This window comes from Mustela erminea, chromosome 13 (assembly GCF_009829155.1).
Source record: "Mustela erminea isolate mMusErm1 chromosome 13, mMusErm1.Pri, whole genome shotgun sequence".
Lineage (NCBI taxonomy): Eukaryota > Metazoa > Chordata > Mammalia > Carnivora > Mustelidae > Mustela > Mustela erminea.
In genome coordinates this window covers 4,682,768-4,754,856 of record NC_045626.1, presented here as the reverse complement: position 1 = coordinate 4,754,856, position 72,089 = coordinate 4,682,768, and the positions used below count along the sequence as shown (strand labels likewise).

Below are 72,089 nucleotides of genomic sequence, written 5' to 3'. Positions count from 1 at the left end.
GTGGGGGGTTCTTCTTGTATTTTGGGGTGATTGTTAAGAGAAAATTAGTAGAGAGAGATCTTTACCATGGTATTGAAACCTAAGGCAATGGAATTTTTATTTAGTTTTGCCTTTTTAAGCCAGCATAAACCTCATCATTAATCATATTCTACTACTTTTCTTCTCCTAAAGCGGCAAATACGTGGCATTCTTGATGTAAATATTGATTACATCTAAGCAGGTCTGGGTTTCGGCTATGAATCATTTTGCTAATTGGAGCTACAGGAAAAATTCTTGACACTTGGTCGCTTAGGGAGGCTTATTACCGTCAGAATAAAAAAGAGAATATGATATTTTTCTAGTGGATTTTTCCATAATGAACATCCAGAAAATACCATTTTCCACTGACCACTAAACCTGCATGAATAATTTGGAACCTGAATTTACTAGAATGTCTCCTTAGAATACACCCATTTCTGTAACAGCAATTCCATACTTTTACCTCTGTCACATCAGATTCACTGCTCTTTATATCCTGATGTCTGAGAAGCAGGACTTCTGCTGAAGCCAACCAAGAGCTCCCATAACATGGTGTGGGGTAACATTGTAACCAAGTGACTGACAATGGCCAGACATGTGTTCTTTCTACTGAGACTTTTAGACCAAGAAATTTGGTCTTTCTACTGAGACTTTTAGACCAATTTAATCGTGTGTTTTACTTGAAAATCTGAGATATAATCAGATTTATACTTCAGATTATAATACACATTTCTTTGGGGGGGGTGGGAATATATTTTTAAAATCTTAAATTGCCCATGAATCTCTACTTCATGAAACAGCAGGGTTGCTATCTGGTTTAAAAAAAATCAAACATAATTGATGTTGAGAGGGAGAAAGAAGGAGAGTGAAAAATTTATTGTTACAAGTTAAATGGAGCTTTTTGAGCTTTGCTGCAAGAATCTTGACAAAATAACTCATATCTCAGCATTTCATAGGAAACACAATTTTTTCTCTTTTTTTTAAAAGATTTTTATTTATTTATTTGACAGAGAGAGAGAGATCACAAGTAGGCAGAGAGGCAGGCAGAGCAAGAGGAGGAAGCAGGCTCCCCACTGAGCAGAGAGCCCAATGTGGGGCTTGATCCCAGACCCTGAGACCATGACCTGAGCCGAAGGCAGAGGCTTAACCCACTGAGCCACCCAGGCGCCCCTTTTCTCTTTTTTTGAAGGTTTTATTTATTTGAGAAAAAGAGATAGAGGAAGCATGCGGTAGGGGCAAAGTGGGAGGAAGATGCAGCCTCTCTGCTCAGCAGGGAGTCCAACGCAGGGCTCAATCCCAGGACTCTGGGAACATGCCCTAATCTGAAGGCAGATGCTTAACTGACTGAGCCACCCAAGTGCCCCAGGAAACACAAAGTTCCTAACTTCTCTCCTTTCAGTCAGAAATCTGTGCAACTCCAAACACAGGAGAGACTTTAATTGAAAATCATTTGTCACTTTTTACTTGTTTGCATATAAATTAAAATACTGCCACACACACACACACACACACACAAACACACACACACACACAAAAAAAAAAGAAACAGAAGATACCTGGGAATAAACCTAAACAGAGAAGTAAAGTGTCTGTATTCTGAAAACAATAGAACAAGTATGAAAGAAATTGAGGAAGACACAAGAAATGGAAAAATACTCCTTGCTCGTGGATCAAAAGAAATGTCTATGCTACCCAGAGCAATCTATACATTCAATGCACTCCCTATCAAAATACCATCAACTTTTTTCAGAGATAGAACAAATAATCCTAAAATGTATATGGAAACAAAAAAAAAAAAATACACCAAATAACCAGAGGAATACTGAAAGAGAAAACTAAAGCTGGTGGTGTCACAATTCTTGACTTCAAGCTTTATTACAAAGCTGTAATCATCAGGACTGTATGGTATTGGAAAACAAAACAAACCAACCAACCAAACAACAACAACAATAACAAAACCCAAAATCAAAACCAAAAACAAAAACAAAAAATAGGCAGATAGATCAATGGAACAGAATAGAGAACCCAGAAATGGACCCTTAATTCTATGGTCAGCTAATCTGCAGCAAAGCAGGAAAGACTATCAAATGGAAAAAAGATAGTCTCTTCAACAAATGGTGCTGGGAAAATTGGACAGCCACATGCAGAAGAATGAACAAATGGGACACTTGCAGGTAAATATGAGCTGATGACACTAGGACGTTCATAAACATCTACATTTTTAAAAAGATTTTATTTATTTATTTATTTATTTATTTATTTATTTATTTATTTGACAGAGACAGTGCTAGAGAGAGAGCACAAGCCAAGGGAGCAGCAGAAGGAGGGAGAAGCAGGTTGTCCACTGAGCAGAGAGCCCAATGTGGGGCTCCATCCCAGGACCCTGGGATCATGACCTGAGCTGAAGGCAGAGGCTTAACCAACTGAGCCACCAGGTGCCCCAATATCTACATTTTTAACATGCTTTGCTAAATATTTCAGTGCAGATGGCCCAGAGAACAGTTCTGAGAAACACAGGTCAGGGCCTGGGCAGTGGGGGTGTGAAGGTGCAGAAGATGGAGGACAGGGCCAGATGCACGAGTGAGGAGGAGGAGGACAATGGGGCAGTGAGGAAGGGTGGAAGCTGGACCCAGAAGCAAAATGCAATAGATGGAAATGGGAATGTCCTAATGAAAATAAACAAAATTAAATAATTCACCGTGTTTTCTGGCTCAGCCTATCTGCAGTTGTTCCTACATTATGCAACATCTTGACCTTAGAATTGCATCACTGACCTCCAAGATATTAAACTGCATGTACTAAGAACTCACACCAATGCACGACCCATAACCATTCCTGAGCCAGGTTTCTCTTGTGTAATAATCTTCTCTCCTAGAAATACTTCTTTTTTTTATCTTGAGAAACTAATAGCAAGTGAATGAAGTGAGTAGCATATTACAAAAATTTCTAATCATCAAAAAGAACTTGAACTTGATCTGGGTAGTTGCTCTTTATATAACTAGTCTTGATACATAAATCTCTAATTGTTCCCAGGTTCAAAGAATGCCCGTGTCGAAGGTGAAGAATCCTGCCTGACCACCCCACCGGCCAGCAGCAGCACCAAGAGGAGCCCTGGAGACTGCAGTGTGTGCCCTACACCCACACATCCATGGGTACCCCCTGCCTCCTCAGCGCTCACCCAGATCTGTCCAAGTAGCCCCAGATACTGCCTGCCAGTCTGAAGGAGCTACTGTGGGAGCAGTGGGATGATTAATGCTGTGCGTCAACTTGGCTAAGCCACAGTACCGGAGAGCTGGTTAAACACTGTTGTGAAGGTGCTTCTCAGATGAGATTAGCATTTAATTTTGTAGATTTGGGATAAAACAGATCCTTTTCCATCTTATGGGTGGGCCTCATCCAATCAGTTGAAGACCTTATAAGAAAAAAAAAAAATCATCTCTGCCAAGGAAGAGGGAATTCTGCCAGCAAACAGCTTTTGGACTCAATGCCATCAAATCTTTCCTGAGTCTCCAGCCTGTCTGCCTGTCCTGCAGATCTTGGATTTGTCAGCCCCCACAATTTTATTTATATATCTATATACATACACACACACACATATATATGGATCTGTTTCTCTGGAGATCCCTAACTAATACAGAGACAGTTTCAGTCTTTAAATGTCTGCCTGCCTCTTTAAATGAGCAGCTTTCATCAGAGCTACTGTCTGCACAGTGTTGGGTTGTCCTGTTTGGCCGTAACAGTTTTTCTCAGCACTCAAACCCTGGTACTTTTCCAATTCCAGAGCCTTTATTTCCTCTTAAGCCAAGGAGAACTTAGAAATTTCCTAATCCCGTCTTATCACTTGTACTTGAATGAAACCTGGACCCACCTGCCCAGGGTGACACTAGTAGGACCTGGAAGAGCAGAAACAAGAACCCGGGTCCGGTCCCTCAACTCCAGACCCTTCCCTGTGGACGTGTGCTGCCCCATACTTGCAGTCTGACATCAGCCTCGTTCCGTCGTGTGCTCTGAAGCCTTCATGCTCATCCGTGCCCTGGCTAACTAGACAAAGGTATCAGATTAATCAGATGCATGTTTTAGCTACGGGTTTACTAAACCCAATGGCTCCCAGACGGTATTCAGAGGCACGGGGAAAAATTGGGAGATATGACAAATTTGGTGATAAGGAAATATGGGTACTACTGTCTGAATTCTGAGATTCTGATTTATGTAAAAGTGATTTACGAGCATACATTTCCAGGAAGAAGTAGGCTGGGAAGAAAGGCAGGCCACATGATGTGTCATACCAGGCAAATTCCCACAGAGGACAAGTCTGACTCTGTCCCAGAGCAGCCCTGCTGCGAGTCTATGTCCCATCTGAGACTTGTCCCCATCAGAGGGCAGAGAAGCTGGACACCTCCACAGCCATCAGGCAGTGGTCAGGAGGGGTAATGAAATCTTCAGTTTTCTAGAATTCTACACATGTGGCAGTCCCTCTTCAAAGAGACACAAGAGATGTCTGCTAGGAGCTCAAGTACAGCATATGCTGATGCTCACCAAGGGCGGAAAGGCACCCTGGTACCAGGTGAAGGGGAGCCCTTGCCATGTTGATAGTAAATGGATCCGAGCAGACTTACACTGTGTCTGGTAAAGGACAGAAAGCCCCCTGGCCAAGCCCTCACTGGCCTAATGGGAGGTATTGACACATACACCAAAGGATATGTCTATCAGGGAGAATTATCTTTACAGAGTGATGGAAACAGGACCGTCAGGTAGATGACCTCAGGGCCTCCCCGGTCCAGAGTCACTGACCTACTGAAAAGTTCCTAAGCTTTGCCTGATGGCTGGTCCCTGTGGGGCAACCCCGTGGGATCTGCAGACTCCCCCTCTGTCCTCACCAGGCAGCCTGCGGATTCTAACATGGCCTCTGAGGGAGCTCTGCCCAAGCAGAGAGGGTGCATAAGACTACCAAACAGATTGCCTGCTGTGTCTACAGGAATATTAATCATCAAGAATAAGGAAATGGGCATCTCTCATTTTAGCAATTATTTTGTATACATATGGTGAATGTGAGTCAGCCTCTGAGAAATGGCCATGTCCTTTCCAAGTGACACTGGACTCAGGACCCAGATTTCTTGGCAATGTGACACAGTTGGGGGCTGAGCAGCAATCTCTTTTCTCTCTCGCTCTCTCTCTTTCTCTCTTTTTTTCTGCAGGGACTAGTCATATAGTTCCCAATTTCTTGTTGGGATTTGAACAGTATAGCCTTTTCTGAAGTTCAGCATCAATTAAACTGATACAGGAGTTTGGGAACACAAGGGCAGCCTGAATTGTGACATCGATGGATTGGAGAAGGAAGTTTAGCTCCAAGGCCAAAACAGATGTTTGCTACGGCCCTGGAGGCAAGCTCCCCATCTCAGGCACTGGAGGTGACAGTCTGTGCCATGTGGTGGGTCCATCCCAGTGGAAGGTACGGAGGACAGGACAACACCTGCCCCAAGTGGGTGGGCTGCCAGGGGACAAAATCACAGTGAACCAGTCCAGACAGTTAAATCAGCCCTTGTCCCGTGGGAGAAAGACAGGAAGGGGATGGAGACAAGAAGCACGGAAGAGTTGTCCTCAGTGTCTCTCAGAGAAGCATAAAAAGCTCCTTTTTATGGCTCAAGGCAGAATAAGGGAGAGAGAAAGAAATTGTTCCCAGTACATGATAATTATCACTCTAGCAAATTTCCCACACATACCAATTTAAAATGAAAAAAAAAAAAACCACAATATTATTTTTGGATTAGTGAGTTATTTTTCTTTTAATGATTCAGAAGGTAATTTATATCTGTGATGTCTCTTAAAGGTTTCATAATCATTCACAGCAATGTCTACATTCTACAGTTCTAGATTTTTACCTCAGTTGTATAGCTTTTACAGTTTTTGAAACGTATAGTTGCAAACATTGATCTAAATCCTTGGAATCCCTGTGTGTCTCAGTTTGCTAAGCATCTGCCTTCAGCTCAGGTCACGATCCCAGTGTGCTGGGATCGAGTCCCAGGTCGGCATCTTTGCTCAGCCAGAATCCTCCCTCTGCCTGCTGCTCCCTTTGCTTGTGCTCATGCACATTCTCTCTTGCTCTCTCGTGCTCTGAAAATAAACAAAATCTTTTAAAAATCCTTATAAGTTCTGTAAATTTTAACTATTTATCATTAATGGGTGAGTCTGTGGGTATAACTTAAGGGAAGGAGGAAAGTCTTAATTTTGAAAATAAAAAAAGTTAGCTGAAAAATCCTAATACAGCATGATTCAGGTTCTTTATAATTAGATAAACAGAAGTTGAAAGCCTCACCTCTGTATTCCAGTTGAGGAAAAGTGGACATCTGTTTATCTCGAGTTATAAATGATAGTCTAGAAATAAAGCTAGACGTTCTGCTATACGTATAGCAGTTTTTCCATGTGTGGCTCCTACACCGAGTTTGTAGAGAAGGAAATTAAGACACCTGTAAAGACCACAAGTAAGCAAGAGAGGCTGCCAAGAGAGCAGAGTAAGTAAGGAGAACCGCTGGCTCTTTCCAATCAGCCATTGGTGAAAGGTATAGCCATTGGTGAAAAGAAAACCAGACTGTAAAAAAGAAAGGGAGAGAGAAAGTTCAGCCCAAGCTTGAGCTTCAGGAGCATCCACGTCTTTCTTGACTTGTTACAACTTGTTGAGAGAGAAGCTCATTGTAAGAAAAGCTTATTTTCATTCCAAGAAAAAAAAAATTAAAAATGTAATCAGGGTAAACCTGAACTTCTTTAATCGATGTCTATGAAGACTATTCATGCATTCATAACATTCTATGCATTCAGTTTTTAAAGAAAGGAGAAACTACAGAAGAACGCAAAACATTAATTTTCAAAGCAAGACTAATCCCAAGAAAAATAATCAAATACAAGATGTTTGTCTTGGGCCCTAGCTCTCCTGCTTAGTCTTTCAAGATAGAGATGCCCCTGCCCCTCTGGTCATTGCCTTGTGCTTTTCCATCTTTCCTGTATAAACATGTTTTAAGTGATGATATGATGACTTCGGTCGCCTTAATCTCATGCATAATAAAACTAGGTAACAGTAAAGCTACATGCATTAACATAGTCATCAATACTGGTCCCCAACCAGGAAAAAAGCCTCAAGCAAAGGAGGTAATGGTGGCACTTCCAGAAGCCGGTAGAGCAGCAAATATTTTGCAAGAGAGACTCTCAGAAAACCTCAAAACACAGCTTATAGACATATACTCAGTCTTGAGGATATAGGTAATATTTATTAATGAAGCCATTGTCTATTTCAACCTTCAAGCATAATACACATTTCTCTAAAAGCTCAAAGTCAAAAAATACCTGTGGGTCCATACGGGGCTGCCATTCCCCATGAAGACCCTTTCTTCTGGTAAAAGCACAGGAAACAACTTTTATCCTAGTGGCCATTGTAATTTATTCCTGGCGTGAGAAGAACATCTGCTATAGATTATGTGCAGACATTTCTGTGATGTTAATGTGGTCAGAAATAACCAAAAGGCATTTAAGCAGATGAAGACATGTTATTTCCATTTCAAATAGGAATTTAATTCTAGGAGAACCACTGAGCAACAACATCAACAACAAAGGCTTGTATTTATGCTGACCAATCATAGATTCACTTGTAAAAACTTGGAAATAAAGAAGAGGGGCCAAGAGATGAATTAGGTTCCATAATTATGATACCTTTGGGGAAGGTTGGGGAGAGAAGGTTAAATGGCATCTGGTATCAACCCTAAAATAACTATAACCTCTCCCTTTAAAAGCCTTTAACTCAATGACATAACAGCCTATTGAAATTCCACCTTTCAGGCCAGGTTTTGAGTAGTGTCCCTTTTAACCTTCATGAGATTGATGGATCAATGCAACGATCTATGGGGATAAAGGTTGGGAAGTGGTGAGAAATCACTTTGCCTTGCACACAGTGGCAATCCCAGGAGACCCACCTGGGTGCTGTGCAGTTAATCACAGCAACCTACCCCAGCTGGCTGGATTTATAATGGCAGTTCTTATCCTCCAGCTGAGTCCTCCCACCCCTCACCCCTTTTATTATTTGGGAGAATTGTAACAGAAGAACGTCAAGATTCACATTTTCCATTGATTTAAAAGTTTATGGAATAAGTCACTAGAAAGAAAAAGATGATTGAGGATTAATGTGATATTTTTGAGACGTTGCTGCTGTAAAACCTTGCCCTGACCCAAACAACACTAGGGAAATAGAATAGGGAAATGTGAAGGATTTAAATTTCAATCCATTTCAGAGTCTTTGAGACATCAGGTTTCCCAGACTCTATTCCCATCCTTTTTTTTTAAGATTTTTTTTTTTATTTGACAGAGAGACATCACAAGTAGGCAGAGAGGCAGGCAGAGAGAGAGAGAGAGGAGGAAGCAGGCTCCCCGCCGAGCAGAGAGCCCGATGCGGGACTCGACCCCAGGACCCCGAGATCATGACCTGAGCCGAAGGCAGCGGCCCAACCCACTGAGCTAACAAGAATTAATGAATATAAAAAATTGCCTTATTACTAGAGAATGTTTAACCCAACCCATTAAATTATTTGAATTATTAAACTATTCAAGATTGGATGAGAAAAATCGTATCTCTGTTGATATGCTGATCTCTTCTCCTTTCCAATTCAGTAAGTGTCCCAGTGTCTTAGACAAAAGTATAAACCTCGTGCTTATATGGGATAAAGACCATTTATTAATAAAGGTCATCCCAAGATTCTCTCCCTCTGAGCAAAAGACACAGACACCCATACATAACATTGTTCACTTTCATAATAATTCACTTTCAATAATTTTTTAACATCAATATTAATCAGAAAATTATCTTCTTATTATTCTCTACCTTTAGTTCTTCATCTGTGACCCTTCTTTCCCTAAATGGTCCTTTTTCTCCTTGTGGAGTCCACCTCAGACATCCATCCTTGACTGGCTTTAGGTCTGCCCTAATGTACTTGAATCATCTGGCACAATAATATACACCTTGTTAAATGCATACTGACTTCTAATGCAAATTAGCACAAACTTAACAGCCTAAAATAATATGAATTTATTACCTCACAATTTCTGTAAGTCAGAAGTTTGGATAGATGTGGCTGAGTTCTGTGCCTAAAGGTCTCAGAAGGCTGAGGCTTTGGAAAAGAATCAGAGTTCATTTAGGCTGTTGGTTAAATTCAGTTCCTTAAGTACATATAGGGTCCCAGTTTCCTCAACGCCTACCAGTCAGGAGCTGGTGTTTGCTTCTAGACGTTACTCACATTCTTACTCATGTTTTCCATGGATGGAAAAGTGATATATCACATGAACAACAGTGTTAAGAAATCTGGAATAGTTATACTAATATCAAGCAAAATAGACTTTAAATAAACAAAGTTACTAGTGATAGAAAAAAATTATATAATGATAAAGGGGCCAATCCATCAAAAAATTATAAGAATTATAAACCTATATGCACCTAATAATAGTGCCCCAAAATTCATGAAACAAGTGTGTAAACCTGGTGATTCACAGACCTGTACCCCTGGGGATAAAAATATATGTCTATAAAAAATAAAAAATTTAAAAAAAAGTTAATAGAATTGAAGGCAGCAATAAATAATTTAATAATAATAGCTGGAGACTTTAATGCTCTATTTTCAATAATGTATAGAATGACCAGGTAGATAAGCAGCAAGGAAATGAAAGACTTGAACAACCCTACATGTAAACTGGACCCAACAGACATCTATAAACAATTCACCTAACAAGAGAAGAATACATATTTTTTTGAAGAATGTATAGAATATTCTCCAGGACAGATCCTAATCTAGGCCATAAAGTAAGACTCAATAAATTTAAAAGAATTGAAACTGGACCAAGTACAATTCTCCAATTCCAATGATGGAAATTGGAAATTAATGAAAAATATTTGGAAAATTTACAAATATGTGAAAACTAAACACATACTATTAAGTAAAAAATGGTTAAGAAGAAATCACACAGGAAATTAAAAAATACTCTGACATGAATGTAAATTAAGACACAACATACTAAATTGTAGAGATTGTGACTAAAGCATTTCTCAGAGGGAAGTTTATAGTCATAAAAAGTATGTTAAATGTGAAGAAAGATCTTGAGTTGAGAACTTGAGATTCCACCTTGAGACACTAAAAACAAAAGAACAAACCAAATCCAAAATAAGAAAAAGGAAAGGGTAGAAACCAATATTAGAGAGAAATCAAGGAAAGAGAATAGAAAAACAATAGAGAAGATTGACAAAACCAAAAGCTGGTTTTTCAAAAATATCAACAAAATTGACATATCTTTCACTAGACTAACCAGAGAAAACTTAATTTATTAAAATTAAATTAAAGAGATTTTTATTGCCAACCTTCTAAAAGAAAAAGAATTATAAAGAAATCCTATGAACGACTGTTGAACAATTACATAATTTAGATAAAATGGTTGAATTCCTAGAAAGACATAAATTACTGAAACTGACTCAAGAAGAAATAGAAAATCCAATACCTCTAAAACCATAAAGGAAAATCTAGATGAGCACGAGTTTGGTGATGTCTTAATCTATTCTGACAGCTATGACAAAATATCAGAGACTGGGTGACTCATAAAAAACAGAAATTTATTTATCATAGTTCTAGAAGCTGGAAGTCTCATATCAGGGTGCCTTTATGGCAAGGTGAAGGTTCTTTTCTGAGGTATAAGTTGCCAACCTCTCACAGTGTTCTCACATCGTGGAAGAGGCTAGAGATCTTCGGAGCTTCTCTAATAAAGGCACTAATCCCACTCATGAAGGATACACCCTCATTACTTACCAGGCATGTAAGCACCTTTCAAAGTCCCCACCCCCTAATGCCATCATTTTGGGGGTTATAGGATCTTAACAAATGAATTAGGGGACAGGGCAGATACATTCAAACCATGGCTGGTGATGAGTTTTTAGACATGATATCAAAAGCCCAATCCAAGAAAGAAAATATTGATAATTTGGAATTTATGAAAATTTAAAACTCCTGCTCTGTGAAAGATGGTGTTAAAAGAATGAACAAAATAAGCCATAGATTGGAAGAAAATGATTTCAAAACATATACATGATAAAGGACTTGGATCGAAAATGTACAAAAACTCTTAAAATTCAGCAATAAAAGAACAACCAGTCAAATTAAAAAGTGGGCAAAAGTTCTCAACAGACACTGCACAGTGTCAAGTTTATAGAGCAACAGGACTTCTCATTCACTGCTGGTGCAAGTTCAAAATAGTGCAGCCACCTTGGAAGGCAGCTCGGCAATTTCGTACAAAACTACACATAGTCTTACCACAGAATCAGCAATCTCATGCCCAGGCATTCAGTTCACTCAACTGATTTGAAAACTTATTTCCCTACAAAACCTGCCTATGAAAATTTATAGCAACTTTATTTATAATAGCCCCAAACTAGAAACAACACAGATGTTCATTAGGCTAAAGGATAAACAAAATGTGTCTATCCATACATAAAATGGAATGTTATTCAGTAACAAAAAGTCATTAAGTATTGATACATACTAAGCATTTATCTTGAGTTAAAGAAACTGAACACCAAAAAGGTGCATGATTTCATTTATATGAAGGTCTAGAAGAGGCAAAACTAATCTCGAGTATTATAAACAATATTACGATTGGCCTGAAGAGGGGTTAGAAGGATCCCAGGGATCTCTTTGGAATGCCAGAATTGTGCTATGTCTTTACTGCAGTGCTGTTACATGAGGGTACATATTCTCAAAATTTATCCAATTGTAGACTTAAAATGAAAATATTTTATTTTATGTAAGCTGGATTTCAATAAAGTTGAAAGGGAAAACGATAACAAACAAGAGCTACCTGTTAATGAAGTACCAATCATTCTCATTTCTGATGCTCTTTCAGGATGCTGAAACCCTTAGATTTTGGTTGTCAATCTGACCACTACCTGGGTGGTCAATGAATGAAGGTCAATCAAAACCTTTGATTTTGGTTGTCAATCTGACCACTATCTGACCATTCACTTCGGGTGATATGATCGCCCCCTATCTCCTTGGAATAGTAAAAGTATATGGAAAATGTCAATCCTAACTAAAAATCTTAACTAAAAATCCCAGTGAGCCAGTCTGGTAACTCCTCCTCTCGTCACAATTTAATCCTAGTTAGCACTAGCAAGATCCTCTATGTATCTCTTCTTTGAAGCAATTTATACTGCTTTACTTTTCTAACTGCAGCTTTTTATTTCCTACAAAACTTCTCTCCATGTAACTCATGATTCCTTTGATATTAGTAGTGGCTACAATTCTCCCAGTACAAGAGCTCCATTTAACTATCTAAGCAATAAAAACTGAAAATAATTCACTAAAAGCCTGTGTGTTTCGCCAGCTAAATAATCTTCCCTTATTGGCTTTTGTAGCTCTAGATATTTGGGAGAACTCATATCTTTCTCATTATTTCTTTACCATCCAAATTAAGTCATCATGTAAATGCAGCCATCATGTGTTACCTAGAACGTAGCAGATGGTCTCCTGCTTTTTCCTGTCTGAGCCCCTGTCAACTACCAGGCAACTTTCTCCCTGGCATGTAACTCACTGTTCCCAAATAAAAAACAGATAGTCAGTCAATACTGATTTCCTCTACAAGTCATTTTTTTCAGGGTGAATTTTTTTTTAACTTCTTACTGCTGCTATAAGGTAATCATAGAGAAACATTTTGTGACTTCCCTAAAGACACTTAGTATATAGTCTCTAGCAGCACTGTTTAATACACATCTGATGCAAGCCATACATGTAACACAAACTTTCCCAGTAGCTACGGTATAAAAGTAATAAAGAAACAGTTAAATTACTTTCAATGGCACATTCTATTTAATATATCCAAAAGTATTACCAGTCAACATGTAACCAATGAAAAATTATTAGTAAGACATTTTACATTCTTTTTTCACAATAAGTCTTGGAAATCCAATGTCTGTTTTATGCCTGCACATCTCAATGCAGGCCAGCCATATTTCAGGGGCCCCCTAGCACCCAAGGCTAGTGGCTCCCATAAGGACAGCACACCTCTGTAGTGATGGGTTTCTTTGAGTAGATGGAAATGTGCTTTCAGAAGCAACTGACTTTGTAGTGCCCAGAGCCAGCCCAGGTAGAGTCTACACAGTGAAAATAAGCACATTTCCCTTTGCTTAGATCCAATTCCTTTAGTTAAGGGAAACTGGGAGCCTTTTTGTAAACACTCCCCTAAAAGTATGCAAATATCTAGAATTTTTAAAGAAACAAATTTAGAAACACACATCTGCTTAGGTTTCCAGGGCAGAGGTCTGGAAAATGGAAGGAAACATTCTGACACAAGTCACCGCAAGAAGCAAGAAGACAGGATTGGGAAAGCAGGTGCGGCCTGGCCAATAATGTTCAACTCATTATATAACGTGTCGTGACAGCTGCAGGTCTTTTTCACCTTCTTATCAAAGGTAGACCTTAGAGTTACATTAGTGCTAGTGCTCGGGACCATGCCAGGGCCGAATGATAATCTTACCAAGACATGATCTGCATGATGTACATCTTATAAAAATGCAAATAACCAGGGTGCCCTCAAGGCTTTAATGAACTGTCACTCTTGATCTCTGTGTATGGACATTTATTTTAGACTAAAGGATTCTGAAATCCTTCTGCTGATCAAGAGCCTGCTTCCTACTGTTTATAGGACATCTGTTAGGAGCCCTAGTATTCACTGATGAGGAAGAAACTGAATGGTCACTTCCAGAAGTCCCCCTGGTACAGAAAGCCACCTAGCACAATCAGGGGATATCAGACTCTGCTCATGAGAGAGCTTGGAGTAAAAAGTAGAGCGCGGAAGGCCAGCATACCTGGATCAACAGCCCACACACAGACAAAGCCAAGCTTGAATAGAAAATTCTGGAAATTCTATAATCTTAAGGTCCATATTACCATCAACATTCCTTTTTTCCTTACTTTTTTTCCTAGTTGACCCATTTCTACAGAATGATTTACTAGGACTATTATATAACCGGACTTTTTGGTTAAATAATATTGACAAGTATGTATCTGTAGTCATTTATTTAACATTGGTAAGTGACAGTATGACAATATTATGATTTACAATTTCATAAGTATATCAGTTATACATTCTATAAACATGAGTTTATACCAGAGTCACCAAATGGTCAAAACATGGGATCTCATTCAGGCAAATTAAGAGAGTTCTCACATATCCACCTGCCTTGGTCGATGGGACTAAGCTTCCTTGTTCTCCAGCTGTTGTGATAAGGGTAGGCTTCCCTACTCCTCACCGAGGCCACCTCCTCAACTCTGTTATGAGTCTCCTACAATAGTGATCAGCTACTTCACCTACGTTTGTCCTATACACATTTTCAATTGACACCCTTAGCTGCCAATTCTTTACAACCGTCCATCTAGAATATGTTCCAAAATTACAGGTACGCCTTCTACATCCAATAAGGTTCAACTCATTATATAATTAGACCACTTTCTGTATTCCCTAATTAATTAAATGGAGGGCTAGTGGTGAAGGAGGAGGAAGGCATTAGGAAAGATTATGTTCCCCTTGCTGACAGCTACAAACACAGACCTAAGAATTCGGGAAGTCACTTAAAATAAATTACTCAAGGTCCTGGATCCTAGATGCTGCAGAAAAAATGAAAAAGACCACATTGCCAATTATATCTTGTATCTCTCTACCTGAAGTGCTGATGGCACTAGAGCAGATACGGAGTCCTTAATTAAACAAGGAAAATGTGCCCATTGTGAACACCCTGCCAAGCATTTCTCCTTCCCACACATGCACATGACTTGGGACGCACACTGGGTAAAACCAGGAGCCTTCATTCTTGCTTCAGGAAATGCTACAAAAGGCAGCAGCTTCTTGTCCTCGACCCCAGCCACCACCACACCAGATTTCAGCACCCTCCCCCTCCCATCATGACAACACCACACAGCTAAGTTTGCCATTCTAGTGAGGCTTTCCTTTTAGGCCGTTGAAGGGATGACATTGTGAGGCCAACCCTCCCTTCCGGAGCAGAGCCAGTGGCACACACCGCAGTGTGTTCTCCTGAGGACTGTTAACCAAGCACAGCACAATCCTTGCACCCACGTTACCTTTGAAACATGTTAAAAGTCACCTCGTCGTTTCTACTGAAAGAGCAAAATGGCTCAGAACCTTGTCCCTTGACATTGCTTTTGATTCCAAGAAGAAATATGATGTGTAGGAAAAACTCAGTGGCGCTAGTAAGGAGGGAAAGGAACCCGAGACCAGCTCAGGGGAGGAGAGGACATGAGAACTGCTCATTGACATCGAGTGAGCCACTCCCATGCTACCCAAACCACTGGGATTTGTGGATTCTCTGTCAAAGGAACACATTACTAGAGCTGTAAACCCAAAGTTGCTCAGTTCTTGAACTGGTCAAAGCTTTGGAAGATGCAAGATTATGCCTTGCTTATCTCATCACTGTGGAGTTGTTTGAATCTCTTCCTAGTTTTGTGGTCGCTGTCTGCTAGCAAATGGTGCTTAGGTAGACGAAGACAAGCAAGTACATACCCCCAAAGTACAGCCACATGGCTGGTATTTCATGAGAGACTACGCTCCGTCCCCCCTTTAGTTCGACAGGGAATCCTCCCAACAACTACGTTCTGGTTTCTCCCATTTTGCAGACTAGGAAGCAGAGCCGTGGAGAAGTCGGCCTACTAGCCAGGAGCACCCACTTGAGATCCCATTCAAACCCAGATATATGGGTTTGGATATATACGAAATGATTGACTGACCTTCCTATTAATCTTGCCCTGGGAGTTAGCCATGGACAGGTCTGGAAACAGAGAGCCAGCTGCCAGCTTGGAAGCAGCTGGAGCCTGGGTCCTGAAGTGTGGGTGAGCTGCTTCTGTTGATGGCAACAGGAGGGGTCCCTACCTCCAAAAGCCATGGAGAGAGACTTCCTCTCCTATCTCTTCTCTCCACAAAGCAGCACAAACTCTTCTGTGGATTTTGCACCAACACATACTTCTGATCTCTCTCTCCCATCTGCATATATAAAACAGTCCTAAAACCAACATAATTATTCCATATTAACCTTTAACAATTTGAATGTCACTCTGCTATTCAGCCAACTTTTCTTGTAACTAACTCTGGAAAATGGAGGCAATAAATAGATGCTTATTTTTTAACATAAGAAGGTGTATCTCTAATGAATCATTTGCCCAATATTTAAAGAGCTATTATGCTCTAAGAGACCCTGGAGAAAATTCTGATCAATGAAGCCTGGTGTCAGTACTAAATTATTTATTTATACACCAAGTATTTTATAAGATTTTTTTAGACTATTATTGCTTCCCACCAAATTTTCTCTGAAATGTAATGTTTCAAATATGAAACAGTAAGTTCAAACCAACCTCACACCCTCTCTTTCTCTACACACACACATACACACATGTTCATACATACACATTTTCAAGCTACCCTTCAGCTCTGCAGAACTAACATGATTATTTTTGTTTGCTGCACAAATAAAGGTAAAATATCCACACTATTCCTACAAATACTGACAATGTGCTGATAAAAAAAAAAAAAAATCAGAGTTAAACTCTTTCCCCAGAATCCTACTCCTTAGGAAAGGCAGGGGGAAAGGGGTGCAGAGTGTGTCTCTCCCTAAGAATATATACAGCCCCTTGATGTCCCTTGAGGCTTACAGAGTGACAACTCCCCCTCACCCAGCCTGTGGCTCAGGACCCATTCACACACTGAGGATGCTTGTACTAAGCCTCACTCCAGGAACAGGGCACCTGACACAGTCTGCAGAATGAAACTGAGTTATGTTCATGCACAGGATCAAGTCTGTACTCTGAGCTACTTATCAAGGGAACAATGATGGGCAGTGATCAGTTGATTACCATGTCAACTTCAGTATTTAAGATATTGTTTTAGATAGAATTTGTCTTATGTATTTATCTTCTCAATGTGTGCCATTTGTGGGTTCAAAAATACAATCACATTTTTGCAAAGTTTTTGCAAACTGGTGCCCTGCTGGTCTTCTCCCTTGTTCATATATGTTTGTTTAGGCAGAACGACAGGTGTTTGTTTTGTAATTTATTCCATTTGAATGCTCTTAGGCAAATTATTCACTTCGTTAGTTTCCTGCAGTCCAAAACAGTCCCCATGGCCCAATATTGAACACTGAGGGCCAAGAATTTAGATTCCAGTTTATGTCCTTGCCAAGCCCCTACAGACAGAGAACTGTGGTCCCATCTAGTTTAAAGAATGTCTCTTCAACAAATCATAGATTCTGAGGACTGTTTCATTTATGCCATTTTTAAGCATCTATACATTCAAAATTCTAATGCAATTTCCAAGCACACAAATCTTATATAGCAAAATATAGTTCTAGTATTCTAGGATTTAAATTTAAAAATTGGTAGAAGTAGATTATTATTTAAAACTTATAATGAAGCTTAAAGTCCATGTTAAAATCTTCTTTAATAGAAACTGGGCAATGGGTATTAGACACCTCCTTTTAAGAGTTATAACAAAGGGTGCCTGGGTGGCTCAGTGAGATAAGCCGCTGCCTTTGGCTCGGGTCACGATCTCAGGGTCCTGGGATCGAGTCCCACATCAGGCTCTCTGCTCAGCAGGAAGCCTGCTTCCTCCTCTCTCTCTGCCTGCCTCTCTGCCTACTTGTGATCTCTCTCTGTCAAATAAATAAATAAAATCCTTAAAAAAAATACTTAAAAAAAAGGGTTATAACAAAAATATATTAATCAATTTATAATTTTCTTCATTGTTTTGCCCATTTTGGATTTTTAGACTTATAACTCTTCTATCTTGTCTGTATTAAAATCATCAACTCAACTAATCTTCATCTACAGGAAATGAGTGAATTATAAATGAATACTTATTAATAAGGTCTTAATGCTTCTGAAATTATACTGTTTTATATTCTAATTATTTAAAGTAGGAGGACTTCTTTTTCATTTTCACCTGATGGTGAAAAATGTCTGGCTACCATATGTTTTTTAATCTCAAAAGGGAAAACTGGGTCCCCATCAATAAGACTGAACTTCCTACTTGAATGTATTTAGCACCCTGGCTTCAATAAAATTACTTAATTAATTAAATTACACAAAATCTAATTTCATTGTGAGCACCTGGAAGAAGGTGGCAGTGGATTGTAGCTGCCGAAACCGAGAAGTCAGAGCAGGAGATAAAGGACAGAAGAAACATCAGCGTGGGAGTCCTGGCCAGAGATCAGGGAAAATGCAAGCCTGGAGCACGGAGTAAGCTGAGCCCCGTGAAGCAGAAGTGACGGAGACAAAAAATCAATCTCTGCAGCGACACTGACAACAGTTCCATGGGCCTTTTGGGTGCCGGGGATTCAGCAATGCTTGCAACCCTTTTCCGGTTAAAGCCAATCAGATCGTGCATAAATGGGGAACATCTGAGCAGTGATAGGCCAGCTTCCCATGGGACATGGGGTAGCATAGGATCTAAAGGTAAAGCACAGTTAGGGGCCAAACCCCCAACATCCAAATGCAAGTTATACTCAAGACCCAGCAGGACCCGGTTTCATCGGAATACATGCCCATTGAAATCAGGGGTCCACTTATCATGGAAAGGGGCAGTAGAGGTTGAGAAGGGGCCTGTTCTGGGGTCTAGAGGTTTCACAAGGCCACAGTGCCACTGGATGGATAAGACCTTGGCTTCTAGTTGACCTTAGACCAAGGCTAGCCTGTAGGGCAAGAAGATCTTGGTAACAGCCCTCACCAAGTAGAGGTAAAAATATCCAAAACATATAAACAGTAAAATTGCCATCAGGGGAAGGGGAAAGTGTCCCTTTGCCTGAAAGTTCAAGACTGATTGTTGCAAATGATCCACAGTGCCAAAGCTTTCCTGTGAAGACAGCTGTCTTCATTCCAAATGACCGAGCTTGAAATGGGACCGAGTGAGTTGCCAAGGTTTTATAGAGAGGACTCCACTTATTTTGCAGGGAGGGAGTCGAGGAGGCCTCATGGGATGTTAAACAGAACTTCGAAGAACAAACGAGGCCTCACCTACATCGGAAGATACTAGCACTCACTTTGGCTCTTCCCCGCTCCTTCATTCCCAGGCGCAGAATGTTCTGGCAAGGCGCCTGGAGCCCAGACACCAGAGCCAGGCTTCCTGGCAAGGCAAGCCACATGGCACATGTGTACACACCCACGGCGGGGCGTTCAGATCTCAGGAACTCGGGAACTTCATGTTTTCATCTGGAGAAACCCTGAGCACCACTTAATCCTGTAAATATCATCCCACAAATTACAGTCCCCATGGCAGGGGACATGGAAGGCCAAAGTTGGGGCTGATTTCAGAAGCAGACCCACAAAATGACTTGTCTCCCAAAGACTTCAGCGATGTTTCCATGGTTTTGAGGGACTAAAACTCTGAAGGATCACTGACCCATCTGATTTAGACACCACAGCCCTCCTCTGTGTTGTCGGATGTGTTGGTAGAGTAGAAGTGGGCACAGACATTTCTAGTACCCTCAAAAATTCAAATTAATACATAAAACACATTTGTGGAGACAACTAGTATCACTTATCTGACAATGGCATAATTTTTTCTACACGAAGATGTTTATTAAAAAAAAAATTTTTTTCTGAGAAATTGTTGCCCTGCTTTCCTTCCTCAATTTGATGTCCAACCTGTCTTTTAGTGTTTTCATCTGAGAAGAAAATACTGCAACGTACTAAAGACATGTGCTTGCTGATTTTGACAATGCAATTCAAACAACAAATTAGACTTGCTTCAGCTCAGCATTTCACAGTGCCAGGCTCACTCCAGGGGCCAAGCCCATGAGACGACACACGGGTAGCCATGTCTTAACCATCAGAGTCATTCTCTAAAGATGCCCTCAATGCCGTCCCCGATTTCTCCCTCACCGTACTTTTGTGACAATAGGCTACTGCAATGAGCCATAAACCAGTCAACGTTTTCTAACAAACGAGCAATGATATTCCACTCAGTTGTGCCTTAGAAAGGACTTGAGTCTTTACTTGCAAATTTCACCGAAACTTTTCAAAAGCACGCTATCGTCATTTCATGTAACGTATATTTGCTGATCCCCTGCTCTGTGTCAGACGCTTCTAACCAGTAACAATACAGCCCCGGAGAAGCACAGAGTTCTGCGGGTTCATGCGTCTACATCCTAGGGGAGGAAGCGTTCTGTAAACAAGTAAACAAGAAGACAGGTGCTCTGAAGCATGACATGACACAGCATGTTGGGGGGATGGGGATGGGGGAATTTAGCAAGGATGTCAGGAATGCTTCTCTCTGCAGGCGGCATTGGAGCCAAGACCTGAGAACCAAAGGAAACAAGCATGGGAAAACCTGCAGAGCATTACTGCAGGCAAAGGAGCCCCGAGGAAAAGGGAGGTGGGAAAAGGTTTGGGAAAATCAGGGAATAGGGCAAAGCAAATGTGGCTTGAACACACTGAGCAGAGGGAATCGTAAAGTGAGATAAATCCGGAGACCAAATTTTATAAAACCATAAAGACTTGGGATTATTTTTGCTCTGGGTTATTGGAGAATTTAAGAAAGAGGGATTTTCATATTATAATATCAAACACTTACATAGACGCTGTCCTAAGAACTTTAATGTAATTTTATTTTTCTTTAGAATAATTATTATTCTTTGGCATTACAGTCCATATTTATTCATTTCTGTGATCATTTCCTGCATTTGTAAGCAAATTCCATCAAAGCCAGTGTTATTGTCTGCCTAGACCACAGCCACATCAAGAGTGTCCATATGGGTGTGAAGCACAAAGTAGATACTCAGTAAATATTTCAGGAAAAATATGAATAAAAGGATGAAGACCAGAGATGGGACAGTTAGCAGACCAGGGTCTGCTGTGGTTCTACCAAGTGTGAGACAGTTTTTCAAACATGTACATGAGATATCAATGAACAGCTTGCCATACAGATTTGGAGTTCAGAGAAATCAGGACCAGAAAAAGAAATTTGGATTTATTCACATACAAACAGCCATGGGACTCACTGAGATAGATGAAACAATTGAAAATATTAATCCCAATAACAATAATAATAATAATAATAATAATAATAATAATAGTGTTATTTATCAAGTACTTGTGACATGTCAGACACTTGGCTAGGAAGGCAAAACTCTTCTCTTGGCTTGGACTGCATCTCACTTCTTGTTTTGCTTTTTATTCCTTAAGCCACACCTTGCAAGCCCTAAAGGATCAACCTTTTTAAAATAATTGGAATGGAAAACTTCCAAAATAATTAACTCCATCCTAAAGGAAACAAAAGCTTTGACTCTTTCAGGAAATAGAAGGAACTATGCCTTTTATTGTTATAATAAGTAAAATAATGAGCCTGAGTCTGCCTCCAAGAGCAGCAAAAATGGAAACCAGTGGAATGCATTCAACACTGCCCCATTCTGGACTGGAGGCCACCATGATGCATTAAATGAAAATTCAATTGCATGCAGATTTTTAACACCCTCTGTCCCCCTCAATCCTCTCCCATTCATAGATGAAGATCTGGCTGAAAATCTTCTCCCGTGAGTTGTATGTTTTTGTCTTTCCCTTTTCTAAGTACAAAACATTTTTACTGTTCTTCCCACAGTTCTGAGAAGGAGAAACACAGGGACAACCCTGACAAACTTGGGGAAGTACGCGATCAATGCCTAAGGCTGTTCAATAAACGAAGGAAATTAAGGAATTAAAGCTTGTTCTATATGCTCTTTACAAGTGTACTGCTAGTTTTTTCAAGAACCCGGTAAGCTATATAAACTTAATAGTCTTCTATTACAGCTCAATAGTGTTTCACCGACTCCCACACTCAAGTGAGTCATCTACAGAAAGAGAAATCACCAGAGAGGGAACCAGAAACATTACATCCTGTTTATGCAGTTGCTTCTCCTTGAATTAGTTACTTACTAGACCAAAGAGTATCTCTATGCCTTTCCCTGGTTCTGGAAGATTTGTATTTAATAGTTAAGTGGCATTTTGCCTAGAATTTGTCACACTAGATTTCTTTTTTAACATATAGATCCCCTCTGGTTTGCCTGCACTGTCCCCGTTTATAGCACTCGTCCCAGAACAACCATTATTAGTGCCCCTTTTGCTCAGAAATGACCCTGAGTCAACAATAAGTTATATGACCATATAATAGTGTGGGACTCATTCATGGTCATTCCGGATGACCACATTTTATCCCCGTGTTCACTAAGCAAACCTCAGTCCCTTCCCTCACAGACTTCAAAAACTTTAATATCTGTCATGAGTTTTCTTTAGGGATGGAAAAGATTTTATTTCTCTAACATGAGAAGTACATACTTCCCTTGGTTCAATAGAACCTCTCACTTAACTGCCTTTCTTGAAAGGTCACGATCCCTACACATCCCCTTGACCATCTCTGTTAGAGGAAACTGGTTAATGTAATCTTAGCGGATTTATAGTTTATAGATGAGAGTTCTGTGGCCCATCATTGGCCCTTCAACAAACATCACACATACTAGGCTCTTCATGAGGTGAATTTTTTTTTCCAAACCAGTGGTTAGAATCAATAGCCTAAGAATTGAACTGAAACAGATCTGGATGCTTATGAGGTCTCAACTGGAGGACCACGACAATGTCAGCCCAGCACTATGTCCTTCGGAGGATGCTGTTGACAATCAGCTGTGACATGACTGTTTTCAATGAGATTCTCTGTCCGCAAGACAATAGTCAGAGAGAATTGAACTTACTCTCTACACACTGCTCTCAGTGTATGCTGTCCCTTACAGCAGTGATTAGAATGAAAACTGACTTTTCATTTGTAATGCATTTAATCTTTTCCAGTTATTCATTAGAGCTCCTTTAGATACTGTAATAAAAACAATAGCAATAACTAACATTTATATAATGCTCCCTGGGTGCCAGGCACTGCTCTAGGCACTGTAAACATATTAGCATTCATGCTCACTAATTCTCTGGGTGATTGGTACCATTATTAACCACCCACTTAGAGACGAGGTAGCAGATGCTGAGGTTGTCACATGACCTCCCGCGCCCACAGCAAATAGGTGGCAGAACTGGGACACTAACCCAGGGCTTCTGGTTCCAGAGCGAAACTCAGCCTCTCTGCCTCTCTTCTTTGCTTAATTTACCCTGACATCCCTCCCCCAATTTACTTTCATTTTACAGAACAAGAATAATAATAACAATAAGAACAAAACAAAGAAAACTGAAAAGGAGTGCCTTACTTATGCCCTTGTCCCAGACACAACACCATGCCAGAACTCCAGGCTATAACCATCCATTGGGTTATATAAGCCTCTTGTCCATGTTCATCATGGGAGTTCCTTTCTTTTAACTCTAAATTATGTGTCTAAGAAACTCGCAAACAATATATGAGCAGTATTTAGGAACTTGCTTTTGGGAAAAAATGTGAATGCTCTGAAACGTGCACTGAGGCATCTTCTAGAAAATACCATTATACTAGCTGTAAAAGCTGAAAAAATTGCATCCTTCTGATATTTTTATGCACTTATCTGTCTTTGGAGAGAGAATCAATGAAATGAAAGACAGGCAATAGAGTAGGTAAAGTTCTCTTATGACATTTTCCAAAGGACTCTGAAGAACAAATATTATAAAGGGAGAGGAGAAATGATATTACTGGATACATTAAATTTTGGAAGTGCTTTCGGTTAGGTCTTCAAGATCTATGGAGGAAAATGGTTTAAATGAAGTTTCTATGAGGAGATCTTGCTATATAAAGTCCTAGACTAAAGATTAATTAACTTTAAAATCTATCCATTTAGTTATCCTATAAGTTGTATCATATAAAGTATTAAGTATATAGATATATATGAATATAATATATATGAGTATGCATTTATATGTAGTATATTATATACTTATGTATATGAGTATGTATTCTAATATATTTAAGTATGTACAAATATGGTATACATATATATAGTATGTATATATTTGTACTATATAGTTATTAAAGGGTATTCTGATTGCCAATTTCCAACATAGGGGAGGGGGTTCCTCCACACCACCAATTGTTTGTGATTCTAGCTGGATGCCTACAATTTAACTCAATTCTGGCACTGTCTACACTGAGACTGCCTCCCATCCCAGAGATTAAGGGCTCAGACCTACAAGACTGCCCTTCCAACCCTGTTCAGATATCAGTTGCAAGTCCACGATGCTATCTGTACTTCTGACTGACTGGCTGTAAAATCAGAGGATCCCATAACACCTGCCCCACATTGCTTAATTTGCTAGAGTGGCTCACAGAACTCAGAAGAGTATTTTACTTACCAAATTACCAGTTTATTATAAAAAGATACAACTCAGGAACACAGACGGAAGACATACATAGGGCAAGAAATGGGGGAAGAGCATTAAGTTTCCACAACTTTCCAGATGCACCCTTCTTCCAGTATCAACATGTGAAATGTGTATGTGTATATATATATATATATATATATATATATATATATATATATATATATAAAATTTATATATATAGTATCACAATAGTGATGGAAGCTATATTGAAAATCCACATCGTAAATGTAAACATCATTTAATTTACACAGCCAATAGATGTGTCTTTTTTTTTTAAAGATTTTACTATTTGACAGAGATCACAAGTAGGCAGAGAGGCAGGCAGAGAGAGAGGAGGAAGCAGGCTCCCCACTGAGCAGAGAGCCCGATATGGGGCTCAATCCCAGCAGTCTGGGATCATGACCTGAGCTGAAGGCAGAGGCTTTAACCCACTGAGCCACCCAGGTACCCCTAGATTTGTCTTTTTAAAGGACAAATGATGTGGGATACCTGGGTGGTTCAGTGGGTTAAGCCTCTGCCTTCAGCTCAGGTCATGATCTCAGGTCATGATCTCAGGGTCCTGGGATCGAGCCCCGCATCGGGCTCTCTTCTCAGTGGGGAGCCTGCTTCCCCTCCTCTCTCTCTGCCTGCCTCTCTACCTACTTGTGATCTCTGTCTGTCAAATAAATAAAAAAATAAAATCTTAAAAAAAAAAAAAAACCTTAAAAAAAATAAAGGACTAATGACAGAATTTCTTGTACTTCAAAAATGTGACATTTTTGGTGCTTAATCTTATCAGTAAATAAGAGTCAACATTTTTCCTCATTTAAGAGTACACACGAATTCCTTACACATACCCTGTGTGAATGCACTCAGCCTCTACTACTATTACCCGAGAACCAGATGCAGTTCTCTCAAAGAGGTTTGGACCCCATGGGAAGCAGACTAGAACCCATGATACCATTTCATTGAGCCTCCTGAATCACAGGTCATGGCAGAGACCAGCCACCAAATATTGTGCCCTAAAGATACCCTTAACATTTTCACTTTTGAATCCTGGGTATGGGACACTCACTAGTTATTCATTTACTGTTCTTACACAGTCTGGACTTCGGGAGCCCAATTTTTTGATCACATGAAATGGGGCTAAAAATTTAGTATTTATCTGTTTCACGGTTTTGGTAAGATTAAAACAGAATATTATAGGTAAAGTGGTCTTCAAATTATAAACCTACAAATGCTAATCGTTTCTATTAGAACCAACTGGAAGAAAAAAATGTGTATCTTCTTTAATTTCCCTATCCCCTTAGTAAATGTTTCGATGAGGTTGATTTTAGAGCAGGATTCCATGATAAAGTAACAAGAACCATGACAGAAACATTGAAGATGTTGAGTCTGTGAGCATTTTTCTAAGCAGAAAAACTTAGGCGTTCCCAGGAAAAGAAAGAAGGAGCTTTGTGGACTTCAGAGAAGTCATTTTAGGCCCCCAGCTAGTTCGTGATCTGTGCTCATCTGCCTCTATTTGCCCAAGAACAGTTCCTGCAGAACTTCTAGGAGATTCTGGAGCCACAAAGGAATGCAAAAAGCTCAGGAGTCAGGATTTTAACAATTTTAACCAATGCCAAACCTAACAGTGTCTACCAGGCCTAGAAATAGCCTAACCCTATCAGTGACTGTGAAACAGTGACAAAATGCCCAGGGCTGCTTCAGAAGTAAAACAGTGATCTAAGGCACATTCTTAAGCCATTTTTGCAGGATGTAAGCCCCTTCGTGCACTCCAATCCTGGGCCAGCTGGAGCCCTAGAATTGATTACACTGACCCTTGCTGGCCCTCCTGATTTCAGTCAACCAGGACCTGGACCCTGACAAGTTAACATGAATATGCCTCAGTTCTATAAAGAACGCTCCATTGTGAGTCCCTTTGTGAATATGCATGCACCCTTAGCTTAAAACTTCCCCAATTTGGGGGAACACCTGGGTGGCTTTAGTCAGTTAAGTGTCCAACTCTTGATTTCATCCCAGGTCATTATCTCAGGGTCCTGGGATCCAGCCCCACATCAGTCAGGCTCCGGGGGAGTCTGCTTAAGAACTCTCTCTCTCTCCTCCCTCTGCCCCTCCCCTCTGCTCACACCCTCTTTCTCCAATAAATATACAGATTTTAAAAAGAATTCTCCAATTTTGTTGTTCTGGGAGATGCTGCTTTGGGAAATATCCCATGTTCCTCTTGTTGCAAATGAAATTCTTTCTTTTCTGCCCCTGGGTTGTGTCTTTTGGTTTGATGCTCACCAAGAGGCAAACCCAGTTTCAGATTATACTTTCACGTAAGTTTATCTTATTTTATCCCCATCATAACCCACAGCCCATGGAGAACTCAGGCACTATCATTACCAACATTTGGTTTTAGAGACCAGAGCAAGGAGATGTAATTTGGTCTTCAAACTTGCCTGAGAAGACTCATTAAGAAACGGGGCCCAATTTTGTCTTTCTTCTGCCCCACACTGCCCAAATTCAACAGTATCATCTATAATTACAGCCCACTGGTTCAGTGTGTAGGAAAGAAACCCTTTCCTAGCCGTATCTGGAAGTATCTGAACAGTAGCAGAGAGGACCCCTGATCCTGATGATTTGTGATGCTCAGACACAAAGGGGCAGGTACAGGATGGCCTGGCGGGAGCTGGCCTGACACAGCTCTGTGCGTCACTTCACCCTCCGCGCACCAGCTCCCTCTGAGGTTGTGTACGAGGCGTCTCCACTCAGAACACGGGATTCTCCATAAATGTTTGTCAAGTAAGTCTAGCATGTTGAAGAGAGGGGTAATTTCAAGCATTTTTTTCTATGACTTCGTTATACTTGAGGAGAAAGAAAAATCACTTAAAAGAAAATTGATGTATGAGGCTCATTTGTGCCTTTGAGACTAATTTTTTTTATCAACAAAGTAGGGATGATAACACCTGTCAGCAGGAGTCTCTGCGTGGAAGGTAAGAAGGAATCAAGCATTGTATCTGCTGTTTTCCTCGTCTTTAGTCTCATTATTTCCAAGTTGTTAGGTGGGGTTCTTCCTTAGAAAAAAATGAGGAAGAAGCCTAAAAATTGCCAAGGCAGAATCCATTCCTTCAAGCCTCATTATTACAGAGTGTAATTTTGATTTGCATTATGGGAGCAAACAGCACAAACTGAAAAGGTTTTCTTTAATCATTCAATTCATCACCATGTTCCCTGGGGGGGGGGGGGGGCAGTCAATAATCATGTTTAAATGTAGCAATTGCACCAAAGTAAAATACAAAAGTTCTTTTTGCTCCGCGTTCATTTAAGTATTCAGTTTTTCTTGTGAAAAAACAACCTTTCTTTCAAAGCCTTACTTTGACAAGCATCCTCAAGATTGATGGAAAGAAGTAATCACGTAGAACCCTGTTTTCAAATCTCTTTACACCTTTATTTTAAGGTTGCAGATCCAGCAGGGAAATAGAAGACACACCATTTAAATTCATTCAAAGGTTTAAGAAGGCAGAAATTTTATTAGAGACCTGTGGAAAAGAGAGAGCTGTGCTTCTTAACAGAATAGAAAACAGAAAGAGAAAATTTGCCAAAAGTCGGGGGTCAGAGTGGTCAGATAGATGTGGTTAACATGAAAATAGATGAGACTCCATCCTTAAAAGTAAAAGCATCATTTTCTTAGAGAGCCAAAGCAAAACTACTTTTTTTCCAGCTTTATTTAGTATACATGAAAGCAGGAATTATATATATTTAAGGTGTACAACTTGGTGTTTTGATATACCTCCATCTTGTGCAGTGATTCCTGCAATCAAGCTAATTAACATACCCATTGCATTACCTCACACAGTTCCCATTCTATTTCCTGTTTGTTTTTGTTTTTGTGGTGAAAATACTTTAGATGACTCAACAAATTTCAAGTATATGACACAGTGTTATTAACTAGAATCACCGGGCAGTATGTGCTATTTGCAGAGCTTACGCATCCTGCAAAACTGCAACGTCCTGCCTTTGACTACCATCGCCGCACTGTCCCCACCCACCCACTAGCCCCTGGCCACCGCCTTCTGCTCTCTGCCTCTGTGAGTTCGACTTTTTCAGATCCCACATATAAGTGACATTGTGTAGCATTTGTGTTTCTGTATCTGGCTTATGTCACATAATACAATGCCCTTCACTTTCATTCATGTTGTCACAAATGGCAGGATTTCCTTCTTTTTAAGGCTGAATAATATTCCTTTACATTATCCATTTATCCATCCAACTAGGTTTACGTTTACTGGTCTCTGTTGCAGCTACAATTCCATCCCTGCCCATGCTAGATAGACATCAAAATTCTTGAAGTGTAAAAAAAAATAATAATAATAATAATCTATACACAATATAAAACCTGGATACCCATCACTAGTTTTTGTGTGAACTTGGCCCTAAGTGACTCCACCATTAAGATGGGGTTTGAATCTTCCTAAGACGTTATTACATTAATTAGAGAAAAATGTAAATAAATTTCGTAATGCAGGACCCTGCATGTAGTAAGTGCTCAGCAATGAGAGGGCTAGGGTGAGGCAAGTGAATATTCTTTATCCTGATTGCTAAAATTTGGGCACCCCCCAAGCTTTGTGCCTGAGCCAGCTATCTCCTATCCTCCCTCTAGTGATAGCCAGTGGTGCTCATAAATATTAGATTGTTACTATGATTACAACCAGAAAGTTCATTTTGCAAGGTTTTATGTCCTTGCGTCTAAGACAGGCCTCATATCAGGTTCTCGAGAAAGGCTCAGTAGTTTGAGAAAGATGGTGGGGGTGGAGCACCAAGCATTTCTCTTTCTACTTTAAAAGATTAATAAGAATATATGATATTTAAAGACTGGTTTAGCTATTATTCTATCTAATAAGTGACCATGAAAGAATAAGATTTTATGCTATGTTTATTCATTCACTTCTATATTTTATAGGCATTAAGATAAAGTGAGTTTTTAAATTCCAAATTATATAAAAACTAAATAATATTCAGATGTGGAATTTCTATGGCTTTGTGATACATGAAACAATACCTCATTCTCAGAATATTATATAAACTCTATTTGACTTGTTAATATAGGTCTAAAATGGCAGAGAGTAAGAAGAAAACACATTCTACAAAAAATATCGTATAAATGTTAATTATATGTATGTATTAGTTAAATGTATGTTAATATTAAAATCTCACATTTCTTGTTATTTCTCAAGTGCATTATGAAGATCAGAATAGTAGCCAAGAAAAGTAAGTTTTTGATGTTTGTAAGTTTTAGAAATTCAAATTTCCCCAAAAAATACTTTATTTACTTTTTTAGCATTTAACTTTTTGCAAAGAAAACAATTTAGACACAGAGCACAGAAAAGAATCTGCCTAGCACGTTGCAAGTTACTGTAGACATAAAAAGTTTAAATGAAAGATGTGGTTTTTAGTCCTATTTTTGGTCGCTTTGCCATCTGAACTGACTTTCTTCAGCAAAGATTCTTGATGCCTATTTAAGTTTTAAATAAAATGAAAGTTTTAAATAAAATAAATAAAATTAAATAAAATTTCCTCTCACTATTCATTTCACTTCTCCTGTACCAGTTTACCCCCAGTAACAACCAAACTATCTCCTAATTTGAAGGACTTAATTTGTAATAAGATCTGTGAGAAAGGCTATACAAAGACAGTACGAAAAAAATGAGCTTTCTTAGAGAGATAATAAATGTAAAGATTTAAAAAACTTAATACAAAATCAGGCACAAAAAATGCCATTAAACTTGCACTATGACTGGTTAATTGATGTATGTCTAGTGAGAACAAGGACAGCGATTCTCATTACAAGTACAAATAAGACAAAATATGGGCCAGCACTTCCTGGTGTCACACTGGATTGTTTTTATTGCCCATTATTTATTCACAAAAGAAGGGGATGGAGAGTAAACTGACCTCACCTTCGACCTCAGATGGCTTGAGATATCAGAGAAGTGTTTCGATTCTCATTACAGGGAATAAAGAATTTAAGATTATCTTCACTCCTGATACAGAGAAAGCTGAAGATCAAGAGTGTGGTGTATGAGGATAAAAGCAGAAGTAGCTGAAACCCCATAGTTTATTTTGATGATGTGTAAGGTCAAGCCATTTAAATTAAAAAAAAAAGCTGCTCTTGATTCTTTCCAACTTATTTTACAGAAGCAAGTTCCTCTCCATGTCTCCTCTGAGTGTTCTAGAATGGATTCCTAGTGCTTGAGCGTCCTTACAAGAAATGGTCCTGGGCCAAGAACAGACGAAATCCTCAAAATAAATACACCCATGTCCCTTTGCCAGGGCACCAATCATTCTAGCTCTCTCTCAGTCTGGTAACCTTTAGAGAGATTTATAGAACATTTGGTATCATACATGGGAAAATTTTAACCATCCATTTCTTAAATATCACCGTATTTAGATAGGCCACTATATTTAATAGAACTATTTAAAGATTTTACATTTTACAAGCTTACCAGCAATCAAATCACTTTCTTAATTTTTAAAACTCTATTTAGACAAGACGATACCTCATCAGAAATGTGTTCAAATTTTATGACCACCATCTCTAGAGAGTAAGGCACTATGGAGGATACCGTGTATATTCCTCACCTATGACATTTATAACCCAGGACCAGAGATGCACATAACAGAAAACACCAAGGTCAACAAGAGGTAGAGATTTTCCCATACACCTTCTACTCCCACATTATCAACATCCCCACTGGAGGGGTCCACTTCTTACAGTTGGTACAACTACACTGACACAACAGAACCACCTAAAGTTTACAACAAAGACTGTAGTTTACCTTAGCATATACTCTTGGTGTTTGTTTTACATCCCATGGGTTTAGACAAATGTATAATGATGTGTCCCCATCATTACAGTGTCATACAGAGTAGTTTCACTGCCCTAAAACTCCTCTACAGTTTTGCCTTTCCCAGAATGTCACGTGGTTGGAACCAGATAGTATGCATCCTTCTCAGGTCGGTTTCTTTCACTATGTAACATGGACCTAGGGCTTCTCCAGGCCCTTTCCTGGCTTGGTACCTCATTTCTTTTTAGTGCTAAATAGTATTCCAGTATCGGTATGTACCATTTATTTAGCCATTCACCTACTGAAGGATATCTTGTCTGCTTCCAAGTTTTGGAACGTATAAATAAAGCTACTATAAACATCTGTATGCAGGCTTAAAAGCATGGACATAACTCTTTAGCTCCTTTTGGATAGATACCAAAAAGTGCTACTGCTGGATTATGTGGTAAAAGTATGCTTTTATTTAAAAAAAAAAATCATCAAACTATCTTTCAAAGTGATTGTACCGTTTTGCATTCCCACCAGCAATAAATGAGAGTTCCTGCTGCTCTACATCCTTGCCAGAATTTAATGTTGTCAGTGCTCTGGATTTGGGGCATTCTAATAGGTGCATTGTGATATCTCATTGCTATTTTAATTTGCATTTCCCTAATGACATTTGATGTCATATGTTATTCACCATCTGTCAGTCTTCTTTGGGGAAGTCTTTGTTAAGGTCTCTGGTCGATTTTTTAATCAGGTTGTTTTCTTATTGTTGAGTTTAAAGAGTCCTTTGTATATTTTGGGTAACAGTCCTTCATCAGACATGCTTACTCTAATAAATTGCCTTTGTTGCTGACCCAGTAGTTTTGAGGATGAAACTTGGCAGGCTGATGTGTTGGTTTGCAACAGGGATAAAACTTCAGACCTTGCAACTCTTGACCACAGATCCTTTGAAAAACTTGCAGTACCTCTAACCTGCCAAATATTTTATATGTATGAATGTACATGGGATCATACTCAACAAAATAATTGCTGCTGTGAACAAAAGGACATACACAAAAACGTCCATGGCAGCTTAACTCAAAATATTCCAGACTACAAGCAATCAAAATATCCTCCCACATAGAATAGTTAAATAGGTTGTGGTCTATTCATACAATGAAATACCACACACAACAAGGAAAGTACATAACCTACTGACACCTGTAAGAATAAGGGTGTATCTCACAGATACAAAGTGAATAAAAGAAACCTTATACAAGAGAATATACTGCATGATTCCTATTACACAAAACTGAAGATAAAGCAAAGCTCGTGGGATGATAGCAATCCACACAGTGATAGCTCTCGGGGGTGCACTGACTGGGATAGGATACAAAAGCCTTCTAGAGTACTGAGAAAGCTCTGCATTTTACCTGAAGGAAGGGTGCGTGGGTATATACACATGTAAAATGTCATACAACTACAGAGTTTAGATCTTTATACTTAATGTTTATTGTAACTCAAGTTTTAAAACATCTAAAATGGAAAATAAATGGATAAAAATGCAAAGAATGTCCTTGAAACCCTTTCTTGTCTGTCGAAAGTTTACAAGTTGGACAGCCTCTTATGGACAAGCTACGAGGATGAGGTGTTCCCACACACGCCTGACAACATGTAGACCAATCCAGCTGCTGTGAAGGCTAACCTGCAACACTGATCCCAGTTACAGATGCACGTGCACCTGCTCCTTCACCCAGACACCCCACTTCTGGGAATTTATCACATAGGAAAGGATGTGTGTATAAAGTCGTTCATGGTTGCATTGCCTGATGAGGTCCCAAATGTTCATGCCCAGGTAACTGGTGAGACACACCCTGAGCTCTCCACACAACAGAACAGTACTCATGTGTAAGAGATGGAAAGCTCCCTGTGCACGCACATGGGAGAAGCTGTAGGAACAATGGTTAACTGAGAAAAGCAAGGTTCAGAGCCCTATGCCATTCATATTTAAGAAAGGAAAAATGAGAGTATCTTTGCCTATTTGCTTTATTTGTACAGAGAAACCCAGAATAACACAGAAGGATGGGAAGAGAGGGTACAGGGGGTAAAGACAGGAAGGAGGTCACTCAGTGTGCATTTTGTAACATTATGTTTCTCTTCAAACCATAAGAATGTATTACCTATTCATAAAATTAAGCTAAAAATTTTAGACAGTGCCAGCTCAGATGACTATATGTATAAAAAAATAAAATAAAATGAGATCCTTATCTCTTACTATACAAAGGAAAGAAAGAGAGAGAGAGGAAGGAAGGAAGAAAAGAAGAAAAGAGAGGAAGGAAGGAGAAAAAGGAAAGAAAGTCGAAAAAAGCAAACTTGCAGAAAGAAAAGTTTGGGGTTTAAAAGGAAATATAGGAGAACATTTTTATATCATAAAAGCTAGAAAGGATTTCTTTAAAATATATAGAGGCAAGTCAAACATGAAGGACACTACTGCATTAAATTTGAAATATATGCAGAAAAAAAGACACCATAAATAAATTGAAAAGCACAGATTGTGAGATGGTATTTGCAATGCGAATAAACCACAGAGTATTTTTGTAGAACGTTCATACACAGCCCCTTCAAACGGATAAGAGACAAACAACCCAAGGGGAAACAGGCATAAACATGAACAAGGTAGCCAGAAGGGAAGAAACCTGAATGACCAATAAACACATGGGGGAGAGAGACACTGGTGTAATCATCTATGAAATGCAAGATGAAAGTGAGATACTTAAGACACCTATCAGATATGTAAGTATGATAACTATGATAACTAGAAATATCAATTAGGATGTGGGAAATGGAATTATACTTTGTAAAATGATACAGTTTGGGGCAACTTGAAGATCTGGCAAAGTTGAAGTTGACTTCTGGTCCAAAGATTCCACTTCTATGGGTCTCACCTAGAGGAAATCTCACACATGGGCATGAGAGACACCTCCCCAAAAGATGAACACAATTCAACTGTAACTCAGGATGGGGATAAGTAAACCATGATTGATTTATTCAGTGAACCACTGCAGAGTGGTTAGGTGAGTATACCGAACCTACAAGTATCAACATGGGTTAATTTTAAAGACATTTTGGGATCAGAAAAGCCAAGTTGCAAAAGGATTTGTACAGTATGGTGTCATTTGTGCAAAAATTTCACAACTGAGTTTATGCAAATATATATGGGTACATAAATATGTGATAAACGTAACAATTTGGAAGTAAGCTTAATACAAATCAACATAAAAATGGTAATTGATTTTGGAGGAAAGCAAGCTAATGGGATCCGGTCACTCATTCAACAAATGTGTATTAAGGACTTCCTATGTGCCAGACACATGGCATGAGGGATGCCGGGGTGACTAAGACAAATTCAGGAAGTTTATCTTTCAGGTCCAGGGATGTGAGAGAGACAAACAATAAATGCGTCATGATCTCAGTTGTTTAAATATACAGTGGAAACAATGGAGCAAAAGGAGAGAATGTCAGCTTCAGTGCAGGGGATCCCTGTGGGAATGCCTCCAAGAGGATGTGCCACAGAGCAGAGATCGGACGGGAGGGAGGGAGGGGGTCAGGGAAGATCCGGGGAACGAGTTAGCCAGACAGAAGAGCCCGGAGCAGGAATGAGCTTGATGTGCTCAAGGAGCAGCAGACAGGCCAGGGCCAGAGGGATGCAGAAAGCCAGAGAGGCCACCATTCCAGACCGTGCTGAGTGCTGGTACCGGTGACCAGTGTGCATCCTTCTGAATGGGATGTGAGGACAGCCTCAGTCTGTTCAGGCTGCTCTGATAAAATACCACAGACTGGTGGTTTACAAACAACAGACATTTACTTCTCACCATTCCAGAGCCTGGAAGCCCAATCAAGGTGCAGGCAGATTCGGTGTTTGATGAGAAAATCACTTTCAAGATGGCCACCTTCTCCATATGTCCTCACACGGTGGTGGAAGGAGCTAGGTTCTCTCCGTAGGTCCTTAATCCCATTCGTGAAGGCTCTGGCCTCATGCCCAAGGCACGTCCCAAAGACCCCACCTCCTCATACCATTGCTGGGGGATTAGGTTTCAGTGTGAATGTTCAACCTACAGCTGTAAGGACTGGGTGTAATTTGCTCTTTAGGAACCACTGGGTTGCTGTGTGACAGACTGAATATAGAAGGTGAGTGGAAACAGGGTGACCAGCTGGAGGCCACCATGGAGGTCCAGGTGGAAGATGATGATGCAGAGAGTTGGTGCATTTCGGAGAAATCTTGGGTCAACGGAGGCCCTAGGGGAGGGTGGGAGAGGGGGACAAAGCAAAGGCAGGAGTAAGAGAGTGATCCATTCATGCCCAGCAAGTGGGGGGACGTGGACACCTTTTATGAAGATGGAAGAGCTTGAGGGATGCACATACTTGGTTGGAAATCAAAAGTTCTGTTTAGGGGCACCTGGGTGGCTCAGTCGTTGGGCGTCTGTCTTCAGCTCGAGTCATGATCTCAGGGTCCTGGGATCGAGCCCCGCATCGGGCTCCCTGCTCTGCGGGAAGCCTGCTTCTCCCTCTCCCACTTCCCCTGCTTGTGTTCCCTCTCTCTCTCTCTGTGTCAAATAAATAAATAAATAAAATCTTAAAAAAAAAAAAAAGTTCTGTTTATAAAATTGAGTGACCTGAGGTCAATGTCAGAGTCTCAACCTAACCCGAAACATCTAATTTCTTTCCTCTTTTTTTTGAAACCCCTAATTTCTTATTTTTAAAGTTATAGGCAAATACCACCAATTATTAAAATGTGTTAAAAACCTCAGCAGTGGGTGCATGAGTGTTGGTAACCCTCAGTTGCCCAACGTATTTCAAGTGTAACAAGAGGAATGGCCGAGCTGCCGACAGAGCTATGCTTTCCTGGTTCAGCCAGCCGGTTTTTCTGGGCTGCGGGCAGGTGAACCATAATGCCTTTTCTACCCAAGAATTAAGAAGAGGAGAAGGTGGTGGAAAGAAAGTGACCAGATGTGGCCGCTCCACCTGGCGCAGCTAGAAGCTGTGCGGAAAGTGCGTCAAGGCCGATGGGCAGAGCTGCTGCACACGTGCCCTTCCGTGCTACTGAGCAAGGCTTCGCATGAGCCTCTCATCCCAGTGTCCGGAATCACCCAGCCCCATGCTCACGGCCCCGTAGACCCGTCTGCATGACCACAGACCTGGGTTTCTAGTTCAGTCCTCGAGCAAGACGCCTGACCTCTGCCTGGCTCGGCCTTCTTATCCGGAGCAGACCCCACTCCGAAGCGCTGACGCTGGGGTGTGTGCCTGAACCCCCCGCCTGATGTCCCTCTCAGAGGAAGCATTCAGAGAGCGTCAGCCGCAGGAACCCTTGCCATGAGTGACGCCGCAGGCGCCGTGTCACTCCTGTATCGGAGGCCGGATCGATAGAAAGGGAGAATTATGAGGCGATCAGACCTAAACATGCCACAGAGCACCCTAAAGACAGCAGGTCCTGTGGGATCACATCACAACATTTTTACACAGAAAGGTCCTGAACTTGATCCTTGCTCTGTCTCCGTCCGCTCTGTGATCCTGAACAGTCACTAAAGTGATTCCAGCACCAGCTGCTTAATCCGAAAATGAAGATAAATCTGCCCTATGTCTTCTTGGGGTTTTGGGCATCAGGAGATAGGGGATATTAGAGCATTTAAAGAGCAAGTGGGAAAGCATGTCTGCCTCCCCGTCAGAGCTTTTTCCACGAAACGTGGACAGGTGTGCCCGGAAGTGCGTCAGGCACGTGGACAGCCAGGTGAACGCAGCACTGACTTGAGAACCGGCAGCTGCAGGTCCAGTTCCTGCCTTCCCCGCAGAAATCCCAGCATGGCTTAGAAATGCCCTGAACCTCTCCTATCTCCTCACCCCACACCCGGCATTTCATTCTCTCTCTGCAAGAGAAACAGGTAATTCTCAGCTTCGTGCCAACGGGAGGAGAAACCTGCAGCCATCTGCATGACCCGCCAGAAGCCGAACCTTCATAACTATGAGATTTGGGGTACATTATTAAATGTTTTCAAACTCCGTAAATGGGGAAAAGTGAGACTTCATGTGTAGAATAGTTGGAAGCGTTAAATGTAACAGGTTGGGTGGAATGCCTTGGGCCGTGTTTAACCCGTAGTGAGTGTGCAATAAATGTGTGCTCCCTTCTCTGAGAGCAGGTGGTGATCCTGTCTCTGTCACGTTCCACAACCAGGGATCACTCTTCTCTCCGGGTTGGGTAACATAGCTCTGAGAATGGCTTCTTGAGCCCAAAATGAAACACGAGCGTACACCGACAGGAATGGCCAGAACGGAAGTGCATGGTGACAGCGACACGACCACGACATGAACCGGCTGCATGTCGGAAAGCCACACGCATCACACTGCAGACAGGTGACCAAGAGAAGTGCGAGTCCTTCCGTTTGCCGTCGGAGCTTTCAACCCGATCCTCACCTTCCTTTCTAGCCTTTGCAGGGGCCGGGAACAAAAGTGGAAAGGAATGAAGTCTGATGTTTTCATAGTGGAGGGAATGATTTCCTTTCGGGAGAGCAAGAAAGTGAAGGGAGAGAAACTTCATGGTGTTCTGGGTGCCAAAGACAAGAGACAGCGGGGCGAGGGGGATATGAAGACGGCCACAGGCATCCAAAGGCAGGAGACGAAAGCTGAGGAAGAAGGCGCCCAATGCCAGCTCGACAACCCAGGTGACCTACGAAGCATCCCTCAGTGATGATGATAAGAAAATCATGAAGTACACACATTCCTGTGTTGAGAACATTTTTGTGCACAACCCAAAAAATCAACAACTATTTGAAGAGCTTCACTTATATATGCACAGTGCTTTACAGCTGACACAGTCTGAGGCATATTAATGCCTGAATGCTCTGAATAATGGTCATTATTTTAGTTTTATAGACGAGGAAACTGGAGCTTCTATGCCTCAGTTACCCATGATCAAACAGCTAGTCGGTGGCAGAGATACGCTTGAGGAGCCCTCCGATCCTAAACCAGGGATCCTTTCTTCTGTGCTGGGGAATCACACTGTGTTGCAGAGGCCAATGGCGACGTCTGAAGACATTTCTGATCACCACAGCTCAGAGGGGCTGGTGAGTGATGCCCTTGTGCTCTGGTGCCGGAGGTAAGGGATACTGCTCTGACATGACAGTGTATGTCAGGCCCTGTAACAAAGAATTATCCACCCCGAATATCCATAAAGCCAGGATGGAGAAACCTGCCTTTATACCACAGCTAGCTTCCCAGGTATATGTTGCAAAACTGGTGTTGTAAACAGCTTTTTCTCCAGCTTGGAGGCAACAATAACCAAAGTAAAACCAAAATATATGAATTTTGCCTCTTCTTCCCTTTCTTCTTGGTTCCACCATCACCCAGGACCAACACGGATGTCTGTTTGCTTCTACTTTCGAGTCACAGCTAGTCGCTGGTGTGTGGTCGCCCACACCACTGTGGATTGTGCATCAGTCCATTGATCAAGATTATAGCACTTATTCAGTGACAGCAAAACAAATAAACAAAAACTAAAAAAGAAAAACAAAGATTAATTCCTTATTATATGTCCAAAAAGTGTTAGTGGGTCCCAGTCCCACAAATCTTCAGGGTTACAGGACACCAGAGGACTCACCATTTGGGAACTGAGCCCACAGCACACAGATCCCACAACTGCACGACAGGAGACAGCCTGGAGGTTGCATTCCAGCCCTCAAGCCTCCACAGCCTCCCCCCAGATCTAAGAGAGAACAGGAGGCTGGGGATAAACGTCGGGGCTCCGGGAATAAAAGTGCCCCCGCTGCGGCGGAGAATACACGCACTCGCCCTCTCGAGACGGATGGGCTGAACAGAGAGCCGAGGGGGACACGAGGAATGTTCTCTCTGGGAGGAGGTGGGATAACTCAGTGCTCCAGGGCATAGAATGAACTGCTGTCTCTTGTACGTTTAGGGCTTGGCCTCAGGACCAGTCAGCAGTGCCTCGCCCTTCACGGAAGTTGAGTCCGTAGTTGTGCGTTCAATTCAATGCCACTGAACGCCCTGCGTGTACAGGGAAGTATGTGCTTCGTAGGAACATACAGGAACATGGGATCTCCAAGAAGTATGTGAAGGAACTGGAAGTTTACAACCGCACAGGGGTGTGATGGCGTGATTTTAGAATCTGTGAAAAACGGCAACCGGGCAAGTCAATAGAGATGGGCGTTTCTAGGAGGGTTTGAAGCCCAGGACTTCTAGAAGGGGAGAAGAACTGCACACAGACTTCTCAGACGCAATTCTGACTGCTTTAGGGGCATCCTGAAGCCTTGTGCTAAGCAGGACCCTGAGGCTGAGCCACAGACGAGCAGGTAGTTGGAATCAAAGTCTAGGTGAAGGGCACTGTGCTCCAGGCTGCCGGCTCTGCCCAAGCCTTTGCCCCCAGCCACAGGCTCTCAGATGCCTGCGGACAGCTTCCCAGCAGACCCGCTAGCTACAGATTCAGGCATGCCCGTGGATTCTCCCAGGTTTGATAAATTGCTAGAATGACTCATGGAATTCAGGACAACACTGTACCCACAATCACAGGGGCTTTTTATAGCAAAGGGATAATAACCAGAGCCTGCCCTGCCAGAAGAAGAGACACTGCTATCCACAGAATGTCTGTCCCCCAAATTCACATGTTGAACACTTAACCCCCAGCGAGATGGCATTAGGAGCCAGGCCTTTGGGAGGGGACACAGTCATGAGGCTGGGGCCCGCATGAATGGGATGAGACCTCAGAAATTCCCCTCACCCCCTCCACTATGTGAGGACACTATGTGAGGACACTATGGGAGGACACTATGGGAGGACACTATGGGAGGACACTATGGGAGGACACTATGGGAGGACACTATGGGAGGACACTATGGGAGGACACTATGTGAGGACACTATGGGAGGACACTATGGGAGGACACTATGTGAGGACACTATGTGAGGACACTATGGGAGGACACTATGGGAGGACACTATGGGAGGACACTATGGGAGGACACTATGTGAGGACACTATGGGAGGACACTATGGGAGGACACTATGGGAGGACACTATGGGAGGACACTATGGGAGGACACTATGGGAGGACACTATGGGAGGACACTATGTGAGGACACTATGGGAGGACACTATGGGAGGACACTATGTGAGGACACTATGTGAGGACACTATGGGAGGACACTATGTGAGGACAGGGGAACATCTATGGTCCAGGAAGTTCTTACCAGATACCAAACTGGCCAGTGCCATGGTCTTCAAATTCCCAGCCTCCAGAACTGTGAGAAATAAATTTCTATTATTATAAGCTACTCGGTGTATGGTGTTTTTTGTCACAGCAGCCCCAACAGACTGAGACACATAGGGTGGAGTCTGGAGTTAGGAAGGTTCCGTGCCCTCAGGGTCCCCTGGCCCTCCGGGCACCTGTCCATGGCAATGCGCACACAGAGAATTAACACCTCGGGTCCTCTGAGTTCAGTATCCAGAGTCTGTGCTGGGGTTTCCTTAGGCAGGAATGACTGGTTGAATCATTACCCATATGACTATCCAGTGTGCCTTCCCGCAAATCACTTGGTCGGTCTTTCTGGTTTGGCCAGCCCCCTCCCTGAGTCATGTACTTAGCCTGAGATACCAGGTGTGGTCAAGGAGGCCACCAGAAATCACAGAGACCCTCCTATCACTCAGATAATTTCACAGGGTTTAGAAGTTACCTCCCAGGAGCCAGGGACAAAGGCCAGAGAGGGATGTCTTGGGTAAGGTTAATTTTTCACTAAGCAGCAGGAAATACTAAAAATGTTAACAATGATTTTATTATTAATGAGTTCACCTATAAATAATTTCATAAATAGTTAATTATCAGTGGTACTATTTATGAAAAGCAAATTATGTGCCAGGCCTTGTGCTAAATATTTTCTACAGGAATTTCCTTCACTCCTCATAAAAACCTTTGCAATGAGTAGTATTTACCGATGAGGAGACTAGTTTTATAGGGTAACTTGCCCACGTAATATTAGGGGAGGAGCCGTCGAAGCCACAGGCCTGACTCCAGCACAAATGAGCCTAACCACTCTGCTATGTCGCTGGGACCAATGGCCACTGGCCCTCTTGGGCACAGGAGTGGTACACAGGGTGTACAGTTACTGGCCTAGTACAGGTTTCTAGAAGGCAAGGAGTGGACGTGAGGCTTGGTTCCAGGCCTCACACGAGCCCCATGTTTGTTACCAACTCTGCAGTCAACAGCCACCTCTCTGCCGACCCCACAACATCTCAGGGGACACCCCCACCCCCACCAGCTAGCAGAGTTGGGACAGGCTCAGAGCTGAGGAGAAGGGCCTCTGAACTGAGTCACACATGGGAGCCAGTTGGGGGGGTCTCTTTCTCCTCCACGCACGTGGTCTGTAAACCTGGATCCTTCATCCTCTCTCTGGTGCTTCTCTGGAACCCGTCCCTAGTCAGTACCCGAGTCCGATTTCCCAGCTCACCCTCAGCCCCTCATCTCCTGAGCTGTTTATTCTCTTCCCTTCATTCAAGGGCTGCCCCGAGTGACCCAACCTAACAAGGGCCTTCCCGCCTTCAGGAAGACTTTCCCCTACCCCAGAAGCAGGGCTCTGCCCCCACGGCCAGGCTCAGCTCCCCCACTGCTCACTGACTGCCTCCCACTGAACGGAGTCTTCCCTGATGTCACTTGAACTTGAGCTCTGCTCGCCGTCCCTCCCCATGGCTGCATGCGCACGCTGGCTGTCGGCGCCCTCCTGACTGGCTTTCTCCTCCTACCTGCCCTTCCCTTCCTCTGTCTCTGCCCCGGTCTACTGCTTTTGCCTTCAGTTTGCTCTGCGTCTCCAGCCATACTGGCATTTTTACCCCATTGGGACAGGACATGGGCAAGAAGAAATTAGAAGACAGAAGAAATGTTTCAAAATTAGCTCCCAGTTTATGCAAAATGCTGGAAAATCGCTCCAACTATAATGGCCAAAGAATAAAAAGTCTCCTAAGACTTTTGAACATGCCTATCTCCTAGTCCTGTGGGAGACGATGCACATCAGCAGGGCCCTCACTCTGCACAACTTCTTCTGCCGCACCCGCTGATCTACCTTCACACATGTGAGCGTGGAGAGCAGGCTTTCCAAGGACACGCTCAGAACTGGAGGTTTCATCCAGCAAAGAAACAAATGATCATATCACAGCACGTGGAAAAGAAAAGGGATGTCCATATTTTGGTATCTTGCTCCAATGAAATCATCTCCAAATGTACAAGAGGGTATGTTGGAGCAGAGAAGCCAAGAGTGGACTTTATATGGCCAAGGATTTCTTCTGCATTCCTACACCTGTTCCAGAAGCCTACGTGTGTAGTTAGGGAAGAATTTGAGAGATCAGCGCAAGCCACACTTGCCATCCTCTTTGGTCCTTGGAATTTTCTAGAGGTTGACATTAAAGACTCCCAGGATTGCTGTTTAAAAGTTGAAGTAGTTCTAAAAATCCCTTCTGGCTCAAGCAGCTATTTCAAATCTCCTAAAAGCAGCAAATTTGGCAACACTGGGAAGCACCCTAGGTTAATTGTTTACTTTGGACAGAGGCATCAGGAATGGATCCAGAGGGCATTTTCAGTTGTTCATAGGACACCACTGGTCAAATGCGCCCAGGCTGGAATCAATCAACAAAGGGAAGAGGTCCCAGAGACCACGAGCCACAGCAACCCTTATGGGGAAGCGGCTCGTAGTCAAGACTCAAAAGCGTACCTTTCCCATCCTATGTTCACATCACGATACGCATGTTAAAAGTTGTACTTTTCTCAAACCCTGGCACGGCCGCTCCAGAAACTGCTCTTTTGTTGCACCCCGTCCATGGGCGGCTGCGTTTCTCAGAATTTCTGATTATGCAAAACTCTGATTCAGTCATTCCGTCTCAGATTATTGTCAGACGTTCTTGGAAATAGTCATTTCCTGACTAACTAATGCAAGAATAAAAACTGGCAAAGGTAAAATATTGCAGGGAAGACCCTGGAAACGTGCCTGCAGCAAATTCACAGCCTCGTTCCCTAGTGCAGTGAGGCTCTCCGTGTTTTCTGTGTCCGAGATAATGTATGATCTCGCTTCACCTTCGGGAGTCATTGGGAGAGTGGCGAAAGCCATGATAGGGGTCTGACCCGGTCCCCTCAGATTAGAGGGAAGACTTCCATGAATGCTACTTTCTGTAGGAGCCTGCAAGCAGCAGCGAAGGGAGCTTTAGACTCCGAACTAGGGCTCTGAGCGTCAGATTTCGGACGCAAGGAGGAGGGTGGCCTGGCAACGGCGACCGGGAAGGTCGAGACAGGGGACGCACCCCTCCTCGGGGACAGCACCTTGTCATTAGGAAGGCCTGGGTCTGAGTGTATCTCACACACTTGCCCCTTACACACCTGTCCTTCACACATCTTACACACCTGCCCCTCGCACACCTCCTCACGCAGCTCTGGGGAACTTGCCCAAGGTCTCCGCTGAGGTAGGGGGTGCCAGGCTCTTTCGTAGGAACATGAAAACGAACTCAGGAAGCAGCTGCGGGAGCCCAAAGGGAGGAGCTGTGGGAAGACTCCCTGGGCCATTCCAAACGGACCCTTTATTCTCAGTCAAACGCCTGCCTGTCAGCCCCCCAAGAAAGGCGGTTGGAAGAGAGACAACAGCTGAAACAGGTCACCAGGTGTGTAGTTCAAGTCCTCCAGGGAGAACTTGGAGGCTGAGAGCTTTTCCCTGGAGTGAGCTGAGGACAAGGAGCCCAGGGGAATGTTAACATCATGCGGGATATCTGAGGTCCTTCTGCTGGGGCAGAGATTTCTCTCCGATGGCTGAGGAACAATACCAGTAAGAAGAGGACCGAGCAAACAGGCCCACAGCACCGCCACGAAAGGACTGCACGACCATGGTGGTGGGAAAGCCTCCAGGACTAAGGCTAAACCCACCTCCCAGGGCCATGTGTAGGGAGAGGGAGGGAGAGTCGAGTCCCTGGAATCCTACTGAATGACTGCCATGGTCATTGCAAAGCACTTTATTTTCCCATTATGGGCCTCACCTTGGGAGATGGGGCTCATCCAGAAGAAAGAGACTAGAACAAGGATCAGTTAGATACTAAACAACAGCTTGCTTTTGATATAACTTTGTAGCTCTCTTATTTCTTTTCCCATGGGAAGAAAGGGGCACATTTAAAACATTTTATTCTATTATTTTATTTCCAATAAACACCTTTCCTCAGAAGCATCTGTGATGGGTTGACTTGTGCCTCCTAAAATGATTCGTCCAAGTTCAATCCCCGTGGGACCTACAAATGTGATCGTATTTGAAAACGGGATCTTTAGAGATGTGGTCAAGTTACAGTGAGGTTGCAGGAGATTAGGGAGGCCCCAATCTAGTGGGGAAGTTCAGGTGAGAAACACAGAGAAGACCCGAAAGCCAGGGACACACTACAGTGTTGGGTCTCCAAGAAAGACAACGCCAAGTTGGCCAGCAACCCCCAGAGGCCAGGAGACACATGGAACAGATTCTCCACAAGAAAGCAACCCGCCTGATACTTTAATCTCACACTTCGGCCTCTGGAACTGTGGGAGAACACATTTCTGTTGTCTTGAGCCACCCAGTTTGTCGTGCTCATTCATCATGGCGGCCTCAGCAAACTGAGAAAACATCATCTAAATTTTTCTCAAAACTTGGGGCGCCTGGGTGGTTCAGTGGGTTAAAGCCTCTGCCTTCGGCTCAGGTCATGATCCCAGGGTCCTGGGATGGAGCCCCGCATCGGGCTCTCTGCTCAGCGGGGAGCCTGCTTCCTCCTCTCTCTCTGCCTGTCTCTCTGCCTACTTGTGATCTCTCTCTGTCAAATAAATAAATAAAATCTTTAAAAAAAAATTTTTTTCTCAAAACTCATAAATTATAGGGTTTTTGAAGCAGTGGTTAACTCAGTCACCACTCAGGTGAATTTACTGCTCATAGTTGTTACCCACCCTTTCGTCAATTATTTTACCTCATTCCTCTGATTCCCGTCTCTGAGCCAGCTGTCGCTATGGCCTCAGATAGGGGGCTTCCCCGTGTCTGCGTCTCTCTATATCTTACCCCCCCATCTCTCTGTCTCTCTCTCTCTCCCTCTGTGTCTCTATCTCTCTCTCCCCCATCTCTTTGTCTCTGGCTCTCTGCCTCAGTGTCTCTCTCCTTTGTCTGTGTCTGTCTCTGTCTCTCTGTCGTGCCTCCGTCCCCGCCATCTCTCTGTCTCTGTCTCTGTCTCTCTCTCCAGGCACCACGCTGCATGCCGAGCTCCGGGGCCTGAACCCAGTGGGTTCAGCCCAGCCCTCAAGCAGCTTATCCGGAGAAGTTCTTCCAGGCAGTATCTCCGTCTGCCGGCTGGGGGTAGAGTATTCAAAAGTCATGCTGTCTTTATTTTCAAAACAGAAGAGAAAGCACCTACATGACAGTTCTTTTATCAACAGGAAACAGATGCCAACTGCTATCTTTTTCTTAAGCTATCTTCTTTTTAAAAGAAGGCAGGTGAAGAAATATTCAGATCAGTAACCGAGGAGTCTCACGGATCACTAGACCGAGGCAGTGGGGGGCATGGTCGCTGTGGGCCGCCAGCACCTTCCGAAGGGTTTACTTGGAGTAGTTTACTGGGCACAGAGCCCAGAGGGAGGAGAGATTCCATAAAGATCAGGAAGTAGCTGCTCTTTCTCAGAAAGTCACCACTAATACAGAAGGAAGAATCCCATCAAATTAAGTTTTTCTGAACTTGAGACGTCCTTGGGGACACAATAAACAAATGAAAAAAGATAACACATGAGAATACTCACAGGAGAGAACCAAAAAGGACAAATCAATATGTACAAACCCTTGCTGACTTGGGCTAAGTGAAAGGCCAATATTAATTAGTGAAAGGTCTGAAATATAGAACCTTACCTAAAAATATCTGTTCATGACTCTCCAGACCACTTGGAAGCACCCACCCACCTGCATCTGCCAATAACAGGAATTGGAAACCAGTATGCCGAGTGAACTACTGGGTCTAGGAGAAGTTTAGCTGAATCTGCATTCTAGAACAGTCCAGCAGTGCGTGGAGAGTGTGGCGTGTCCCCAGCAAGAAGCCAGGGTCCAGACCTGGAGTGTGGGATTCCAACAGCAGAGTTCCAGGAACCTCACACACCTCACAGAAGGAACTGATGCCTTGACACAGTTGAGAGTCCAGGCCAGGAGGCCAGTGTTGGGTTCCAGTCCCAGCTTCCTTCTCGCCAGCTGTGCAAATAAATGTGGGCAAGTGACCAGAATGTTCTTTGCCTCCACGTCCTCCTCAGTAGAGGAGCATGAGAGTAGCCCTCTGTCCCACAGGACCACTGGGAGGCACACAGACAGTGCTGAGTCGAGCCAGCCACCTCTACCACCGCACCTACCATCACCGCCTCTGGGCGACCCTTGCAGCCGAGGCTGGACTAAGAGATCCAGCCAGAGCAGTGACTTTAGTAACCCCTTGGGCCTGCTGTCCACAGCAACCGCAATCCTAACGCCTCCGCCAGAGAGCTGGACTCCCCACCCCCTGCCCCGGGACACTCTCATCCCATCTCCCGGCAGAGTGAGTAAGTAACCCATGGTTATCCCGACTGGGGCAAAGCTGGCCCATTGTGCACCACCTGCCCCCAAGTGGCCAGCCCCCAGCAGAGGGCACCAGGCGGCAGTGGTGGTGGTGTCTAGGTCTACTGTACTGTGGGAGCCAAGAGGACAGCCTGTGCCTGGCCGGCATGCCCAACACGCTAGGTGCTCTCTTCATGGCCTGTTCTAAAGCTCGAAGCCAGGAGCAGAAGCTGGCTGATGCCCACGGGACAAGCCCCTTCCTGACAGGTGCTGTATCCCCAGTGTCGTGTCTTCAAGTGCCGTCAGCGTTTCACAAGGTGCTCACGTGTGTCCCCACTGCCATGAGACTACGGACACACACCGTCTTCCTACGTGGGTGTGCGCCCTGTCTTCCTCCTTCGGGCCCCTCCCTGAAAGCCAAGCCTCCAGACCCAGGCCAAAATCTGCCAGTACGTGGAGCACATTCACTCCGTCCAGCGGCAATGACCGAGCTCCCCACACTGTCCCTGAATGCGGCCCCAGTGCGGCAGCACCCAGTCTCTTCAAGTGCCATGATATTGAGCCACTGCCTGGGAGCTGGGCCCGGGTCTCTCCTCCTTGGTCAGCAGGTGAACCACCAAGGCCACAGCTGGAAGCTGAGGTGTTGGTGGGACGGAGATGCCCGAGCCTATTCCTGTAACCAACAGAGCCTCTAGACCCGCTCCAGAGTGCTCTCCAAAGAAATGTTTTCAGTGTAGGATTGGATGCTACACGGGCCTGGCCTGCTGGCTTGATGGATCTGACCACACCCAGATCCCCACAGAGACCTCCAGCCATGTCTTCAAGCCAGCAACACAGCCCCTTTCAAAGTGGGGAGTAGCTCCCCACTGCAGAAGGTATGCTGCTGCTCCAGACCACAAGGGGTCTGCACTAACTCTTCTATTTGGGGATGAGCAGACGTCTCCTCGGCACCTCCATCCACCGTGGACAGCTCCGGACACATCGGACTGGCTGAGTCCCACACGACCTGACCATCCACAGAGCAGTTTGCACTTCAGCTGGACATGCTGCAAAGTTCTATTTTGTTCTAGGAAACTTTCAGAACGGGGAGCATTTGAGGCACCTGATAAATGAGTGGACACAATACTCTGCTCCTAAATGCCAGAGAACCTTACCCAGCAGCAAGCCTCCTTCTTCATCGTAGGGAAGGCGAATGCAATCCCATGCCATTGGCATTTATCTGAAAGAGGATACGGCATTATGTCCCCAATGACTGGCACCTAAAACCTCATCAAAGCAGCCAGCCACTGACTCTGCAAGGGGCTTATCTCCAGCCTCATTGCATTTGTGTCCTCTTGTGGTATTCCAGGGTTCTTAAAGGCACTGGTGTTTGTCCCTCTCGCTCAGGTTCCTGTACTGCTTTATGAAAGGGTGTGTCCTCTGAGCCCCTTCAAGGAACCTAATTCTGATGATAGATTTTCTTCTCTCACATAATAAACACATCCCCACCTCTCTTCCACCCTGAGCCTTCCTTCTGTTCTGTTCTCAATACTACACCAGGGCATTCGGGGATCTCAGCTCCTTCCTGTAATGCATTATGTATCTCAGCTTCAAGGGTGTATTCCAGCAGCACCATGGGTCTTGCCCCAGTGTCCCTGGAAGGATGCTGAATCACAAGGCAAGGCAAGTGCTCTCATGACCATAATAATCTCTTACCTACAACTTATCCAGTTCACTGCAGCCTTCATCATCAGGACACGTGTGATCCAGATCTAGAACACCATCCCCACCACCCTTTTCCCCTGGTCTTTTCCAGAACCAGAGACATACCCCAGTGCAGGTGCTATTTGGAGACACGTGATCCCAGAAACAGAAGTGGGGGTTGAGAAGAACAGAATAAGGAAAGAAAACTAACACATAGGTATGATATTGTGCTGTCCACCATTGTGGACATGAGCTCCGTCCTGCTGGAACCCCCTAAAGAATGATGTAGAAAGTGCCTCAGAATTGTTCAGAAGAAAGGAATCTTTTTCTACCAGCTCAGACTTCATTTATCAACTGTAACCCAATAGGTCAAACACATACACTGCTCTACTGTTGGGTTTGCACCTGAGCCCCCATCTCAGGCTCCAAGAAGCCAGGGAGTAGAAAGAGTGGGTCATGAGACTATGTGAAATTTCACAGGTCACGTTGTGTGGAGCGCCTTTCAACATGAATGGAGCAGAAAACAGGTCAGCAGAGAGGCTACAAGGCACAAACCACATCCGATGTAGAAGTATAGAAGCTTAGAAATAAAACCAAAAAGGCAAAAAAAAAAAAAAAAAAAGTTAGTAAGAGTCTTTGGTTCCGTCCAATTCTCATAGCAGAAGGAGTCTAATTGTGGACCTCAATGCAGCAGAAGACCCTTGGGTGCCATGAAAATTTGAGTCATGTGACTGACTCCCCTGAATTCCAGACTCGCCACGCTCACTATCTAAATATAATTTGGCCTCCACATGACTCAGCTTCAGGAGAATGCACTAGAGAGAATGTGATTTTCTTGTCCTTATGGCAATTACAATCTTCATTATAAATTAATTAGGGCAAAAGGATTTGATACATCAGGCTCTTGTGAACTATATGACTGAGTCAGCAGTCCCAGGGCCAATACCCACACACAAGATTGACTTTTGAGACTGACATGATCTTGCTGTGACCAGGGAGAGAAGTGGGAAGAGAATTTTCAGGGATCCAAGTCACTAAGGTTCAAATGAGCCTGGAGGACAGGGGCTAGTAAAATTGCATTATTTGACTTGATCTGTGTCAATGGACTATTAAATCTTAGAAGACCACAATCTATAACATCCATAGATAGTGATCAGTTTGTCATAAGCTAAAAGCCTCCTTTGAACTCTGTAGGTCAGGTCCAAGAGGAGGTAATTTGCAGTATAAAATGACTCAGATAAGAAGTGCGTGTATGTGTGTGTGTGTGTGTGTGTGTGTGTGTGTGTGTGTGTGTTAAGAACACTTAATGCAAGATCCACTCTCTGAACAGATTCTTAGGTGTTCTCTGCAGCGTTGTGAACTAGGGGCGCACAGAGATCTAGAGACGATTCCCCTGGCCTGATCGAAACTTTCTACCCACCCAACTGCAACCTGCATTTCCTCCCCCCTGGCCCCTGGCATCCACCAATCTACCCTCTGATTCTGTGCGTCTGACAACTTGACACTCCTCACGGGAGTGGAATTGTGCAGCCCTCGTCCTCTGCGTCCGGCTTCCTTCACTCAGCTCCATGCCCTCCAGGTTCGTCCATGTCATCACAAATGGCAGCATTTCCTGCTTCCCGCGCTGAGCGACACACACACCACATCCATTCATCTGTCCACGGATATTTTGGTTGTTCCTGCATCTCAGTTATGGAGAACACAGCTGCAGACAGGGGGGCCCTAATATCTCCTTGAGATCCTGATTTCAATTCTTTTGAACACCCAGATGTGGAAGTGCTGAATCATACGGCAACTCTATCTTACTTTTTTGAGGAAGTTCCATGTTGTTCCACAGCGGTTTCACTCACCCCAGCAGCGCATGAGTTTTAACTTCCCCACATTCTCACTAATACTTGTTCTCTTTGGCTGGTTTTTGACGGTTGCCTTCCTAATTTGTGTGAGATCATGTCTCATTGTGACATTGACTTGCGTCTCCTGACAATGTTCCCGACGGTTCCTGATGATATAGGACCATAGTTTCATACATGCTCTGACCACTTGTATGTTTTCTTGGAGAAATGTCAGTTCAGGTCCTTTGCTCATTTTTATATCAGGTTATTTAAGGTTTTTGTTTTGTTTTGTTTTTGGTTTTTGGTTTTTTTGTTTGTTTTGTGTTGTTGTTGTTGTTGTTGTTTTTGCTACTGAGTTGTTGGATATTTACCTCTTATCAGATACGTATGGTTTGTAAAATATCTCCCATTCGAGAGAATTTCTTTTTCACTCTGCTGTTTCCTTTGCTGTGCAGAAAGTTTTTAGTTCTTTTTAGTTCTTTTTGCAGATTTTTGCTTTTGTTGCCTATGTCTTTTGGCGATATGTTCAAGAAACTTAATCATTGCCTAGACTAATGTCATGAAGTTCTTCCCTGTTTACTAGATTCAAGTCTTACATTTAAAGCTTGAATCCATATTGAGTTGATTTTTGCATATGGCATAAGAGAAGAGGAAAAAGAATTTCATTCTTTGGTGTGGGGGTATCCAATCTTCCCAACACCATTTGCTGACAACTGATAACATTCTGGCCTCTGCTGGCCTTCAAGTGAGGCTTTTAATCAATGTGTTTACAAGCCGAGAGTACGCAAAAACAACCCAGGAAGGAATCAGAACTTATTATATGCAAAATACTACATATAAAAAAAAGGAAGGGCCCTCAAGAGCAGAGGGAAGGAGAAAACACCCCTGTGTGGTGAAGAAGTTAGTACAAGCAACATCATTTTGGGGTGTTTTATGTTCAGAGTCCTGGGGCCACAGGGCATCTGCCTTCAGAGTAGGATTTGCAATTCATATAACAGTCATGGGAGCTTGAGATCATCCTCTCTCCCCTTGCCTTCAGATTTCTTCCTTGGCCACAGGAAAAAAAAAGAAAACAAAACAAACAACTTATTTCCCAGGTCCTAATAAGAGGATTGAGGTTCTTTGGTAAGTATAGATGTTCTGTCATTTTGGTCGAAAAGGGTCCATGCGCCGGGAAAATAACCACACCCCCCTGCCTTCTACAAGCATCCCACACTCCTGGGTATTTGGGCATAAAGGGCTATTTAAGCAAGCAGTTCTCTTGCTTTTAGGATGTGAAGCGATAAACAACAGCTGTGATTGTTTAAATGCTGAAGTGGAACGGAATCAGTTTAATTAATCACAAAAGACATTTGCTGCGAGTAAGCTGCAAAGGCAAAGACACAACTGTGATCATACCAAACGGGGGGAACCAGAGAAGGGCGCTCTTCACTTCTTTGGGAGTGGTTTGAAAATACAGATGCATCTGTCTTTCTCGTTTGTTCTGGTAATTTATTGTACATATTTCAGGAGTGTATTGAATGCAGCCAACAACGTTAACCAGGTAGGAATGAATGCCAATCACAAGAATTTCAACAAGGTCGAGGGTTTCTTCCTCTATAATTCAAAATAAAAGTAGCTCTGAGACTTCTTAGGGAAGATCTGGAGAAAAACTATGATGTTAGAAAAGGAAATCCTCAGTGTCAAGATATTCTTAGGGAAAGTGTCTCATAGACGAATCTCTTTGGGTATTAGCTATCGAAGCAAGATTGCCAGATAAACTTAAAATTTCAAGGGGGAAAAACACGCTACGTGTTGCTTATCTGAAATTCAAATTTAACTGGGTGTTCTCTATCTATTCTATGTTGTACCTGGCAAACCAAGGTCACGAGTCTGACTAGATGACTCTCCCAGTAAAAGGTAACATTTCCTGAAAGAGTTGATACAACATGTATTTCAGCCAGTTCCGAGATTAACATGTATCACAAAAGAACGAGAAAGGAACTCTCCTCTGTGCAGGGTGAATTAAGGGCATCCTGAGAGTACCTGGAGGGACCTTGCTGGAGTCACCTAATGTCTTCGTGTCTCTCCGAGAGGGAGGATCTTACAGTCCAGTTAATCGTTACGTGGGTAGGCGTTACCCCTGACGTAAGCAGCAGGTGAGGTGTGTACCTCTTATTCCTGGTCTTCATACGAACTCCATAAGACACAACTTCATTGGAAAAAGTTGGACTCGGACCATCCGGCCACCTTCCCTGTGGGAGATAAGCAGGGATAGAGCAACGGAGAACTTCAGGTCACTCAGCATGAGCTGAGAAAGAGAAGGGAAGCGGGGCGCCACGAGAAAATGAGATTATTCCCATGACATTTCAAAGATTAGGCCTTGCGGAGCAGATGAGGAATGTCCTCTGTTGAAGCGGAGTGGAGAGCTGGCTGCGGAGACATGTGCAGAGAGCGTGAAGGCCCCTCTTCCTCCGGCCACCCAAGAAGCGGGAGCCTCAGGCTCATGATGGGTCTCTTGATTCCCTCATTGCTTTGCAAGGAGAGCTGAGGACTCTCCACCGGACAACCCGATCCATAGGGCAGGGACCAGGGGACTTCGCAATGGGACGATGTGGCTCCTGCGAGAAGTCGGGAGGGAAAAGCAATGGGCCCGCCCGCAGCCCCCAACCCTGTCTGCGAGCAGCGAACAGAATGGACCTGTTTGGAGATGAGCTGCCAAATCCACAGAGAAAGCCAGTGAAGGCTGATGTTTATTTCACCAACTTCTGCTTCAGGAAACTGCTAAACAAACATTTGAAATAGTCAACCTCTTCACCATCCTCTCCCAGAGTTTGTTACGGAATCCCGCAGTCACCGAGCTGCGCTTGGTCCCGCCCTGACGCTCCACAAGCAAGACAGTCTCCCTCTGGCACATTCTCTACAGCTCATTTCATCCGGATCCTGTCAGACATCGAGGACACCACGGAGATTGGCCCAACGCAGCCTCGCTGCAGCCCTCTACCCCTCCACCTCTGCAAGAGCCAGATGCCAGGCAGGGGGGCTGCCTAGAACAGAGAGCCTTAATAGAGTCCCAGCGGGGTAGGGGGAGAGTGAAAACACATTATCTGAAGACAGGTAGCTTGGCTTCTTTATTTAATGAAGGGAAAACAAAGAAATGTGCTTAACAGAGAAAGCATGCAGAACGGCCGATTCTACGCATCTTACATAGAAAAACACAGTCAAGGCTGTAGCTGACTTGTTAACCTTGACTTGTAGTTTGTCAAAAGGGCCCTTCTTAACAAGGCTGGGATTCTTGGGCTCTGCCCATAAAAAAGTGTCACTGCAGCTCTGGCTGTTGAGTGACACATGGTCTCCCCTCCTCCAAGGGGCTGGCGAGCAGCACCCCCGTGAAGGACGGGCTCCTACATGACCCCCAACTAGAAGCCAGCCCTCTACCTCCTGTGCCGGTCAGGACACGGCCCATCTGAGAGGCACCGGCTCCATCCTGCCGGCTGCAAATTGCTACGGAGCCAGGAATACCTCTGACAGACACTGCATCTGTGCTGCGGGTTTGAAAAAAAATTAGGGCAGAAGAAATTCTTAAAAATGCTTGCAGCAATTGCCATGCAGTTGGAACGCTGTGTGGGCCCCGCCCCCCTCCCTTCTTTCTTGATGTGGTCATTATGCAGCTAATGGTCTAATTAGAACATTCGTGTTGCCCAGCACTGTGCCCTCCTGGCTTTGAGAACTTCAGGTTTGCAAAGCCCTAACTTTCCAGCGTCTAACTCAGCGTTAAATGTGAAGGAGGAGTAGCACAAACTCGAGGCGTAAAGTCGGAAGGCAGCTCGGAGCGTCCCAGGCATGCCAGTGACAATCCCCGTGACCTTGGAAGAGTCAGCAAATCCCCGTGTCCCTCACACCATATTGCGGCAGGGCCTTGAGTCAATAAGCAATGAAGTTAGCGCTGCGTCCTCCTGGGGAGGTGGCCGATGAGGCATCCATCATGTCGCTCTCTCCGCCTGTTCCAAGGAGCCAGCCTCAGAGAGCTGGAAAGCGACTTCCCAGGCCCATTAGGCGTCTGTCCTGTGGCGAGGTAGCAGCTGTCACCCTGCACAGAGGCCAAGTGGGGGCAGAGCGAAAGGCGGGTGTGGAGCAAGTACCCGGAGGTGAGGCAGGGCCTTGCCTCCAAGCCCAGAGAGGCCCGGCCTTCCCCTGCTCTTTAGGACCGGCAGGCTCCAAGTCAGCCCTGAGGCTGCGGTCAGGTCCGGGGAGGCAGGAGTCAGGAACCCAGAGCCCTAAGCGCCTCGGGGAGGCTCCAGACACTGACACTGTGTTTCAGGAATAACGCAGCCCAGTGAACCCACTTTGTTTTACAAAGAATGTGCTTCCGGGATACAAAGAGAAGACAAACAATACAGAGGAGCAACAGATGAGGAGGAAGAGTACTCGCCACCCCTTCCCCTGGGCTCCATTTCCTGAGGATAACAGCTGCCACTCTCGTGTTCATTTTTCCAGATTTTTCTGTGCCGTCCAAGCACCCACACAAACATGTATCCACATAATTAATGGGTCCTTACTCTCTATACAAGAAGTAACAGGACAGGGGCACCTGGGTGGCTCAGTAGGTTAAGCCTCTGCCTTCAGCTCGGGTCAGCTGCCTTGACCTCAGGGTCCTGAGACTGAGCCCCGCATCGGGCTCTCTGCTCAGTGGGGAGCCTGCCCCCCCTTCTCTCTCTGCCTGCTGCTCTGCCTACTTGTGATCTCTCTCTTTCTGTCAAATAAATAAATAAAGTCTTAAAAGAAAAAAAAAAGAAGAAGTAATAGGACACAAATGCCATTCTGACTTTCTTCACTTCTTAGTTCCTGAATATGGTTTGAAGATGTATCACTATTTGAACGATATTTCAGTAAATGTATGTCAGTGCGATTTGTCTGTCTGAATAACGGCACCACATGCCCTGGACCCATACACCCCCCTTCATTTAATCAGTCCCTTCATGGTAGACGTGTAGGTTAGGTTGTTTTTAGACTTTTTTTCTTACAAAGGCTGTTCCAATAAAAAATCTTCACACATGTTTTTGACTTTTTGAGCAAGCATGCAGGTAGGTTAAATCCCAAGCCCTGGAACGTCTGGGCCCAAGCATAAGTGCATTTTAAATACTGTTTGCATGGGCCAAGCTGCTCTCCAAAGAAGTCATACCTCTTCATGTCTGCCCATGACAGCGGCTGAGCTCACTCTCCAAGGGGTACCTCTTCTGCAGCCAATAAAAGAGTCTGTATCAATAAAACGTAAAAGAAAAGCGTTGAAAAGGTTTACAAACACACCCTAACCAAGAGCAAGTGGCTAAATACTAAATCACAGCTTAGATTGGACAAGGTCCAAGCAGAAGCAATCTCGAGCAAAATGACACATGTTGTAGGGGAATGAGAGCCAGGCACAGGCACAGTGGTCCGCGGTCTGACCTCAGGGTGTATCTGTTCCCCTGGACTGGACTCCAAAGCCCATGCTTCATCTTTTCAGCAATTATATGCCACTGGCAAGGTGACCCAATCATTTTTCACCAGTAAAGATGCTTGTTTAATGGGAAAACAATGTTACACATCGAATATGCATTAAGCATCACAAATATACCCAAGCCGCTCACTGCTTCCATTCCCAGGGAGATAATATCTTGCATGAAAAGTTTTTACTACCTGAAGTTGAAAGCCAAACAGGATAGAGACCTCATGGGGCCTTCATTATTCATACATCTTAAGGGACACAGCAAAGGATTATTCCTTCATTTTCTTTAACTTTACTTTTGCCTTCAGAAAAGTAGGAACTGCTCTAATTAAAAAGTAAATAAAATAAACTAAAATATAAAATAAAATAAGGCAAAATAAAATTCATGTCTAAATTTGAATCAGAAGTCTATTTCCTCCTAGTATGCTTAACTAGAAACAGAATAGTTTTGTGCTGGACAGATAAAAAGCTGTCAAGCTGACATTTTATTCCCAAGATCTCTACCAAAGTTGTCGAGAAAGGCAAACAGTCATTACTTTATCCCCAGCCCTATCAAGAGCCCCATTATTTATTTCTTCCATCATTTCAAAAGCTGAATGCAAATGCTTTCTCCGGCTGCTCCACCTAGCGGATCCCGCAGACAATCGCAGCTTTGACAGCTCCCTCGAGGCCAAGCCCCAATACCGGAGAGCAATCTTCCTCCGTGTAAAAATGACATCATTTGTTTAATTTTGATAAGTATTTAATAATAGAAGTTACAATCTCAGGTTGAAATAACACCTACCCTGAAGATGAGTTTGTATTTCCCTTGGAGGGAAGAGAAACGTTGTTGTCAAGATCGCAAGAAAAAAGACTGCCTTAAGCTGGCGTGGTAACCAGAGTTCCCCGAAGAATCAATCAAGAATGTCATCGGAAAGTGACTATGAGATAGTTGGCATGGTAACTGGGACACTGAGGCCATTCTTTGTTGTCTGTGCTCACACTCATTTAGTACTCAGGAGTCATCATCCCCAGCAAGGTGGGGGGGGGGGGGGTGGGGGGGGTAAGAATGCTAATTAATAAAGTGTTGTCCAAATATTATGCACTCCCCAGCCACGGCGGCTGGTGCTGGCTCGACAGAGTGCAGACTGGTAATCGCCCTGCTTTCTAATCTAATGAGATTACCATCCTTGCGGCGATTCCACAACCAAGGTGTTCACCATTGTCTCCGGGCAGAACGACATTGGGCAGTTTGATAAACGGGGGAAGAAGCAACAGGCTGCCTCACACTCGGGGCCCTGACGCAGTGGATCACAAATGAGATGCGAGCTTTAAGCACACAAGCAATCAAGCGTGCACAGCGGGAGCCTAATGATTCCCATAAACGGCAGTTTAATCAAATGCTTTATTCCTGCCTGGAGTGAACTCGTCCACAATCCACAGATCAAATTTCACCCAGTTGCATTTTCCACCTGGTGCAGCGAGATCTCCACTCTCCTGGCCTCTCGAAGGCAAGGTCCCCCATCAACTGGGGTACACCCCCTGGGCAGCTATTTTAAGCAGGTGGCCGGAATCGGCCCCCAAATCAGCACAATGAGGATGGACCAAAGGTAATTCCAGGTAAAAACCAGATGTAAACATGTCCCCGCGGCTCAGGTTCTAACACAGAAGGATCGTGGCTCCCAACACAAACTCAGGATCCGTCTGGACAAAGAGACTCCTGTTTCAAAAGCGTGCAGACTACCAGCGAAAGGGCACCAGAGACTCTTTAGACCGATGCCTGTATACTTTTTGTCTTGGTAAAAGTTTCTGAGGCCTCAGGTGACTAAGTTGACTGTCCATAAGCCACAGTGGAAGAGAACCAGAGGAGGGGACTGGGAAACCCCCTGAGCCATAGCACGGGTCTGCTGGGGCCGCCCCAGCCAAGTTCCGGGCTCCAGGCAGCGTGATGTGCACACACTGTCTTAGCACCGCGCCAGACCCGGAGCCTGAGAGCAAGGTGTGCAGCATCTGCGGGGTGCTGCCTCCGAGGCCTGACTTCCCAGCTTACAGATGGCTGTCTTCCTCTGTGTCTTCCCGTGACCTCCCCTTGGTGTGTGTCTGTGTCCCCATCTCCCCTGAAAAGGACACCGGTCATGGGATCGTGGCTGAAGGGATTTAGGAGGTGCCACTCTGGTGCGAGAATTATTTGGGGTTAAAGGTGATGGGAAACCAGCAGCTATAGGAAAATCTCTTTACCTCCCCATAAGTGCTTAAAGTAAAGTATTTATTTCCCCTTTCGTAAAGGAAATTTCCATTAATCAAGGTCTCCGCTCCAGAAGGAGGACTACTCCCGGAGATAATTTTGTTGTCTGAGAGATTCTCATCCTATAACCAGGGAAACGCTGTCTGATCTCCTCCCCTCCCCCGCCCCAGAAACTCCAAACCCCCGCTGCTTCCTGAAGTTCAGGGTGGCGTGTGTCTCAGTCACCTGGCCACCTGCCTTGGAGTCTCGTATTTTTGTGAATCTCCCATGCATATGTGTGTAATTAAACCGATTATTGTCTCCTGCTTATCAGTTTTATGTCAACTTAGTTCTTGGACCAGCCACAAGACCAAGAGTACAAGGAAGCCTTTTCCTTCCCCTGCAGGACCCACCCAGATGACCTCGTTTTACCTCAGTTATCACTCCAGAACCTGTCTCGGAATACAGGCGCGTTCTAAGGTCCTGGGGGGTGGGGTGTCAGGTTTTCAACAAAAGAATTGGAGGGGACACAACTGAACCTACAGTCATTCCCTCACATGTCCTGGGAACCTGGAAAACAGGGGAGAGAAGATAACTAAAGACGGTGTGGGGAGAGAATCCCTCCCCAGGAAATGTGGGGTGTCGGCACAGACCACCCGTCTCTGAGAGCGCCCGAGAAAGGAGGCTCAGGGAGTCTGAGTGGAAGGTGTTAGCACCCTGTTCTCTGGTACCTCAGAAGCAGACAGGGAAGAGAGGTGGCCACCGAAAGGGTGAAGAGGACCTTCTGAGACTCTGCAGGAGTCTGGTTTCTCTCTGCCAGGAGGACCAGGACTTCCCCAGACACTCCGCTACCACTTGCTGGGGAAACAGGAGGAAAAGCAAAATATCCTCCCAACCCAGAAGCCCTCTCTGCAAAGGCAGAAAGAAAACACTATTATTACTGAGTTAGCTTGAAACTACCACGTGACAGGCATCACAGGCAAACCGCCAAGAAATGCAAAGACAGAAAGAAATCTCACCCAGAACATGGCCACGCAGATACCACATACTACACGCATGCTCTCAAGGGACACGATAACTAGTCCTCAAGCAGAAGACTTGACAGCCCCGTTTGTCAGGCAGAGTTCATCCTACTCTAGCCTGGTCCTAGGGTGACCACCTGTGTTGGTGTTCGCTAGGCAGCTCTGTTCAGAGGGAAAACAACCTTCTCCTACCTTATGAGAGGAGGTAGCTTTGCAACGTGGAGCAAGCTCCCACAAGAGTTAGACTTCGAGTCCCCCAACAGGGACTGGGAGATGGGGTGCTTCCTCCCTTCCTGGTGCTTGAGAAAGGCAATCCCGGGTCCCAAAGCGCACCAGAGACCTATCTAGTCTGCAAAGGGGTTTATATACACTTCAGAGAGAGGAGAAAGAATTTACAATGACACATCCTCTAAGGTAACTAGTCCAACACAGAAAGGAACGGGATGGAAGTCTTCCCCTGATTTCCAACAGGGAGAATCAGCTTCTTAGTTCTTACTTGTACTTGTCCTTTGCCCTTGTTTAAAGGCTCTGCCACATCCCCTCAGCAGACGGTGGTGGCCATGGACACTGTGCCCCAGGTGTTGGGGGGACATGAGGCACGGACAGGACCCCAGTAGGGATCAGCTACACCTCCTTGGAAAGCCCTCAGCGGGCACGGGGGTGACATCACCACTGCTAGGAAGGATGGAAGTTAGGGAGGGAGCATGGAAATTGGTCCATGATGATGGTGACGTTCAGGGGATGCCTGCAGTCGTTCAAGACACAAGCCTTACACTGAACACTTAGAGATTCTGAACAAAATAAAACCAGACCTGCGTGGGGACAGGGCTGCCGAGAGTCGGCATCCACCCAGTGGGTCTGGGCTCTCCCAGGTGTCTCGGGGCCACCATCCATGGAAGGGGCTGCATGGCTCCTTCTTCCCCAAGGCAGGCGAAAGAGAGACAGAGACAGAGAGAGATAGTTAGAGAGAAAAGCCATAAATAACACCGGGAATCAGCTAACTAATCCCTGGAGGGCAGCAGGGATTGGCAAATGCGTTGTGCTGAATCCGAGACATTCAGTGAAAATTAACGAATTCTTCTAAGGTTGACGAGGGAGTTCAGAGGGTCACACACAGCCTTTACTATAAGCTCGTTAGATACACACACGGTGCTCAAGGTATGTCTTCCTCTCCAGACGGAAGCCCGGATCCCAAACGCCTCTTTTAAAATGGCTTCCGCCTAAAGAAATAAAGAAATAAATAAAAATAAAATGACCTCTGCCAATTCTTGAAGATGTTTAAGACAGGAATCACAACTTCTAAGTTATCTTGTGAAATGCATGAAAAATGTTTTTTAAAAAAATCAGATTGTTAAGTTTCTAAGAACACAAATAGAAAATATTTGCTTGCCTCCCCCCCCCAGCAAATTTCCCCGTATTTAGCTTAGAATCCACTGGGCACATTAAGGCAACGGGCCCGCAGAAAACCCCGCATTACAAGGTGGTGAGCCGATGCGCGTCTCCCACCAGCTGACTGTGGGCTCAGACGCCAGCTCTCTGCCCATAGCCATGGCCCAGGCCTTAATGGCCTCCCCACTCTCGGTCCGCGCCCCCCGCTGTGAGTCAGGGTGACAACACAAATCATGAGGTTCTCAGAAGGCCTGAGTGAAACAGTATCTATTTTGTGAGTTATAGAGAATATTATTTAAGAGTTCCTGGCAAGTATGTAGTAAATGCCTCATTGGTAAATGGTGGATATTGAAATTGCAAATATCCTTCTATGTGATAAAATGTCTAGTACGCTTACATTAAACACATACGTGGACATTTTTTTTTTTTTGAAAATGTGTTCCTTTACCCTAATCCCACTACAGACACTGCTCAGTTTCTCTAAGAATCTGTACTGAAATACCTTGATGATGGGGTTTGTCTTCATCTTTTCAGAAAGCATGGGTTTTTTCCTGCAATTCTGCATTTGTTAATCGAATCTCAGTTTTCTTCTTCCCTTTCCTCAGACCGTCCCCTGTGTGTTGGTGTTCACTCGCTCCAACAGCCGCCGCTTACAGCCTTCTTTCTTTGACTAATCCCACAATTTCATGAATATCGAAATAACCTCATCTTCAAAGTGCTGAGCGTTAAAATTGAATTCGGATAAACACGGATACCTAAAATAGAGGTTAGGAAGAAAAGGGGATGATCAAAGGAAAAGCCCACGTACTCTGAAACCGTACCGTGGATTCTTGGCACCTCACCGGGAGTGCTCAGCCCCCGGGGACATCGGAGGCCACAGCAGAGTCTAAGAAACATGAGGTGCGGAGTCACCGCTCCCAGCCCCTCCCCCCACCTCCCAGGAACTGGGATGCCAGCAGGAGGATCAGGAGGGGCCTCTGGTTCAAAGGTTTACAGGCTGATGCAACCAGAAGGCAGAGACCTCTCCTCATCTCATGCAGAGCCCTCCCTCTTTGTGGGGAGCCAGACTTCACAAGGGCAGGAGACACAACTTCGCTATCGTCTCTGGCACAGACACCCCACAAATACCTCTTCCCCTCTCCACTAGCCAAAAGCAAACAAACAGAATGTCCCCTTTTGAGTCAACTCCTAGTGGCTTCTGTTCACACAGACACGACGGTTTAAGCTGCAGCTGAAAAGTTCCCTCTTCTAATAAAACCTTGTTCACTTGAAATAAACAGGGGTTAGTTTTCCCCACATTACAGGCCATTTAAATAAAACATTATCTCAAAATGAATTCTACACCTTAAATTAACAAAATATTCTCAGTGTTTTTTAAGCCAGGTACTACGTAGAAGGCGTAATGGCTAAAATCAACAGTGACCTTACCTGAAAGCTTATCATCTGGAAGAAAAATAAGACAAAAACACAAAAACTGTGTCACCAAGAGTTAAAGTTGACTAAGATTTGGAAAACAAGAGACAAGGGAAATTGGTCTCCACTAATAACTGCAGACAAATCCAAAGCAAAGCCTGTATTCTGGGGCAGGAAAAATATAACAGGCTCCATACTGGGGTGCTGAGCTGTCCCAGTCCACCAGGGATGTTGCCATGAGCCCTGACGTGAGCTGCCTGGGGCCCAGCAAAAGGGACCAGAGCAAAACTTAAAGAAACCCTAGTTTGAGGACAAAGATTATGGATGGAGAAAGAGTTGAGAGAGTTAGAAGAATCAGTGAGATCTGGTGACCAATGAGCCAGTGAAGGAAAGAGCTTTGGAAAGACAGAGTAACCAGTCATGTTGGCTGGGGTGGGGTTGGGGGGTGACTCAGGAGAAAAAAAAAAAAAAACACGTTTTTAGTGATTGTATTTATGGACCGTATTTAGTCCATAGTCCGTGGGAGAGCCAATCCATGGCGTCTGTCTTCTTAGTGATAGTGGCAGCCAGGTTCCTGGTAACTTCCGGTGAGCAGGGAAGGCTCAGCACAAAAAGAAACCCAGAGAAGGAGCCAGAGAGATGCCCAGCTGCAGCGAGTCTGTTTGACCATTCACAGACTGGAGAAAAGCTCGGTGTACAGCCGGCCCATTTCAAGGTGAAACCGTGTCACCAAACAGGGAGTTGACACGGTTGTAAGCCATTAGACAGCAATCCCACCATCCAGAGGTGACGGGCGTGAATATCCTCGCAGGCACGAAGAACAGTGGAGTGTAGTAAACTAAACGACAAGGGCTGAGTTTAGGGTGTTTACCACATGTGCTTGTTTTCAACACAAGTTCACATTATTTAATGTGTAATAACTACTACGTTTAAAAACCTGCTTGCATTCCGAATTCCTGAACAGGTAACGTGCAGTACTCAAGCATTGGTACAAGCGGGTCCCAGCACACCACAGAACGGGATAGAATTGATTGTCAGATAGCAACGTTTCCCTTTTTTTGTGAGTAAATAGGTAGCCATGGCCTCCGGATGCTCACCCCTCTCTGGAACCTGCTGGACCTTCCCATGATCCACAGACTAAAGAGACAATTCCCAGGAGAGGTAGGTCTTCCTCTCCAAGATCTCTGCCCACAAGGGTCCCCTCCAAGTGCCCCGTTTCTCTGCACCCCAATCACGACCTATCCTGAATGTCACCTTACATAGGCGTACACGCCTATGTTTGTGATGAGAGAAACCCCGAGTACCAGCTGCACACGCAAAAACGTATTTTCATCTCCCAGCACTCACCTCCTACTCTGTTCCCTTTGAGGTCAGATGCAGAACAGCCTAGTAGCGGCTCTCATCACCCAGAACATTCCTTCCCAAAGGCTACCAAGTGGCCAGTGGAGTCTGTCACCTTACGCTGAGACAAGCTCTTGAAAATCACCAAGGAAGGAAATGGTTTTGAAAGGTTTGCTCAGAAATTCTAAATTCCCACCAACTCTACGTAAGTTACTCACCAAGAAAACTGTCTTAAGCTACGACATCCGTGGGCCCCCGTCAGCTCTGGGTGAGGAGAGGGTCCGTGGTGGAGCCTGTTTCCTCTCCTGGGGCTTCAGTTCTGAGGCCAAGCACCCAAGAAAACAGAACAAATCAGGCCAAAGAATGGTTGAAGAAACAGTGATGAAAATAATTAAAGTTCTTGGTACAGAAGAACTCAGTTATCAAGGGACATGAGTCAGTAGTAAGCTGAAGCCAAAAATGAAAGAGAAAAAAAAAAAAAAAAGCCTGCCTTGGGGCATTGCTGGAATTCTTGCTTACTTTAGGAAAGTTCTCTTTTCAAAGAACATCTTGAATCTGTAAAAATTTGAGCAACAAGGAAATGCAGCAAAGAGAGAGCTTTGCAAGAATCTCTACTTTTGATAGCCTCAGCAAGTACAGTTCAAGAAGGAGTCGGCGGGGGAGGGAGAAGTTGGTCAGGGGAGGAAGGTAAGATGAGGGTCCTTGCTCTGGTTAAACTAGTCTCTGGCTAAGTGACCCCATGACAATCGCTTCTCAACTCTGGGCCTCATTTTTCTCAACTATCAGGAAGAAAAGGTGGCGATCCATAACACAGAGCAGAGTTTATCCTCAAGAGAAAACAGTTTTCCGTATCTTCAGGATCTGTCCCCGACGCGCTGAAATGAATGGTGTTGCAGTTCAAACTGCAGATCAAACTTGAGATCAAACAGGTGAATCAAGCAAGTGAACACCTCCTTGTATCTCTCCTCTGATAACCCGTTCTAACTTAGCAGCTCAAGGCCCATATGTATCTGAAGGGCTCTAATATGCAGTCTTTGGTTAACAAGATTACAACAGAGAATGTGAATGGGCGGGGGGGAGGGAAGCAAAGACCCAGTGGTGAAACCAGGGGCTGCTGGCCTCATCCCCAGAGCCTTGCACCCTTTGAAGCACTGCAGACCCCTGCTTGGAAAGGCCTTCACCCGAACAGACGCCTGCCTCGCACAATCCACGTTCTCATCACTTGCTCCAACCTGTGTCGGCCAGGTCGTGCCCTTGAACATCATGATTTAGAAGCATTCTCCCTACTTTACAAAGATTAAATACGACACAAAAGACCTAGTCCTACTTGGTGTTTGTTTCTGCTGTTTTTTAACCTGGACATAACTTCACTGAGTCGTCGTCTTGAGCCACAGAATGACGATCCTGCCGAGACTCTTCTGTCGTTTAGGGAAAGCCAAATTCCACCAAATAGACTTTGAAGAGTCCCTTGAAGTAAACGTAATTTTAGAAATAGGAATGTAAGGAGAACAAATGGTCAGTGTATCTAAGATCCCTTTCCCATCCGTCCTGACAGTAGGTCCAAGGGCATAAACCAGAGTGCTAATCGCCCTATCGGGGGAGCAGGGTCCTTCAATGCCATCCATTGCACCAGCTCAGGGTGAGGCAGGACCTCACTGGCTCCTCCCCAGCTCTATGCTCAGGGTCTGCTCCCGCCTCAGGCGAATCCTGCTAACTGGTCGCAGCTGCACTAGCCACAGGCAGGTGACCTTGACAACTTTAGTTGGAAAGAAAATCTTCCTGAAATAGTGCTGGGGAAGAGCTCTGGGGAAGGTTGTCTTCATAACGTGACCCTAGAGCTGGTCATGAAGGAAACCCCTCTTGGCAACAATTTCTTCAAAGAGGCAGGATGGAGGTAAAGGGAGAGGAAAATTCGTCCCCATGCACAAGGCCGGTAGAACAAACCTAATATTTACAGCATACGGCTTTTGACATGAAGTTCCTGCTGATAATTCATGGAGAATCATTACAGGCTGAGAAGCTGTGCAAATGAGTTGTTTTCAAAGGAAATTTTTTTTGAAGTTTGAATGACTGCAAACTGATTAATATGATCCCTTACACGGCTTTTTTTTTTTTTTTAATCATAATTCTCCTTAGATCTTCCCTCTGAAACAAAGTTTTGAAACACTAAGTCTGCAGATCACAGGCATCCTCCATTCTGCACAGATGGTCAGCCAGGGACCGAGCAGTGGAACATGGGTGTTTCTCTCGCATGTTGATTAGAGGACATGCACCCCAACCCTTGGAAATGCTTGAAGCTTTCCAGAGCTTTAAGCAAGCAAATGACACTGATTCTCTAATGGTACATAAAAGAGAGGGTCGCGAGCACTAGTAGACATTAAATTGGCTGACACAGGTGGACCAGACTGTGAGCACATGTGGACATAGCACATGGGCACGTGACCACACCTCATGCTGTTGTATAGTAAGTTCTTGAGCATGAATTTTCCAGGTATCTTAAAAAAAATAAATAAATAAAAAACTTTTAAGAAAAGCATATTGGGCTTTAAAAGTTTCAGAGAGAATAATATTAATCAGAAATTAAATGCCAGCATAGGTTTCCTAGGGAAATTTGGAGTCAACTCAAGCAGGCTGACATTTAATTTCATACACAAAGGCCTCATTCCAAATGTCTCAGAGCTCATCACAATGTCAGTGCATGGTGGGAGTAGGGAAGGTGCCAGAAGATGCTGAAGAAAAAGAAAAATCTACAAAGACTCATAAGGGAATGCCTATAAAAATCCATGCGCTTCTATGGTAGGTCAGTGATACAAATTTTAGTATAAAATTTCCACTGGTTCCACTTTCTTAGAACGTATACTGTTAGAGGAGATGAGTAGAATGTCTGACAGAGCTAAGGTTCATAAATACTGAGCAGCTAGCTGCCCCAAAACATGGAACCAGGGGGATTCCCACCAGAGCTCAGACTCCTCCCTCTGTCCTAGGCCATGACACCACCTGTAAGTGGATGGCTGGCAGTGGTGTGGTGGGTAGAACATTCGATCTGGAATTCTAGCACCAGGATCTCTACCTCAGGATGGCTGCAAACCAGCTCCAGACCTCTGCAAGACACCTGAGTTCTACGAGCTGAGGCTGTCCCATTTGGAGAGCAGGATGGCAAATGGTAGGCAGGGGTGATGAAGAGGATATGTACCCACAAGGCAGTCACTCAATGTGCTTCAGGTTAGCAGAATACTCATGTTCTTCTAGGATGTCAGTTTGGGGCATTAGGCATGGAATAGGCAAGATGTCAAAGTACCTTCCACGTAAAGATCATCAGAGAAGACCACAGATGAGGAAATTAAGGCAGAGAGAAGATAATTAACTAGCTGAAGGTCACAGAAGTAGTAAATGCAAAACCCAGGGTTCAAATCCAGGCAGGCCAACTACAAGGTCCATCCCTTTGACCATAATATACAGCAAATATTATCGAGGAAATTAAGATAACCAGTTTTATTTTTAGATCAGCTAAATTATAAATGGGAATTTGGGGAGAATTGGGAATTCTGATTGGAAGCAAATGTGATAAAGTTTAGTATGATGCACTTTTGGGTCTTTAAATAACTAGATATCCTTAAATCTTGTCCTGGGATCTAGCAGTTGGAGCAGAATTTGGGGTCAGAGAGGAGGGACACTGTGGACAGTGGGCCAGTGAAGTTGACCGGTCATCAGCAGAGCACACCTCTTTTATGATGATATTAATTTTGTGTCAACTTAACTGGACCATAGGGTGCCAGATATTTGGTTAAGCATTATTTCTAGGCGTAGCTGTGAAGGTGTTTCCACACGAGATAGACATCTGAATCCATAGATTGAGTAACAAAGAATGCCCTTCCCAGTGAAGGTGTGTGTTGTCCAGTATGTCGAAGGCCTGAATAGAATAGAACAAAGGACGGAGAATTTCCTCTCGCTGTCTGACTTCTTGAGCTGGACATTAGTCTTCTCCTGTCCTTGGTCTAGGACTTCTTCCACCAGCTTTTCTGGGTTTCTGGCTTACAAATTGTATATTGTGGAACTTCTCAGTCTCCATAACCACTTGATCCATTCCTTATAATACATCTCTTAGGAGAGAGAGAGAGTGAGCTATAACTTGGATTTGGGACTTTAGGACACTAGTGCATTAACTATAATTCCTAATCAGGGCTGGGATGGGGTGGGGATGAAACAAAGCATGTAAAGTTTTTGATAATCAACTATGTTGACATACAGAAAGTCATAGGCATAAGGTTCAACTTGATTGAGGCTCTTTGGAATTGACCTCCGCCCAATGGAGTAGACGCCTCCCCTGAGAGCAGAATTCAGGCTCCTCAGACTCCCCTCCAGCACCCAAAAATCCCTCAGAAGGCTGCCATTTCTCGGTGCACCCTGGGCTCCAATGGGACCCTCCCATCTGGCCTGCCTCAAAACTCCCAGTTTTGCCCGGAAACTAGTTTGTAACAAGCAGCAGAGCTTGCCAATGCCTGTCTGAGAAAAAAATCAGTTTTCTATCCACATCCCTAAACAAATAATAATAATTCATTTCATGTTAGGTATGTTACCTGCTCTCTCAGAACTCAGTTGAAAAATACCCAAACTCATTTCTAGAGAAAAACTTTGCAGAAATGCCAGGTGGAGATGTGGTTTGGTACAAATGTGTCCCTTAAGTACTGTGCACTCCTCTTCTGTAAACACTAAGTTTACTTTGTGCTGCACCCAGGGTCTCTTCCTGAGAGCTACGACCAACTACCACTCATGAGTCAAGACACTCTCAGAGTCCACTCACCTGTCCTCAGGCAGTTTGCTGCCTCTACTTACTTTAGCCTCTCCCTCTTCATGTGTTGGAGCTCCAGACTGAAAATCTCTGGCTAATAAAAATCTGTGCAGAAGGAATTCTTCCTCATGGATGTAACCTTAGTATTTTCTCTTTTGACAGAGAAATCAGCCCAGCACCCTAAAGATGTTGTCTAGAGAAACATTTGGCCCTCTGGCCTCCCATGTGAGACATATGCCAACAGTTCTAATAGCAGACAGAATGCCTTGCCCCATCCTGCCCTGCCAGGAAATAATCCCCAGGCCTAAATATGAAATTGGTATTGATCTGATGCCGTTGAACTTATGTCTGCTGTTTATGAGAGAAGAGTACTTGTTCCATGAGGCAGACAGTGATCTGTTTCACTCTAACGAGAGAGCAAGACCTAACAGGTATAGAGAAAGATTTTATCTTCTGTTTTCTAAATCGAAATAGCCTAGGGCTCTGCACTCCTTCCAGAACAATCTCTACAAGAGGGGTGCATCTTCTAGATGTGTCTCCTGGGGACGGGCTGGCATGCAGCCCAGGTGGTCCTCTGGACGGGGATCAATACCACAGGCTGACTTGAATACCTGAAGCCCCAGGAACAGGCCACCCCAGCAGGAGGCTGTCACAGACTGTGGTAAGACCCCACCCATAGCCTACATTGGGTCTGCTCTGTTCATCCTATGAATGGAGATGAGGACAGTGTTACTGATCGCTCTATCAATCTTCTTTAGTCTTTCCCTATCCTGTCAATTTTGGGGGCAATTTATCAATGACATACTTAATATTCACTTCTAGGACTCACAAAATTGTAGAAAACAAAATAGAAATGAGAAGAACACATGATAGCTATTACAGGTTGAATAAGATATATTGGTTCTTAACCCCCAGTACCTCACAGTGACCTTATTTGGCCATAGGGTCTTTGCAGAGGGAGTCCAGTTAAAATGAAATCTTCACGGTGGGCTGTATTCCAATATGAATGGTGTCCTTATAAGAAGGGGGATCTGGACACAGACATACACGGAGGGGAAAGCCCCATGAAGATGAAGGCAGAGACAAGGGTGATGCTTCTAACAGAAAGGAATGCCAAAGACTGCCGGCAAGCCACCAGAAGGGAGGAGAGGCATGGAATGAGTTCTTCACCGCCTCAGAAGGAACCAGACCTACTGGCCCCTTCCTTGCTCTAGGACCTCCAGAGCTGAGAGAGTGAATTGCTGTTGTTCGGGTCTGCTCGTTTGTGACACTTTGTTATGGTGGCCCTAGGCAATTAATAGAGTGTCTGTCATAAAATAAAAGGGGCGTCCTTGGGCAGGCACAATGTCAGTGTCGGGGATATAGTAAAGGGCAATGTATCTTATTCAATCATTCATGCAGAGTTTATTTTGTGTGCCAGGTTGGGGAAGACAGCAATGACCAGGATGCCACTGGTCCTCTTTTAATGGAGCTTTCCATCAAACAGGAAATGGGTACGTACAATCCACTGCCCCTGTCCATAAGAGTTAGTCTCAAAGCTTGCAAGTCATCCCAGGAAACACTGTGAGTTTATGAGGAATGGTGCCAAATTCCCTGCGTCCATCTTGAACATGAAAAAACAGAGATGATTATTTCAGAGCTTAGAATATGATTTTCCTCAGAAACATGTGCCAGTAACTCTACAGCCCTATAATTTCAAGCAATCAAAAGTTATAATTAAGTGTCTGCACTTCCAATTCCAAGGGAGAAAAGTACACAGAGTTCTTGATTTAGTGGTGGAAGCCAGTTAAATGAGCCTCTGGTGTGCATTAAGAAGCTGAATGGTGAGGCAGTGAGAACCCGGGTCTAGAAGCCCATTCTGTGTCCACCTCCACGGCTCCATGGTCATGACCAAGGCAGCTCACCTTCTGGAGTCTCAGTTTTCTTATGTTATAAAAAACAATTATTCTGAAGATTAAATGGAACATGCTGTTAAATTTTTTTGTAAAAATATAAGCAACTTTAATGCATGCTTTATTTTTGTGCTATAAACAACCATTTACAAAGCATTTTCCAAGACATTAAGTCACCAGTCTCATCAGCAACTGTATGAGGACAGTGGCCTCCACTATATTCTACACAAAAACTAAAGCCCTGATAAATGCCATGGCTCACCCCAAGTCCAACAGTCAAGGGAAGAGGAGAAATCAAACTTCAGTGCCTGCTCCCATCTCAAGTGTTTCCCACCCAGGCTGCTTCTCATCCAACCAGGTTCACTAATTTAGTCATTCGTTCTTCTTGGTTCTTATCACCAAACCACAGGGGCTAATCTGCAGTGCACTGGGAATCGCTAGCTGCACAGGGTCATCCCCAGATGAGCCCACAGGAGTTTTTCCCGTCAGTCCCATGGTCACCCACCCAGAGAAGCAGAACCTGGGTGCATTGCTAACGGTGGGGCCTGAGAGCTCATTGGGAAAACGCTGGTCTAACGAGAGACGAGGATGAAGGAGGCACTGATCTGGGAACAGAGAGCAGGGAAGCAACCGTGACACAGGCCCCGGAGGCGGGAGACTGCTCTCCACAGCTGGAAGGGCTTCGCGTGGCCACCTCAGGTCTTTGGGCAGCGCGTGCCACGTGCCACGGCTGGCCGCGGAGACACAACCCCTCCCGCCCGCCTGCTTGGTTGGGAGTGTTTCTCCACATCATTCTTCTCCTTGGCTCTAATTTTCTACTCATCAAGCAATCTTCAGATCTGTAATTTGGTCTCTTGAGTGAATTCTGGAAGGGGGCCTTGTAAACGTCTGATCATTTTATCCCTGATTAAAATCCTTCGATGCATTCCCATCACCCCACAGAATAAGACCTTCTCGACTCACTTTCAAGAGCCTGGATGGTAAGATCCTTCCTCTCTCCAGGCTTGTAGCTCACCACCCCCCACCACGTGAGGTCTATGCTCAGACACACCTAATGCTACAACACCCCCAGAGCACCCCTATCTCTTCGCCCCCAGGCCCTCAGGGCGCACTCTGCGCTCTGCCAGGGCTCCCTCCCCACTCCCCTCTGCTACAGGGGCTCTGTGCCCTCTTCTTGAACTTCCCTACTCCCAAGCCTCCTCTGAGGACCCAGAGCACCTGTGCTGAACTCCCCTGTTGCTTTTGGCGCATCTGTCCCTCTGTCCCACCAGAACAGGACATAAGTGACGTGAGGCCAGGAAGAAAGTCTTATTTGTTACTAGATGCCCCGCAAAGTCGGTCAGCTTGTTTGTAACAGACACGGCGCAAGTGTTTGACAGCGAGCGAAAGGTGAAGTCTTGGGCCGAGCCAGGTCCCTCTCCCACTGTAGTTCAACAGCCCAGCCTAATCCCCCAGCCTGGTACCCCCCCCCCCCCCCCCCGCACAAGCAGGCTTAGGACATGATGCGACATGAGAGAGCCCTTCGGCGGCCTGGCAAAGATCCAGACACACAAAACGTGAACCTGCCCCAAGCTACCCACGCTGAGCTTCAAAATCCAACCAGCACAACCGGAAGAAACTCAAACCCCTGACGGCACAGCCATCCGAAGCCTGCGGGGCGGATCACAGGCAATGCAGAAAGTGTCCCTGGCGCAGAGCCACACAACCACAGTGAGCCCAAGGGGCCCCCCGAGTTTCCAGCGGGCACTGCCGCTCTCTTACTCAGTGGAATTCTGGCTGCCGACCGATGCACCTCCACGGACACAAAGGGGCCCTCTGCTCAGATGCGTCCATTGCTATGGCACAAGGCCTGTGTGTCCCCTGGGGAACTCTGCGGCCTCACAAAGCCCCTTCCTCTCCGAAGACACGTGAAGGCAGCACAGCCCAGCAACACAGTTCAATTTTCTCACTCCTGATACACTTGGATTGATTTGCAGGAGCTTCTACAAAATGATTTCTAGGGATGTGGCCAGCAGAATGATAGGGTCTTTGCTGTCTTAGTTGCCTTTTTAGACTGACGTGTTGCTGCAACTTAAAATCTACCATGGCCATGTTTTTTATTCAAGCACCGCCCCCCCCCCCCAAAATCTGAAACAGTTTAAGAAGTTCCTACATGTTAAAAACATCCTGTTTTCAGCTGGGACATCTGGGTGGCTCAGTCGGTTTAGCATCTGCCTCATGATGTTGACTCGGATCATGATCTCAGGGTCGTGGGATCGAGTCCTGAGTCAGGCTCGTGCTGGGCGTGGAGCC

At 44.2% G+C, this 72,089-nt stretch overlaps 1 long non-coding RNA gene across 1 annotated transcript; it reads right to left on the bottom strand.

Moving 5' to 3' along the window:
* Positions 1-53,374: 53,374 nt before the first annotated feature.
* On the bottom strand, positions 53,375-63,488 carry LOC116571352. Its single transcript, XR_004277853.1, has 5 exons — positions 63,335-63,488; positions 60,865-61,117; positions 58,683-60,193; positions 55,446-58,521; positions 53,375-54,353 (listed from the first exon to the last, which is right to left on the bottom strand). It is a non-coding gene; the product is annotated as an uncharacterized LOC116571352 (long non-coding RNA).
* Between the last annotated feature and the right edge of the window lie 8,601 nt (positions 63,489-72,089).